The sequence below is a fragment of the Nicotiana tabacum genome, chromosome 24 (genome assembly GCF_000715075.1).
Source record: "Nicotiana tabacum cultivar K326 chromosome 24, ASM71507v2, whole genome shotgun sequence".
Lineage (NCBI taxonomy): Eukaryota > Viridiplantae > Streptophyta > Magnoliopsida > Solanales > Solanaceae > Nicotiana > Nicotiana tabacum.
In genome coordinates this window covers 105,499,142-105,571,230 of record NC_134103.1, presented here as the reverse complement: position 1 = coordinate 105,571,230, position 72,089 = coordinate 105,499,142, and the positions used below count along the sequence as shown (strand labels likewise).

The following is a 72,089-nucleotide window of genomic DNA, read 5'->3' as shown; positions in this document are numbered from 1 at the left end:
TCATTGTTATAGATCTTAATGATACAGACATATTCAGACCCATTAAGTGGTTGTGAAGTAAAAAAAAATAAACACACTTAACGATTAAGATCTGAATAATTAAGATTCAAATTTTAAAAACAAACGCACTTAATGTATGAGATCTGAATGAATAAGATTCAGACCTCCATTAAGTGCAAACAAACGAGGCCTTAGTCTTACTCCAACTACACTTTGGTAAAAGAAATATATTTTGTAGAGTATCAGAGTATGCTATCTTATTTTGTTTTCCCACATGCAAGGACTTCAAGCAAAAAACTGGAGTTTAAAGTCCATGATTAAGCATATTATCATGACTCGTACAAAATACTCCTATTCTTTTTCAAAATACACAACAACAACAACAACAACAACTCAGTAAAATCTCACTAATGGAGTCTGGGGAGGGTAGTGTGTACGCAAACCTTACTCCTACTCCGAAGGAGTAGAGAGGTTGTTTCCGAAAGACCTTCGGCTCAGGAAAAAAAAGAAGACAAAAGGGCAAAAAGGGAGACAATATTAATATCACAACAACAATCATAGGATAAATAGGAACACCATGAAATCCAGAAGAAAGATGTAAAGTAAAGGGAGACAATATTAGTATTACCACAATAGTCATAAGAAAAATAGGAACACCATGAAATCTAGAAGAAAGATGTAAAGCAAAAGCGATAGCTAGTAAATAGGACCTGCACTGAAAAGCAAAATAGTAAGACACAATATTCCCACTAGTTATCTTAGACAAAACCCCTACATGACTAGTCGCACCATGTTATGAAGTAAGGTACGACTCAACTACCTCCTAACCTACAACCCTAATACTCGACCTCCACATCTTCCTATCAAGTATCATGTCCTCGGAAATCTGGAGCCTCACCATATCCTGCCTGATCACCTCTCCCCCAATACTTCTTAGGCCGCCCTCTACCTCTTCTCGTGCCCTCCGTAAACAGTTGCTCACACCTCCGTACCGGAGCATCTGGGCTTCTCCTCTGAACATGTCCGAACCATCTAAGCCTCGTTTCACGTATCTTGTCATCAATGGGAGCCACATGTACCTTCTCCCGAATATCATCATTCCTAATCTTATCTATCCTAGTGTGCTCGCACATCCACCATACCATCCTCATTTCTGCTACTTTCATCTTCTGGATATGTGAGTTCTTAATGGGCCAACACTCAGCCCCATACATCATGGCCGGTCTAACCACCGCTTTATAAAACTTACCTTTGAGTATCGGTGGCACTCTCTTGTCACACAGGACTCCAGATGCTAACCTCCACTTCATCCATCCTACCCCAATACGGTGTGTGACATCCTCGTTGATCTCCCCTCCCCCTTGGATAACCGAACCAAGGTACTTGAAGCTGCCTCTACTCGGGATGACCTGCGAATCAAGCCTCACATCCACGCCCACTTCCCCTGGCTCAGCGCTGAACTTACACTCCAGGTATTCCGTCTTCGTCCTGCTCAGCTTGAAACCCTTAGACTCAAGAGCCTGTCTCCAAACCTCCAGCCTCTCGTTAACACCAGCTTGCGACTCATCAATCAGAACTATGTCATCGGTGAATAGCATGCACCATGGCACATCCCCTTGAATATGGTGTGTTAATGCGTCCATCACCAGGGCAAATACGAACGGACTGAGCGCAGAGCCTTGGTGTAACCCTATTACAACCGGAAAATGCTCAGAGTTGCCTCCTACTGTCCTAACCCGAGTATTAGCCCCATCATACATGTCCTTAATAGCCATAATGTAGGGAACCGACACACCTTTTGCCTCCAGGCATCTCCAGAGAATTTCTCTAGGAACCTTGTCATACGCTTTCTCTAGGTCAATAAACACCATGTGCAAATCCTTCTTCCTTTCTCTGTATAGTTCCACCAACCTTCTAACAAGGTGTATAGCTTCTGTAGTCGAACGACCCAGCATGAACCCGAACTGGTTGTCGGATACAGACATTGTGATCCTCACCCTCGCTTCAACCACCCTCTCCTACACTTTCATGGTATGACTCACTAATTTGATACCCCTATAATTGTTGTAACTCTGGATATCACCTTTGTTCTTATACAGTGGAACCACCGTACTCCATCTCCACTCATCTGGCATCCTCTTCGCCTTAAAAATAATATTAAACAACCTAGTCAACCACTCCAAACCTGCTCTCCCCACACACTTCCAAAATTCTACCGGAATCTCACCTGGCCCGGTCTCTCTGCCCCTACTCATCTTACGCATAGCTCCCACGACCTTCTTAACCTCGATATGCCTGCAGTACCCAAAGTCACGGTGACTCTCGGAATGCTCCAATTCGCCTAGCACAATATCCCGATCCCCTTCTTCATTCAGAAGTTTATGAAAGTAAGTCTGCCATCTCCTCTTAATCTGGGCATCTTCCATCAATACTCTACCATCTTCGTCCTTGATGCATCTCACTTGGTCCAAATCCCGAGCCTTCCTCTCTCTCAACTTGGCCAGCCGAAATAACTTCTTATCCCCACCTTTTTCCCCCAATTTCTCGTACATACGACCATAGGCCGCAGTCTTAGCCTCTGTGACCGCCAGCTTAGCCTCCTCCCTAGCTACCTTATACCTATCTATGCACACTCGCCTCTCCTCCTCACCGATGCTCCCCACTAACTTCAGGTACGCCGCCTTCTTTGCTTCCACTTTACCTTGCACCACTTCATTCCACCACCAGTCTCCTTTGTGATCACCAGAGACGCCCGTTGAGACCCCTAACACCTCTCTCGCAGCCTCCCTAATACAGTCTGCTGTCATTGACCACATAATGCTCGCGTCACTACTGCTCCTCCAAGTTTGCAGTGGTGACGCGAGCATTATTTGTAAGTTAGTGGAAAACTGAAACTGGAGATTATGGGCGGGCGTGTTTGGTACGAAGGAAATATTTTTTAATTTTTTCGTGTTTGGTTGGGTCAAATGTTTTAAAAAATATTTTCCTCCAATTAGAGGAAAATATTTTCCAAAAGTTTTTTCAACCTTCCTTACCTTATTCTCCACCCCATCTGAGTTGAGCTTGTCTATGCCTTTCAAGAATATGTTTAATAGACACAATTATTATTATATTAGGTGTCTAATAGATTATGTCTTTAGTAGAAGTGTTTAAATAAAAAATGCACAAGTTAAGGGGTTGTGTAATGTATTAAGCCATGCATTGAGACAAGTTGACATGGCATGGATTGTTTACTTTTTGTACCACTCTAATAATCTAGCTCAACCGAATAATTAAACTGTACCTTACGATGATTTTATATTTGCAAAAAAACATAGATTGACACCTTAACTTGTTCCCATATCCCTGTTACACAAGCTGCCGACGACTATGGCAATAATTTCACACATTTAAACATTTTAAAAGTGTGTCTTATACTTGCACAAGTACATCGTGCTTTGTCCAATATTAGAAATGTCTCAGAGACCCTTGCAGATCATGGCACACATGATATTTGCATTTGCATAGAGTACTTCTTTTGACAGCTCTAGATGGTTAGCATTCAATAGGAATAGAATTTTAATACAACAAGTTTTTAGAACAAAACCATCAAAAAAAAAATGGAGATAACATGTGTATACGGTAGAAATCGGGGCTACCCGATTTCATTCTGTGATCGAAAAAAGAGATACCGCATCGAAAGGCCAGGACGTCGAGTCCGGGATCGAAGTTACTTTCCAAGATCGAGGTCGACATCACTAATCGAGATCAACATCACTAATCGAGTTTAGAAAAGGGCATACTCCGAAATGATACCGATATAGTTCAATAACGGAAAGGGCGAGATATCCGCGACGGATCGAAGATCGTGTCATGAATTTCTTGTGTCGTGAATTTCGAAATAGATTGATCTTCGCCGGTTAATCAGTTTTCAATATGATTTCCTATTATAATTAGAATTGTACCTTATTTAGGATTTCTCTATTATATAAAGAGGGATCCCATTCATTTGTAAGGGGGATCATTATTGACTGATAAGAATACATACATACGTTGTTCTCTTTATTTACTGTTCATCACTATTTGTTCATCTTCTACTGTTCTTATTAACCAACCTCAAGACTATCTTCAATCGAGGTCGAGACATTACTTGCAGATCGGTTTGATTTATTTTATTGTCCAAATTATCTATTTAATTCATTGTTTATTAATTGGTATTGGATTAGATCACATATCCTTAAAACCACAATATAAGTTTAATTGTTACTCAAATTTTAGGGTAAACAGTTTGGCGCCCACTGTGGGGCTAAGGATAAAAGTGATTGTTCAGTACTGATTCTGGTAAAACACACTATTTTACGCTTGTTCTTGTCAAGTATCTTTGCTTTCAGGTTAAAACATGTCAAACTCACAAAACGCATCCATACACGGTGACAATGGCCTCGGATTCCACGGTGAAAACGAAAATGTGATTGCTCCAGGAGTCGAGGTGCTGCAGGCTAATCTCGGGGGAGCACTGGTTGCCAACCCAGTTAATGTCAGTTCGCACGTTGCTCTAAATGCGGACCTAGGCATAGATCTCGATGGGAGTGTACGCAGAGAAGGCCGATCTAGTGGCCAAGGAACACAGGACATAGGAGACGAAGGAGTCAGTCTCCAAGTGATATTCGAGATGCTTCAGGCTCAGCAAGTCGCTATTGCTCAGTTACAAAATCAACATAGAGCTCTGAATAGGGTCGAGCCGAAAATTACTCGTCGTACCGAGCCAGTACCGGAGAGGTCGAATGGCAATGAATTGGGGACTTATGAGCAAAAGTGGTTTTGACAAGTATGTCGATCCCACATAGACACCTCGATTATCGGAATATAACTTTAGCATCGATGCATCGGACATTGTATCGGCAATCGAAAGGATCAAAGATACTAGATGGCCCAGACCCATACAAACAGATCCTTCCCAAAGAAACCCATATTTGATGTGCAAGTATCATGGCACGCATGGTCACAAGACCGAGGATTGCAGCCAATTAAGGGAGGAGGTAGCCCGTTTATTCAATGAGGGCCACCTTCGAGAGTTCCTTAGCGATCGAGCCAAGAATCAGTTCAGAGAAAGGGACGCCAACATGAAAAATGAACAGGAGGAACCCCAACATGTCATTCATATGATCGTCGGTGGGGTCGACATTCCATAGGAACCCATATTCAAACGCAATAAGATACCAATCACTAGGGAAAAACGAACCCGAGATTATATGCCTGAAGGCACTTTATCATTCAACGACGAAGAAGGAGAAGGCATTTCTCAGACCCACAATGATGCTCTAGTAATTTCTATCTTATTAAATAAAGTTCAAGTTAAGCGTGTTTTAGTGGATCCAGGTAGCTCGGCGAATATCTTCCAATCGAGGGTCATGGAGCAGCTCAGCCTACAAAATCAAATCGTGCCCGCAGCTCGGGTCTTAAACGGCTTCCACATAGCCAGTGAAATAACTAAAGGGGAGATTATTCTATCGGTGAACGTGGCTAGAACCATTCAAGATACCAAGTTCCACGTAATCGAGGGCGACATGAGGTACAATGCCCTACTCGGAAGGCCTTGGATCCACAATATGAGGGCAGACCCTTCGACCCTCCACCAAATGATGAAATTTCTGACATCGGACGGTGTAAAAATAGTATACGGGGAGCAGCATACTGCAAAGAAAATATTTGCGGTCAATGAGGTAACACCGATATCGACACTATCAACCTCGGAATGGTAGAGCATCAAAGGTAAACAGGAAGTCAAATAGCAATCACAACCACCAGCCTCGACCGAATCGGGAAAACAGGAGATATAAGAAGAAGAGGAAGATTTTCTGACCCCTCGAACTTTTATTGTTCCCGAAGATTCTGACGCCACCAAATCAACAGTCGAAGAGCTGGAACAGGTTATATTGATCGAGTACCTGCCCGAGAGAAAGGTATACCTGAGAACGGGATTAACCCCCGAACTCAGGAAAAAGCTTATTCAATTTCTTATTGATAACATAGATTGTTATGCTTGGTCCCATTTAGACATGACAGGGATCCCACAGGAGATAACGACGCATCGACTAAACCTGGACCCTAGGTTCAAATTGTTGAAGAAAAAGAGAAGACCCTAGTCCGAGGTAAAGCACACATTCATAGAGGACGAGGTAACTAAACTTCTCAAAATAGGGTCCATTCGAGAGGTTAAATATCCCGAATGGTTAGCCAATGTAGTTGTAGTCCCTAAAAAGGGAAACAAACTTAGAATGTGCGTAGATTATAAGGATTTAAATAAGGCGTTCCCCAAAGATTCTTTTTCACTGCCTAACATTGATCGCATGATCGATGCCACGGCCGGCTACGAGACCATACTTTTCTCGATGCCTATTCCAGGTACAATCAAATGCAAATGAACCGAAGGACCGAGAAAAGACTTCATTTATCACCAAGTATGGAACATATTGTTATAATGTAATGCCCTTCAGGCTAAAAAATGTAGGAGCTACTTACCAATGCCTAGTAAATAAAATGTTCGAAGAACAAATAGGTAGATCAATGGAAGTTTATATTGATGACATGCTATTTAAGTCCCTGCGCATAGAGGACCATTTTGCTCATTTGCAGGAAACATTTGAGATTTTAAGTAAATACAACATGAAGCTCAACCCTGAGAAATGTGCTTTCGGGGTCGGTTCGGGCAAGTTCCTTGGCTTCATGGTATCGAATCAGGGGATCGAGATCAACGCTGATAAAATCAAGGCCATCGAAGACATCACCGTCGTGGACAGTGTAAAAGCCGTGTAGAGGCTAACTGGACGGATAGCTACCTTATGCCGATTTATTTCGAGGTCGTCGGATCGAAGCCACAGATTTTTCTCTCTACTAAAAAAGAAGAATGATTTCACCTGGACCCCAGAATGCCAACAAGCATTAGAGGAATTGAAGCGATACCTATCGAGCCCACCAATGCTTCACACTCCAAAGGCAGATGATAAACTTTACTTGTACTTGGCAGTATCAAAAATTGCGGTAAGTGGTATCCTAGTTCGAGAAGAGAAAGGTACGCAATTTCCCATTTATTATGTAAGTCGAACCTTAGGAGAAACAAAAACTAGATATCCACATTTAGAAAATTGTCACTTGCACTGATAAGCGCCTCTAGAAAGTTAAGACCATACTTTCAATGTCACTTCATATGCGTATTAACCACTTACCCGCTTCGTAATATTTTGCACAAGCCCGAACTATCGGGCCGATTGGACAAATGGGCCGTCGAACTCAGTGGGTACGATATCGAATATCAACCCACGACCATCAAATCACAAATTTTAGCAGACTTCGTGGTCGATTTCACGCCAACCCTCATACCCGAAGTTGAAAAGGAACTTTTGTTAAAATAGGGTACATCATCGGGGGTATGGACCCTTTTCACAGACGGTGCTTTGAATGTAAAGGGGTCCGGGCTAGGCATCGTTTTGAAGTCGCCCACAGGTAGCACTATTAGGCAATCTATCAAAACTTCTAGGTTGACTAACAATGAGGCCGAGTACGAGGCCGTCATTGCAGGTCTCGAGCTAGCTAAAAGCTTGGGAGCAGAAGTCATTAAAGACAAGTGTGACTCTTTACTGGTGGTGAACCAAGTAAACAAAACCTTCGAAGTTCGAGAGGATAGAATGCAAAGGTATTTGGACAAGCTGTAGGTAACTTTGCATTGTTTCAAGGAATGGACTTTACAGCATGTACCTCGAGAACAAAACAAGGAGGCCGATGCACTTGCAAATTTGGGGTCATCGGTCGAGGGAGATGAGATCATCTCAGGGACTGTCGTTCAACTCTCGAGATCCGTGATTGAGGAAGGTCATGCCGAGATGAACTCTACAAGCTTAACTTGGTATTGGAGGAATAAATATATTGAATACTTAAAGAATGGAAAGCTCCCATCGGACCCTAAAGAGTCGAGGGCCCTACGAACCAAAGTTGCTCAATTCACATTGGCTGAAGATGGAACATTATACAAAAGGACATTCGATGGTGTAACGACCCGACTTGTCATTTTAAGAATTAATGCCCCGTTAAGTGATTTAAGGTCTCGAGCAGCTTCGTAATATGTATTATGACTCACGGGTGTGGTCAAGTTTTATTTTCGGAAGATTCGGGATTAAATTAAAAGAATAACTCTCATTTTTGAAGCATAAATGAAAAGAGTTGACCAGAGTTGGACTTTTGAGTAAACGACCCCGGAATAGAGTTTTGATTATTCCAATAGCTTTGTATGGTGATTTTGGACTTAGGAGTGTGTACGAAAAATTATTTGAAAGCCCGTAGTTAAATTAGGCTTGAAATGGCAAAAATATGAAGTTTAAGTTGGAAGTTTGACCGGGGATTGACTTTATGATATTGGGGGTCAGAATCCAGTTCTGAAAATTTTCATAGGTCCATTATGTCATTTATAACTTGTGTGCAAAATTTGAGGTCAATCGGACTTGATTTGATAGGTTTCGGCGTCGAATGTAGAAGTTGAAGTTTCTTAGTTTCATTAAACTTGAATTGGGGTGCGATTCGTGGTTTTGATATTGTTTGATGTGATTTGAGGCCTCGAGCAGGTTTGTGTTATGTATTGGGACTGGTTGGCCGATTGGACGGGGTCTCGGGGGACTCGAATTTGATTCGGGGTGGTTCCGGACCAAGTTTAGGTGTTTTGATGCTGCTGGTTGCTGGTTCTGGTGTTGTTCTTCACGTTCGCAAGGAGCCTCTTGCGTTCACGAAGAAGGATTTTGTTGTTGGGACTTTGTTCTTTGCGTTCGCGAAGAGGTTCTCGCTTTCGCGAAGAAGAAAATTTTATTGTTTGTCATTTGACTTTGGAGGCTCATATCTCGCAATCTATAAGGAATTGGGAGATGACTCAAAAATGAAAGTTGTAACTCTTTGTGTCTAATTTTCATAAAGTTAAACCATTTGTCATTTGGAGTTGTGTACAAAAAGTTATGGTAGATAAACTATAGGCTATCCAGGAAGAGTTTGGAAATCTCTGTTGCATAAGACTAACTTTGGAAGCTTATATCTCATAATCTATAAGGAATTGGGAGATGAACAACAAATGAAAGTTATAGTCCTTGGAGTCTAGTTTTGCAGAAAGTTAAACCATTCATCATTTGGAGTTTTGTACAAAAGGTTATGATCATTATACTAGAGGCTATCCGAGAAGAGTTTGAAAATGACTTTTGAAGAATTTGTTCATCGCGAATGCGGGGGGGAGTGTCGCGAACGCGAAGAAGAAACCCCCGGGCAGCAGAATAAAGTCCACATTCATCTCATTCTTCCATTTTTGGACCAAGGAAGCTCGGGTGAGGCGATATTTCGAGAGTTTTTCAAGGAAAACATTAGGGGTAAGAATTCCTAACTTGATTTTGGTTAAATTACATGAATATATTGTTGTTTTTATCGCTAAATTAGTGAATTGGGTTGAAAATGATAGAAATACTCTAGACTTTAATTTAAGATTTGAAGGGCGATCCATTATCGGAATTTGATAATTTTGGTATGGTTGAACTCGTATCGGAATGGATGTTCGGATTTCGTAAAAATTTTGTCGGGTTCCGAGGGACGGGCCCCGCGCTGACTTTTTAGAATAAAATTTTAAGTTGGTGTTTTATTATCCGAAATTATTTCAGATGAATTTTAATGAGGTTGTACAATTAATTTGGATAGATTTGAGCTGTCCGGAGGTCAATTCAAGCGAGAAGGCGATTTTGGAATATCAGCATAACTTCAAAAAGGTAAGTATCTTGCCTAACCTTGAGTGGAGGAATTACCCCTTAGGCATTGAGTCTTATGTGGAAATTGTATGATTGGAAGCCGTGTACACGAGGTGACGAGTACGTACTCGAGCTTATATGTGCAAATTTTATTGGTCTTAAGTTTTAGGCATTTTTATGTATTAAATTGGATAATTGTTGGCATTTAGTAAATCCTTGAATTATCACGCCTCATTCCTTATTTGTCAAGTTTGTATTTTATATAATAATTTGGTGTTATTGTCACTTGGATTTTATGTGAATTTCGTGTGTTTGTTGATTTGATATTTTTCTTGGAATTAAATTCATGATGGAATCCTTATCTGCAAATATTTATTAGATAAGTTTAAATTGAGGAGTTAATATAATTATCAAGAATTTGGATTAATGAAGGCGTTACCCTATACTGAGTATTTTTCACCTTTGTTGATTGTTTTGAAGTTTTATATACGTTGTGTGGAGCCTTGGGCTATTTGTTGAGAAATTTATTGATTCTGCTACATATTTGGAATTTGGTTGTGGTCAGTGGCAAGTTGTGATATGAATTGTTGTATTGTGTTGTGGTTTAAATACTCTCCTTGATGTTATTTATGCTTCCTACCTTGCTTGTTAATGATATACATGTGCTTGGTAAGGAAGAGTGTAAAGCACGAAGGGTGATGCCGTGCCATTTGAGAGTGTAAAGCACAAAGGGTGATGCCGTGTCATTTGAATTAAAGCACGAAGGGTGATGACGTGCCATTTGAGAGTGTAAAGCACGAAGGGTGATGTCATGCCATTTGAGAGTGTAAAGCACGAAGGGTGATGCCGTGCCATTGGGAGTGTAAAAGCACGAAAGGTGATGCCGTGCCATTTCATTTATATTATCAGGTGAGGATGAGAGTAAAAGCACGAAGGGTGATGTCGTACCATTATTTTTATATTATCATATATTCATGGCACGAAGGGTGTTTTCGTGCAGGCGAGGACGAGAGACATACATTATATTATGATATCGTTTTGTTGTGTATACATTCATGCCTTTATCTTGAGATGTTATTGTGCACCTACGTTTTCTATGTGATTTTTAGTCGTGGTTGTTTCTTGTGTGCCTCCCCCTTTATTTCTTTTATTGTTACTGGCATTTCCCCCACCTAGTTGATACTGTTATATGTAAGCACGGTGAGAAAGAGATAAATGTACGAAGGGTGTTGCCATGCCAATTGATTTGATCTACATATATACATTAGGTGAGAATGAGATAAGTGCACGAAGGTATTGTCGTGCCATTTGATGTGATATATTGAATATATTTCTCACACGAGGAAAGTTAAATGAGGTCACATGATGACTTTTACTTGAAAGAATTATATTTGAAAGAGATTTACATGAAAGAATTATATTCGAAAGAAATTTATTTGAAAGAATTGTATTTGAAAAAGATTTATTTGAAAGAATTATATTTGAAATATATTTATTTGAAGGAATTATATTTGAAAGAATTATATTTGAAGATATTTATTTGAAAGAATTATATTCGAAAGAAATTTATTTGAAAGAATTATATTTGAAAGATATTTATTTTAAAGAATTATATTTGAAAGATATTTATTTGAAGGGAGTATATTCAAAATATATTTATTAGAAAGTATTATATCTTGAAGATTATTATTTGAAAAGCATATAGGCGAAAGATTTATATTTGAAGGAGTTGATTAGTTGGTTGTACTTGTACTCATTATTTGTTAAACAATATTAATGGTGTTCTTGTTGCCCCGTTGTGTATATCATTGGTTGATTAATGTTGCCATCATTGTTATTTATTTTCTATTATTTTTGTATACTATATTGCACAGGTTATAAGACTAGTGAGTGTCTTGACTGTACCTCGTCACTACTCCACTGAGGTTAGTCTTGATACTTACTGGGTACCGACTGTGGTGTACTCATACTACACTTCTGCACATTTTTGTGCAGAGCCAGGTATTGAAGATATCGAACTCGAAAAAAGTTAGAGTGTGATTGCAAGGATTCAAGGTAGAGCTGCTTGGTCGTCGCAGTCACTTGGAGTCTTTTTATTTTATTGTACTATTAATTTCTTATTCGAACAGTATTGTACATTCGGTCCTCGAGATCATTCCATGTATTTAGTTAGAGTTCGTGACTCAGTATTACCAGTCTTGAGAGGTTGTATTAAATTATATGTTTTAAAAAAAATGTCTTGAATTATGATTATAATCGGTTTACTTAGTCTTAGAGACTAACTGCCATCACGACGCTTGTGGTAGGATTTTTGGGTCATGACAGATGGACCATTGGCAGTGTGTTTAGGAGCAGGAGATACCGATCATGTTTTACGAGAGGTCCATGAAGGCACTTGTGGGAACCACTCCGGCGCCGAATCACTGATTCACAAAATCATTAGAGTAGGATACTACTGGGATAGCATGGAAAAATACTAAGGAGTTTGTTCGAAAATGTGATAAATATCAAAGGTTCGCACTGATGATCCATCAGCTCGGAGAGAAACTTCATTTATTCTTATCCCCATGGCCATTCATGAAATGGGGGATGGATATCGTCGGCCCTCTGCCATCGGCCCCAGGTAAAGCTAAGTTCATTTTATTTATGATTGACTACTTTCTCTAAATGGGTTGAAGCGCAGGCGTTCGAGAAAGTGAGAGAGAAAGAGGTTATAGACTTCATCTGGGATCACATCGTATGTCGATTTGGGATACCTGCCGAAATAGTGTGTGACAATGGAAAATAATTTATCGGTAGCAAAGTGACAAAATTCCTCGAAGACCACAAAATAAAAAGGATTTTATCAACACCGTATCACCCTAGTGGGAACGGACATGCCGAATCGACGAACAAGACTATCATTCAAAACCTAAAGAAAAGGTTGAACGACGCTAAGGGGAAATGGAGAGAAATTCTACCCGAAGTCCTCTGGGCATATCGAACAACGTCAAAGTCCAGTACGGGGACAACCCCGTTCTGCTTAGTATATGGCTTCGAAGCCTTGATTCCAGTCGAAGTCGGGGAACCCAGTGCCAGGTTTCGACATACAACAGAAGAATCAAATCACGAGGCTATGAATACTAGCCTTGAATTATTGGATGAAAAACGAGAAGCTGCACTCATTCGAATGGCTGCACAAAAGCAACGAATCGAAAGATATTACAATAGGAGAACCAACCTTTGCCACTTCAGAGTCGGGGACTTAGTCCTGAGGAAAGTCACCTTCAACACTCGAGATCCTAATGAAGGGAAGCTCGGCTTAAATTGGGAAGGACCCTACCAAATCCTCGACATCGTCGGAAAGGGATCTTATAAGCTCGGCACGATGGGCGGCGAACAACTACCAAATAATTGAAACATATCACTTCTCAAACGGTATTATTGCTAAGGTATGACTTTATCCTTTTTTCATTTATATATTCGATACTAACTCACTGCAGGTGTTCGATCGAAGACATCGAGACCTCAGGTTTTAAAGCACGCATTGCACTCTTTTACCCTTAGATCGATTTTTGTCCCAAATGGGTTTTTCCGGTGAGGTTTTTAACGAGGCAGAAATTATGTGCTACCTGAGAAAAATTCAACAGTATCCAAGGCTTCTTTACAATCAAATTCGAATAATAGGGGGCATCACCCTCGGATGATATATTTTCGAGGAAAGTACTTTATGTCAAAGGGTCTCGATAGGGAAACTTTTTAATGGGCCAAACGGTCGAATGAACCATGCCCATATAGATTAGTCGAGCCCCGATGGAAAAATATGTACGTATGTATAAATTATTCAAAGAAGCATTCTTTCTATATCAAACATATTGTGTCTCAAAGAAAATTTTCTACTATACGAGCTCCATACTTATGATTTTGTGAGAAATGGCTCAAGGGCCAAGCGTAAATATGCCTCGAACACTCGGGGACTATCATCGACGATCGACATATTCGAGTTATCTAAACTCAAATTCATAAGACCTCGAAGAGGCACCCCTCAATCTATAGGCCAAGGCCATAATTCTCGGGGATATTGGGAAATAAGCCCAAGAGGCATACCCAAAGACTACGGCCAAATTAATGCGGCTCGGAGTTCGAGCTATTGCTCACTCGATTATAGAAGCTACAACAACCTGATTGCAACAGAGTTTTCACAAAGCAAAGGCAAAACATAATTTATCATAAATCAAAAATCGGAGACGAAACAGAAAAAGAAAGGAACCTTTCATATATGCAAAGTATTTACAAAGACCACATAGGATCTTACAAAAAAGAAAAAGAAACTAAGTCCTAACTACGGCCAGGGGCGACCTCTTCATCGGGGGCAGCTTCTCCTTCGGACCCATCACCATTGTCGGATCTGCCTCGACTGCCTTGATCATCATCAACTTCATCGTTGGAGGAGGCAAGCAGCCTGGCATCGGCTTCAAGTGCCTTGGCTTGGGCTATCTCCTCGGAGAGGTCAAAACCTCGAGCGTGGATCTCTTCGAGGGTCTCCCTCTGGGATTGGCACTTCGCCAAATCATTGCTCTGTCGCTCTCGATCAGAAGCCTCCCTTAGCTGCGTTTGAGCAGCCTCGGCATCGGCCAGGTACATGGCTATAGACTTGTCATCCATAATCTTCGTCTTCTCAACCTCCGCCTTGGCCTTCGCAAGCCCGACTTCAAGTTCCTCGATCTTTTTGGCCTGGGCTGAGCTTTTCTCTTTAATGCTCCGAAGTTGGACCTCGGCCGATGATAATTTGGCCGAGATAGCCTCTTTCTTCACAGCGAGGCGGTCCATGTTCTTTTTCCACCGATCACAATCAGCTTTGATTTGATCGACTTCCCCCCAAAGCAACTCGATCCTTTCCACCTTTTGCTGCAACTGAGATATTGAAGTATTAGCCTCCACAGTTGGGTCGAGTCCGTACTTTTTCAAAAGGATAGTTACCTGCTCGTCTAGCTCGGCCTCTTCCTTACGAGCCTTGGCCAAATCTGCTCGAAGGTCCTTTAGAGCTTTATCTTTTTGGCCGCAAAGAAGCTTCAGAGCATTCCTCTCCTCCGAGACTTTCTGGAGCTCGGTTTTGCACTGACTCAGGTCGGCTCGAGACTTGGCAAATGCCTATATAAAAAGAAAAATGCAAGTCAGACTTAAAGAAAGATGATTAAGAAAAGGAATTGCAGCAACTAATGCTTACCCGAGATAGGAGACGTTGGGCCTCTTCAAAGAGGATGGAAGCATCATTGAGATCGGAGGCATCATCAACCCCAGTGAAGCAATCCCAAAAGGGATCCCCTACACCATAGACTCCGCCTATGTTGGGTGTCTTCATGTCCCGAGCCTCTCTTATTGTCTCCTCAGAATAGGCTGGCAAAGAAGGCGAGTGACCTACTGTCATGGCCCCGAGCAAGTCGCTCGGGGTGCTCTGATCGGCCCTCGAAGTTTCAGAACCGGCCCCGTCCGGTGTATTTACGGATGGTCGAGAGATGATCTCGACCCCAGGCGATTCGGGATCCTCATCCAAACCCTTTTTGGAAGCCTCCTCATCACGAAGCTTGATTTCAGCAGCCGCCTTCGGCTCAGAAGGTTTGGCGACCTCGACAGCCTTTCTAGGTCGGGCAATTAGTGTCTAGGCGCCATCCTTTTCTTCTTCTTCTTCTTTTTCTTCTTCTTCTTCTTCTTCTTCTTCTTCTTCTTCTTCTTCTTATTCTTCTTCATCTTTCAGGTTTCGGATCGAGTCCATCGTGAGAGCAATAGCCTTCCTCTTGACCCTTCGAGGTTTGGGCTTGGGGTCCTCGGACAGCGAGGCTCCCTTCCTTTTCTTGTCTTTCCCCGGCTTCGGAACCGGGGACTAGGCCTCTTTCTTGACGTTCAGGGGCCTCAATATTGCATATTTGGTTAGGCCTGCATGAAAAATGCTTAGTAATAAATGAAGGTACATAAAGTATTTCCAAATATAAGGAACAAGATCCTTACCATGGTTCTTTGCCTCCCATCTTCCCTTCACCAAATCACGCCATGCGCGCTCGGCATAGGAGGAAGTCGAGGCAAACTTCCGAACCCAGTCTTCGAGGTTGGGGACCGCTAGAGGCATCCATGCAACGGCTGCATAGCAAATGAGAACGTTATATAGAGCAAAAGCAAGTACGAAGAATAATGGGTCATACCTTACTTACGATTTGGGTTCCACTCCTCGGGGAATGGCATTTTTTCCTTCGGAATGATGTCGCAAGTCCTTACCTGGATGAACCGGCTCATCTAACCCCGATCCTTATCCTCGTAGATGCTCGCGAACAAGGCTTTTGTTGCTCGGCGTTGGAGCTTGATCAGCCCTCGGTAAAGTCGAGGTCAGTACAACCGTATGAGGTGGCTAAGGGTGAACTCCAGTCCCTCGGCCTTGCTGGAAAAGAAGCGCAACATAATCACAATGCCAGAACAAGGGGTGAACTTGGCCGAGGGTGACTCGATATCTTTTGCAAAAATTGACGATCATTGGGTCGAGGGGACCCGATGTGAAGGGGTAAGTGTAAACACTTAAGAACCCCTCCACATGAGTAGTAATGCTCTCCTTGGGCAGGGATATGTACCACAACCTCGGGACCCCAGTTGCAATCCTTCTTCATGGCCTCGAGGTGGCTCGTCGTTATGGAGCACATATACCTCGACACATGCTCACATCGGCCTGGGACCGATGAAGGGTTCTCGATCTTGAAATCGTATTTTAAAGTGCACGGGCCAGTAACATACTCGTGAGGGAGCGATTCCACCGGCGTTTTGTCACGGATCGACCGGGAAAAAGAGGAATAAGCTTTCTCCTTTTGTGGGACGGTCTTTGAGGTTTTTGCCATTGACAGGTAAAAAAGAGCGAAAGAAGGTAAAACTAGGTGTTTTCAATGCTAACGAGGTTGGCTCAATGGGCGGCGAAAGAGAGGAGATAGAGAGAGTTAGAAGATTTAGGAGTTTGATGAAAGCAAAAGTAAAGTTTTGATTCAACGAAGGAGCCTGTATTTATAGATTCACGGTGACGGTTCGGTGGCGCTAGTGGACGACCACCTAATGACAGGCATTAATGATTTGGAGAACTGTACCGACGGGATGTTTCGGTCACGCCCGTCGCTTATGTCATAAGGATGACATCATGATCGAGGTCTTCAAAAAATCGAGGCTCAAGTCGTTTCCTATCATTCTATTCTAAGAAACACGGGACTATCTGTATACGGTAGAAATTGGGGCTACCCGATTTCATTCTGTGATCAAAAAAAGAGATACCGCGTCGAAAGGCCAGGACGTCAAGTCCGGGATCAAAGTTGCTTTCCAAGATCGAGGTCGACATCACTAATCGAGGTCAGAAAAAGGCATACTCCGAAATGATGCCGATATAGTTCAATAACGGAAATGGTGATATATCCGCGACGGATCGAAGATCGTGGCGTGAATTTCGGAATGGATTGATCTTCGGCGGTTAATCAGTTGTCAATATGATTTCCTATTATAATTAGAATTGTACCTTATTTAGGATTCCTCTATTATATAAAGAGGGATCATATTCATTTGTAAGGGGGATCATTATCGACTGATAAGAATACATACATACGTTGTTCTCTTTATTTACTGTTCATCACTATTTGTTCATCTTCTACTGTTCTTATTAACCAACCCCGAGACTATCTTGAATCGAGGTCGAGGCATTACTTGCAGACCAGTTTGATTTATTTTATTGTCCAAATTATCTATTTAATTCGTTGTTTTTCAATTGGTATTGAATTATATCACATATCCTTAAAACTACAATATAGGTTTAATTGTTACTCAAATTTCAAACTAAACAACATGCTCAACAAAAATTGACGCGAACGATTGGGAGCTCATTGTAAAGCTCATGCTTTGTATTTTAACACTAAAATTGAGGTTTTCATTTGACCACGTACGATTTCACAATTTCGGTTGTGAAAGTTGTATGTTTGGTTTTAGGTTTGATTGGTTATGTTTGAACTTTGAAGAAGTTGGTGCATCAAAAATTTCAGTAACATAGTGTAACTAGGGAATCTTTAGGAGAGTCCGGAACCAAAATGTGGTTCTTTTGAACTTAAAGAATTAAAATATATGGAAAAAAAACTTAGTGACCAAAATATATATAACGCCATTTTAAAGGGCACTATACCTTAACGGCCGTTTGCCCGTTAAAGTATAACGCCCTTTAAAAAAGCGCTATATGTATAAAGCCTTTTTGAAAGGCTCTATATATATTATGTGGGTCTACCGTTAACGTCCCTCTTTCTTTGTTCTTGGAATTCACATGGCGCAGGAAAAGCAGATAAATAGAATTTAATGTACCGAAAGAGGAGTAGAGTGCTCGGTGGTTCAGTGGTTAAAGGCTAGTTATGAAGTTGGTTTTGTCCTTGAGGTCCAGGGTTCGATTACTTGTACCAGCATTATTTTTTGTTTTCCTATTTCTTTTTCATTTCTTTTCATTATTTGGTTTAAGTAATTATAAATAATTTAATATTTATTAGAAAATTATGATTTTTGAACTCATTTAAAGTAAAAAAAAAAAAGAAGAAGAGAAGCCTTTTACTATTTCGTTAAAAAATCTACCGACATTTTTAATAGTTTTTATTTTGTATTATACGTAAAACAAAATTATTTTTTTCTTCTTTTATTTTCAAATTAGAATTATGAGTTTTATTTATAGTTAAAATTTTTATAAGAGAATAATATATATAGTTTAATCTATTGCTTGAATTTTTTTATTTTTTGATATCTTTCTTTTTAAATTTAGTTATTAAAATTTTAATTATTAATCAAAATTCTAATTATATTTTTTATATTTTTTCTGAAATATTTTTTTTATTTCTCCTTTTATTCCTTGGCTATTGTAATTGTATTATCCATTTAAAATTTTTAAATAAGAATATGGTTGTTCTTATAATCCATTAGGATTATTATTAGCTAAGTAATGGAATATAATTCTTATATTCTTATTAGGAAAACTAATTAAATGGTTGCTCATAGACTAAATTTTTTCTAATAAGAATTATCCTAAACTAAACTAGTTTTTGTCAGCATCAAGGTTTGATTCTTTTCCTTTTTTAACCGTTTATATTTATGCTTTGTGAATCAATTGAGAAATTAAAATTCAGGAGCGGTTACTTTTGTTTCATCTTGCGAATTGATTGTTGATTGAAAATCGTGAGAATGGTATAGAATTACTATGAGCAAATAGAACCCGTCAAAGTTATTTTGATGATGTAAATTGGAGAGTTGTGTCATTGGGGCTGCTTAGATTGTTTGAAGTTTACTGCTTTGCATATTAAGGTATAAGATAAAAAAAAAATGATTTCTACAGGTTGTTTGTTTTGAGCCTTTGACCACACGACAAGTTTAGGTGCTGCTTGATTTTTTAGCTCTTGTTGTTCGGTTTAATGAATCGACTATGTGTAAGTCCTAAACTAAGTTAGCTATGTGCATCCTCTTTATCCATTTCAGTACAAATAAATCAGAAGTTTAGTCTTCTTCGAGAGTGCGGACTGTCGTTCTTTGTATTATGAGTGCACATGACCTTGAGCGATATGAGCTTTTCAGCTATTTTTCGTAACTAATTAATATAATTTATGTTCCTTTTTGTTCTTAGCAGCAATAAAATTGAATTCTAAACTTTTTTATTTCTCCCTTTGGCAATGAGTATCTTGCTCTCGTTGATCTTATCCCTTTTGTTATATGTATTTCAAGGATTATCAAGCTGTGTCTTTATGGAGGGTGTTGGAGATGATGGTGCATCAGCGGCTGCAGCTTTGAACATTAAACCTGCAGAGAGCTTCCAGTATTACTTAGATAAAACCACTCCCTATGTACTCTATAGGTGGACATTGTTATGGCACTCCTTTATGCTCTTCGTATTTATTCTGTTCAAGGATTCTACTTTGTTACATATTGTTTGGGCTTTTACATAGTCAATTTGCTGGTTGGTTTCCTGTCGCCTCTTGTTGATCCTCAGATGGAACCTTCTGATGGACCTCTGTTGCCTACTAAAGCTTCAGATGAGTTCAAGCCTTTCATTAGTCGCCTTCCGGAGTTCAAATTCTGGTAATAGTTCCTGCTGTACGCTTTTGGTTTCGTTTCTACTTAAGTGGAGAAAAAGTTGTCATATTTTTTGTTATTTTATCTTTCTGAGTTGATATTCTGGAAATCTTTTTAATCACAATTTATCAGTTTGCCTCATCTTTTATTTCCATCGGTCTTCCTTTTTCCTGGTAAATTTGGAGAGTAATATATTTACGCGGTAGAAATTTCTGGCATGTGTGCGTTGACATTTGGAAGAAACTTTTTGAGTTGATACATCTTGTGTTAATGACAACAGTTTCCATTTCTTATTTTAGTTTCCATTGGAACTTAGCATGGCTGTGAATTTAGGTGTTTTTGACTGTTGCCTGGTCAACATCACCCTTGTATCAGTTAGGTGACATTATGGTCACATTATTGCTGTTTTACATTGCTTGCAAGCTGTGCGCCAATTATATAGTGGAATGTGTAAATCAATCATTGGAATAGAATCTTAACTTTTCCTTTATTGTACCCATTTTGAAGAAAATGGAACGAAAGACGTTAGATAGTTACGTGTAAATGAGTTCTAGTCCTATATGTAGTAGGAGTAGAATATGTCCTAGTCCCATATGTAGTAGGAGTAGAATATGTCCTAATCCGATATGTAGTAGGGTAGAATATATATTATATATAAGGCTCATTGCATATGTAGTAGGGTAGAATATGTATTATACATAGGGATCATTGCATCATTGTTAATAAATAAATTTTTCTCCCGTACATTTTCACACATACGATAATGTAGGTTCATTGGTAAGTGTTTACAGAATCATAGGAAATGTGCTGGCAAGTAGATCTCTATCGGTAATGGATTATCTTCCATTACACCCAAAAGAATGCTTTTGTTGGTGGAAGACAAATTCATGATATTTTGCTGATAGTAACGAGTTGGTGGACGCGAGGCTATATTCGTGGTCTTGTGGAAACTACCTATTGAGAAAGTATACGATCATCTAAATAGGAATTTCTTAATCTATATGCTTGGAAGAATGAGCTTTGGACTGATTAGAGAAACCAGACAAGAAACTGTCTTTCTAGAAGGAAATGTTTATTACTTTTAATTGGCAACCTGTGTGAATTTTTTATGAGCACAAGGGAAAAGACTAGGGTACTCGTTATCTATTCTCTTTTACTTGTTTGTGATAAAGAACCTTAAAAGGTTCACCGAGAAGAAATTGGAATGTATGGGCATATCTCATTTTAGCTTGCGGCGTTTTAATCTAGTATTATTCGTAGATCAGACAGCTATGAGCCTATGATACTTATTAGGAACATCAATCTGGTCCATGACATATCAAAATTGCTCACTAGATATGCACAGATTTGAAATTGTTGCTAGTCTGAAGGTTCATGATATTCATTGCTCGGCATAGATTGTGGGTGTAAGTTGGTCTCACTCCCTACAATCTATTTGGCTTTGTCCTTAGGGGGCAAAGATCCTTCCCAAAGATTCACCAGAAGGAAAAATGTTAATTATAGCTTTCATCATTTACTGAAAAATGTTAACTATAGCTTTCACCATTTATTTCTATTTGGGCATGCATTTCTTGTTAAACATTGCATGTTTTTTTAGGATAAAGTAAACATTGCACGGTTTTTGCATAATGTGGATCTATACCTCATAGTGGGATGACATTTTTGCCCATGAACCACAGGAATTGCGAGGAGGAGAACCATTTTTATCTTCTATGGTTCCATTGGAAACTATTTTTCCATTTCTTATGTTTCCTGTGTTGGGCAAAGATGAACTTGGCGAGAGGAGGATCACATTTAAGATCTCCCTTATAAAAGAATGGATCTTCAGATTACCTTATTGTTTATTGGTTTTGTCTCTTTTTCATAGGATTAAACATATGGGAACATTATTTTTCTTTCAATTGTTAAATACTATTTGACAGCTGACTCAAACTCTTACTTTTTATGAATTCTATTTTATACTTTGGTTGTTTTGCTACTTGGTGGGAATTGCTGTTTTACATTCTATAGAGATAGCATGTGGAATGGTTCTGATGATGCTTCTATTTCAGGTTATTTAATACTTTCTTATGACACTTGGTATTGCTAATGTCTACTTTTTTTTTCTGATTTCTTCAGGTATGCCGTAATAAAGGCTTTATGTGTGGCATTTATCATTACTTTCTTCTCCCTATTCGATGTTCCTACGTACTGGCCTTTCTTGTTGTTCATCTGGATTCTCCATTTTGTCGATACAATGTATTCCCTAATTAGACGAATGACCAGATACAAATACATCCTATTCAACCTTGGGAAGCAGGTGAGCGAGTTATTTTTGTGTATTTTTCTAAGTAGTATTCTTGCTGCCATCATTAGGATGCCAGTCTTATTTGGTGAGAGTATTTAAACTGTTCCTTTTGTTGTTGTGACAGAAATTACTCTGCAAAAAGGTCAGGACAGCAGCACCAAGGACCTAAGTGATGCTGATTTCTGGTTAAAGACCAAATGGAGAAGGAAAGAGATAAAAGTGGAAAAAAAAGATGGAATTGCTACATGTCTAAGTTAAACGGGTTTTGCACCTCTCTTTCTCTCTCTCTCTATATATATACTCCAATTAACTGAATACAGAGTGTCAAAATTAGTTCCTCAATGATCTCCAATTGTTATAATTTTGAGCTTCTGCAATCCTCTTTGCTGAATTTTTTTCTTTTAATTTTTGGACTTAGAGAATGAAAATTACTGTTTTGGTTGAAAATTATAGTAATTGAAGACACAAAAAAAATGATATCTGTTATTGTGTATGAATTTTTCGTCCTAATTTACAGATGGCAAATCACCTTTTTTATTTGTAACTAGTTTTCACCCTCCAAGCTCGGCGCGGGGATTTGTTGATACAACAATAAAACTAATGGTTAGAACCTTACTGTCACTATAGAAGACCAGCCTTTTTATTGTTTGTAGTTGCATCTGAGATTTTGATCTCATATGTCAGTATTCTATTGACCTTCTTTCTACCCTTTGGAAAGAAAAGAAAAAATAAACTGTCCAGAGAGTACCATTAGCGAAAAATTTAACTATATCACTATTTCTTGACTAACAAAAGCGACAACACTATGAGACCAAAAAAGAAAAGAAAAGAAAGAAAAACAGGACCGTAAAATGTATCTAGTGAAAGGAACTACGCGAATCGACCGACAAACACTTGTGAAGACCAGAGATTCACATTCAAACTTGTAAAGAGCCCACCTCCTTTAGCATATATATATTCAGTAAAAACAATCGCAACATGTCAGGTCTTCCATTCCAAATCGCAGCATCAACACTAATAAAATCCCCTGATTTCGGCACAGGACTAACACCTTAGAACAGTGGGATAATTGAGGCTAAGGTTAGTACAGTACTTGCCCGACCCCAAGAACCAAGATAATCCACCATTAGATAACTGAGCCAATAACCACCTTTAGCTAGCTCAACCAAAATAGCTGCTACAAATTCAATAATATACCGTTTTCTTTCAAATGTTGCAATGCTAAGATGTACAACACAAAGTAAGAAAGTTATAGCATGTTTGGCCAATCGTTTAGATGGAAAAAAATGCTTTTGAAGAGAAGTAGAAGCAGTTTTTGAAAAGCAGAAAAAAATAGCTTCTCTCCAAAAGCATTTTTCTTAGAAGTACTTTTGAGAAAAATACACTTAGAAGCAGTTTTCAAAAGCTTAGCCAAACACTAATTACTGCTCAAACGTGTTTTTCAAGTTAATTAGCCAAACACAAACTGCTTCTCACTAAAAGCACTTCTCAAAATAAATTGATTTTAGAAGCTTGGCCAAACAGGCTATTAAACAGTTAGGTACCTTTGGTCAAGGAAAGTTACTATTTTATCGTTCAATATAATTCAGCCAAAAAAAAAAAAGTAGTTTAACTTTTCAATAGAACCCAACTCTCAATAGGATTTTAGAGAACTCCAAAGACCTTTCCATTGGCAACAATAGATTATTCCAATAGTCTTATTTGCATCATTGACCAAAATTCCACCACTAAGTGTAAACTAGTTCGTATTTAATGGCGTGCGTTTGAGTTTAATTGAATTGTTGACAATTGTCAAGTATGGAATTTTATATTTCATTTTCGTTATCATGTCATATTTGTTGACTAGAAAACTTTTTTCAGAGTCTGATATAGTACACGAAATAACTTTTTTATACTCTAATTGGTATTTACAAGTTAAAAAGAAAATAATTATGGTATTTACAAGTTAATGACATGTGATTGTTTTCCACCTAAAATCAAGGATATATAAGTTCTTTTTATTTGTTTAAACTTTATAAATAAAATTATTTGAGAGCTAGTGTGTATTCAATAAATTAGTTGAGATATATACAAATTGATTTAGTTACACATTAGTTTTAACTTTTAATTTTTTTTACTCGTAGTAGTAATAATTAAGAGAAAAGTGGAAAAATATCACACAAGGTCAAGGTTCAAACTCTGACTATAATAATCTATAATCTATATAATAAAAAAAAAAGGAGGAAATTTGGTAGGATAGAGTCATAGACGGTGTCATAACCACCTAGACCCCACCAAGAAAACACACTCAAAAACAAAATCCTTCCATTGATTTTCACGTACATAAAAGTCTTCTCCTCTTCTTCCTCTTCGTTTCTCTCTTTTTCTTCTACTAATGGCTTCTGATTAGGCCTAAAATTTTCAAACCCTACCTTTTTTCTCTTCATCCTTATCCCATACTTATACGTATACATAATATAAAAGGGTACTATAGTAAATTGAAGGAATCGAGACGATTCGAAGGGGATCTGAGGATTTCCCTGGATCTGCTCTAGGGATTCCGGTAAGTCTTGCGAAATTTCTGTTTCATATTTTTTATTTTGTTAATTTTGATGATCGAATAGAAATTTTATCAGTTTTAAATTGTTGTCGTGTAATTGGGGGTTCTGGTAGTTAGGGTATTGACAAAATTTGGGGGTTGTTTTCTGCTCCCTTATTGATCATTATATTAAGATTTTTTTCGTTATATTCCTCATAAAGTAGGAGGTAAATTAGGTGAAAGAGTTACCTCAGCTTGGTAGAGCCTGACTTAGGGTAGGGTTCGGTTCAATTGAAGTACAAAGAGTCATGTATACAAATATTAACCTGGAATATGTGGTTGTACTTGGAAAAATCCAATCCTGTTGATAGGTATTGCTGCCTGGGAAGAGGAAGGTAGGCAACAACAATAACTATTACTATTACGCCTCAATCCCAAACTAGTTGATTCCGCTATGTGAATCCTCTATATCTGTTTTGCTCTCTTTGAGCCCGTTTCGTTGCTTCTAGTTATCCCTCCCCCTTTGTGGGGCCAACCCTTAGGACCAACCGTAGCCTTTGAAACTCCTGGATAATCGGCTTGCCCCTCTATCCTCCCCCACTTAAATGTTGGGTTTAATTCGCATATGGAAGTGCTTGAACCCGTGACGTAAGTCACAAGTCCCTCAACCTTTGCCACTAGGACTAATAAGCCATGGGTGCATTTATTTTTGTGCTTTTATATGTATATAGTAAATTAACATGTATTCTTCGACTTATTCGAGAGGATTTAGATTCTTAATTATCTTAGTTAAGTAGGAGTTCGAAGTAAACTTGAGACAAAGGTTTTGCGGCTGAAACGTTGATTTTGCACGCTCAAGCTTTCAGCTGATATATGGATTTTTCACCAATCAAAAAAAGAAACGATTGCATTGTGATAGGTATCTACTCTGTGAAGAATTGTGTTGTTTCTTCTTCTATTGACAAAGACATTAATCACAGTGGGTATGTGGATGGCGTCTGATACGGGCATCTAAATTTCAGTGTTAGCATGATGAGGGTTGACCTGCCTTGATATTATCTCTACTAATAAGATAAACCAATAACCATTTTGAAAGCCTTTGTGCAATGTAATGACTAGATTTGCTTCCGAGTTCTACTCTTGTTTGTGCATTGCATCTTTCCTTGATGTGTAAATGATTGCAGTTTTTGCTTTTCCTTTTCTGTTCTCATGTTTTCCTTTTGAGATCTGATTCTGCTATGGTCCTGCAGATTGAATGTGTTGCTTTTAAAATTACTTTAAGGGGCCTACTTATATCTGCTTGATATATGATGGCCATTCCAATGGATAACAGTTTAGATCATTCGTCGCGGGAACACGTTCAGCGCCTCTTCAATAAGGTCGGTATTTGCTTTCTCGCCTCAATGATTTACCATTTAAATTATTGATGTCTAGAATGATTTGCACTGTAATAGCCATGTAGTGATATTTATTACAGACCCACATACATAGTTTATTAAAAAAAATTATTGACCCACATACAGAGTTGGAGTGCTGTATGTACAGGTGCAATGAGTTGTATCATTTAATGTTTAGAGATAGTAATACATATCTGCTTGTTTGGAACATGTGATTGACGATTTTCACTTATTTTATTAAGAATGCGGATTTGGAGAATAAGCGTAGAAAAGCAGCACAAGCAAGAGTTTCTTCTGACCCGAATGCATGGCAACAAATGCGGGAAAACTATGAAGCTATCATCCTTGAGGATCATGCTTTTTCTGAACAACATGAAATAGAATATGCCTTGTGGCAGTTACATTATAGAAGAATTGAGGAACTCCGTGCACGCTTCAATGCTGCACTAGCTTCAAATGGATCAACCACTTCTCAGAATGGGAAAGGTCCACCTCGCAGTGGGACAGATAGCGTCACAAAGATTCGCACGCAGTTAAAAACTTTTCTCTCAGAAGCAACTGGATTTTATCATGATTTGATGGTGAAGATCAGGGCAAAGTATGGCCTGCCACTAGGAGGTTTCTCTGATGATCCAGAGAATCAGATTCCTTCTTTTAAAGATGGCAAAAAACCTGTGGAGTTGAAGAAAGGCTTGATATCCTGCCATCGGTGTTTGATTTATCTGGGTGATCTTGCTCGGTACAAAGGCTTATATGGTGAGGGTGAATCTAAAGTTCGCGACTTTGCAGCAGCATCAAGTTATTACCTGCAAGCTTCTTCACTTTGGCCTTCAAGTGGCAATCCTCATCATCAGGTACCTTTTATTTCCTTATTTTTATTGGTTTTGTTCTAAAATAATCTGTGAGAAATCTTTACTTGTCCCCAAGAGTTGGAGGAGGGAGGGGGTGTTTTGGTACCTTATTGTTTATATTTGCAATTAGCTAGCTGATTGTGCTGTTTTCTCAGCTTGCAATACTGGCTTCCTATTCCAGTGATGAGTTGGTGGCAATCTATCGGTACTTTCGTAGTCTTGCAGTAGAGAATCCTTTTACCACTGCAAGGGACAACTTAATCATTGCGTTCGAGAAGGTAAGCAGCTTATTGAGTTGTTGCGTTAAGATCTTGTTGGTCTTTGTTTTAGATCTTTTTCTGGAGTTCAGGGTAAGCTGGAAAATCAATTAAATAATCTGGCAAATGGTTCCTGCAAGTATTTTTTTGGTGTGTATGGACGGAAAAAAGTCGTAATGTTTTGATGGAATTTCAACTCCAAACCACTCCCTAAAAGCTAATTGTCTTCGTCTTCTTTTTTGCTGGAATAACTTATCTTCTGTAAATACTAGTGATCAACTTTTGGATTTTGCTAGATCCTGATCATATATTAAATAATACTATGTAATGGAGCTGACTTTCTCTTTGTACTTGTCGCATCTTCTTGATGCCATCAATGAAACTACCTCATTTGGAAAAGAAAAAAAGAATCAACGTACTAAGGAATTTTTCATTCTTGATAGAGGTGATGAGAAAGTAGAAAAAATTGATCCAACCTGAGAGTAGTAATACATACTTTCCATGGTTAGTATAAAATTAAAAAGGAAATTTGAATTTTTATTTAGAAAAAGAACGATATAAATCAAAGGTGTAGCTAACATTTAAACTATATCATTATGAATTTTTCTTTATCAAGCAATATAGACACCTAAATCCATTTATTGGAAGCTCCTGAGATCTTGTAGTGGAACACCGATACACATCTTTTCAGTTGCTGCTGGGTATGGAACTTCTCTATTCTTTTTGTTGTCAAGGAGTGACCAAGATGTGATTATCTAGTATATGTTGATTTTTTTTCAAGTGTTCAAGTTCTGCCCAAAGACTCTTTCATGTTAAAAGTTTTCTGGGCATCTGTACTTCCCATTTGGACTGTTTCTACTGTTGCGATGGGTCGTATGCTTGACTTAGTGTCATGATTTCTCTGTTATGGTCCTTGTCAAAAAAATGATTTCTTTGTTATGGTCCTTATCAAAAAAATGATTCCTTTGTTATGACAGAATCGTCAGTGTTACTCCCAGCTGCCAAGGGATGCTAAGGCTTTGTTCATCAAGGCAGAACCTTCACGTACAACTGGAAAAGGACGAGGTAAATGTGAAACAAGGAAGCCTCTGAAAGATGTAAAGGTTGAAGCAAGTTTACCCAAGGAAAAAGCTTCAAGTATATCTGAAATCTTCAAAACCTTCAGGATGGGATTCGTTCGGTTGAATGGTATCCTCTTCACGCGCACTAGGTATGTTCTCTATCTAAAAAAAATATCTGCTATTTGGACACACCATAACTAAGTAATGACACTATATTGTTACCATCTTTAATCAGCTTGGAGACGTTTGAAGAAGTGCTGTCATCGGTTAAAACTGATCTGCTTGAGCTTCTCTCTTCTGGGTCTGATGAGAAGTATAATTTTGGTTTAGATGCTGCAGACTGCAGACTGGCAATTGTCAGGCTCGTCGCCATCTTAATATTCACCATCCATAATGTGATAAGGGAAAGTGATAATCAATCATATTCTGAGATTCTACAGAGATCAGTTCTTCTACAAAATGCATTTACTGCTGCTTTTGAGTTCATGGGTCATGTGGTTGAGAGATGTATCCAATTAAATGATCCCTCATCTAGCTTCTTATTGCCTGGTGTTTTGGTTTTCGTAGAATGGTTGGCGTGCCATCAAGATATTGCACTTGGTAATGAATCAGAGGAAAAACAAGCAAGGGCTAGATCTTTTTTCTGGAAGAACTGCATCACTTTCTTTAATAAGCTCTTGTCGACTGGGTCTAAGTTTGTCGATGAAGATGAAGATGAAACATGTTTTTTCAATATGAGCAGGTATGATGAAGGTGAGAGTGGTAATCGTCTTGCGTTGCCGGAAGACTTTGAACTTAGAGGATTTGTTCCTCTTCTTCCAGCTCAGCTTATCCTGGACTTCTCAAGGAAACATTCTTTTGGTGGTGATAGTGGAAGTAAAGAGAAGAAGGTACGTCTTCAGAGGATGATAGCAGCTGGAAAGGCTCTTGCTAATGTGGTCCGGGTCGTAGAAGAGGGAATATATTTTGACACCAGGGGAAAGAAATTTGTCATTGGCGTTGAGCCCCAAACTTCTGATGATTATCAACTTAATGGCTCCAGGGAAGTTACTAAATTAATTGGTATTGAACTGGAAAGTCCAGATGCTGGACTGTTGAATGTCGGAGATCTGCAGCCAAAGCAGCAATTGTATGTGGAATGTGAGGAAGAAGACGAAGTTATCGTTTTTAAGCCGTCAGTGATGGAAAAAGTGAATGGCATCTCTTCAAATACAATGACCTTAGCGGTTCCTGTATCTGTTATTAGCGCTGCCAGTGTTCCTTCTGGTGCTAGCATGGCTTCTGTTGATATCTGTAGTGAGATGGGGCTATTTTCATCTGCACTTGATGGATTGAGCTTGCAGAATGCTTGGAGTACAAATGTAAGGCAGCCAACAAGCATTGCTCATACCAATGCCCAATATGTGCAGCCAATCCAAACAAGTGCTTCCATGTGGTCTGTAGAGCAAGATGCTGTTATGAATGGATTGGTGGGGGGCCTTAACTTGATGGGAAATGGGCTAACCACAGAAGCTGAGTTGCTAAATCATCCAGAAATGGTTCCACCTGCAGCATATTCAGTCCCTTTACCCCGGTCTGTGAATTTTAGCACTGCAAATAATATTCATTTCCAGGTTCCAGAGGCTGCTATACCATCTACCTTCAGTTCACTTACATCCTCAGTAGCTGGTTCCGGTAGCATGTCAATGAAATCTTCATCAGTTATCTCGTCAGGAATGAAGAAAAATCCAGTGAGCCGACCTGTTAGGCATCTGGGTCCACCTCCAGGGTTTGGTTCTGCTGCTTCGAAAGTAGATGACTCTTCATCTGCCTTGACCTTAAGGAATGAAAACAATCCCATCTCTCGTATGGATGATTATAGCTGGTTGAACGGATATCAGTTACCTTCAACACATCAGAGCATTGGTTACAATAACTCTCACAATCATTCAACACAAACATACCACTCTGTGAGCAACAGTGGTAGCTTAGTCGGGGTGGTTAGCTTCCCTTTCCCTGGGAAACAGGTGCCCCCTGTGCACATGCAGTCAGATATTCAGAAAGCAAATCAACAATCTGTTGCACTGCCTCAGCAGTATCGAGGACAGTCCCTGTGGCAGGATCGTTACCTTGTGTGATGGATAGGGAGACTAGATGGTGAAATGCATCTTCCATTTTCTTTTTAATATACCACAATATACATTCTCTCAATCGTGTTTCCATGCTGTACAGGTTAACAATTACTGAGGAGAATGTCCTCTAGCCTGTTGCTACAAAGTTCAACCATCTTATTGCAGTGTGGCCAAGGTTATTATGTTTTTTATTGCAGCGTGGATGGTCTTGGAATGTTGCAGGCACTTGCTGTTGAGCAGGTATTCGCCGCTGCCTTCGCTCCTCCTTTCTCTCCTCCCGTCCCCCTCTCCTTCTGACAACTGTTTGACCTGGTTAGTGTGCCCATGTGGTTTGTGTCGGCGGGCTTTTGATTATTCTAAGTCCCGAAGAGTCATACAAGAGTAGGTCCTCCGGCTAACTTTTGATACTTTCGAACAAGCTCCGCATGTCCTGAGCAATTAGGAAGTACGGGCCACCCCCGAAGCTAATGGCTCCATTTCTCTTACCCCCCCCCCCCCCCCCGTTTCTATTTTCTTTCTTTATTAAGGGGGGAATACTCAAGCAAGCAGGGGATTGGTTCTTTCTGGACAGCAGATCTCTGTTGGAAACCTCTTCCGTTTCCTTTTCTTCCAAGATTATATATTTACTTTGAACTATTCTACACTTGCCTATACCATGTCTCGGTGTCAGATTGGCCTGGTTTCTGGTGGCAGTTTTCCTGTTATTCCTCTGAGAGTCTGGGTAATGAAGAATTAGATCTGGATGCCTGTATTTCTTTCCTTCTGAACTTGGCAGAATAGGGAACAAAATAGTAGGGCTTTGTCAGATTCTTTACTGCCTAACTCCAATGTAAAAGCTGCTCAGACTTGTTCCTTTCTTTTAATACCTCAAGGTTGTTAATGTTAATGTACTGGAAGATTATTGATGTTAATTCGCCTGTGCTTACAAATGTCGTAATTTTTCTGTTGTCATCTTATGTACAGTTGTGGGTTTGGTGCAGCTTGTGCCGAGCTATTCAAACTGGTTGAGTAGAGACCGATGTCAGTAGGTGCTGGAATTGGGAGCTTTCAAATTAAGAACCTTGACTTGGTTGGATTGATTTTTATGTGGCCGAGAGATCAGGCTGTGGTGGATAGCTGGTTGGAGCAGACGCAACAGTAAATCTACACGGTTTAATGATCTCGAAAAGAGTTGTGCCATGCCATGCTGAGCAACTTCCTACTATTAAACGTTTACGGTAGATATCTTGGCAGTTCCCATGTCCGACTTAGAAGTTCTGAGGGTATTTTGCATATCGTGAAGAAGGATTTGTTGTCGTCGGAGTACTTGTGGATGTTAGATGGAAATAAGTATGTATCGTGAAAGCTTCTGACTATCTAAACTTTTCCTGTTTGTTGCTACTGTCCAGTAGTTGCAATCATCCTGTTTGTTGTTTGGACCATGTATGCAATTATCTCAGTTACAATTGCTGTGGCCTGTGGTTGGAATTTGGATGATTGATGTTTTGTCATCTTGATGCTGGTGTTTCATTTTCCCAACAAGGAAACCTCTCCTACTTTTCCCTCTCCCTTTATATTTTGGTATGCTCCTTATCTTTAGGTGAAATCTATGGTTGTTTCCTTTTCTTATTTTTCCACCAAGTTTTTGCGCTATAAATGGGATCGTCTGGCCTCAGCTTTTTAATATACTAGTTTTTGGGTGCGTGAGTGTACCTACATGTCAATCACAATTTTTTTTAAAAAATCATAATTGTTTAAACATGTGTCCAAAATTTTAAGAAAAATAGTACAAGCTAAAATGATGAATGGTAAGCATATTTGACCGACTTGACAGTAGAAAGCAAAATAATTAGATATCTGCGCGATTATTCTGTGTCAATTATTATGAAATTTGTACAAAATATATCTTGTATCAATATTACAAAAACTAGTACTCTATAAAATAAAAATTCTAGTTGCATGCTTACTTTATAAATTAATACAAAAGAAATATCTTGAAAGATAAATAAGTTGAAAAATCCAATTCCTTACTAAAATGGTGCATGTGAGCTTACACCATAAGATTTCAGTAGCGAAAGGTAGTACTATTATTAGAATCTTATCTACAAGAGTTATGTCTAAGAGGCATATTGGAAGGCTACGTCTTTCCGACCCTTGGGGTGATTGACACGAAAAGGACTTTGTGGGTAGTTTTAGCGGAATGTCTTCAAAATTGGCGGTGTTTAAAAAATGACTCCGAAACTCTTTAGGAGTTCTTCTACCGGATTAAATTGTTCATTGAAGTCTAAAAGATTGTCATACTTCTGCTCTTTCTGGATTTCTCTACCGGGTCAGTAGAGTTAATGCTATATTTTATCTATGTATCTATTAAGTTGTTCATCGAAGTCTTCCTAATTGACATACTTTCGGGGTTGTTTTAACAAAGTGTTTTTTGAATTTACAATTTCAAATTCGATCGAATAATACAAGTAATCCCCAATCATCAATTTAGTCGAATAATACCAAGTCAAAAAGCCACACTATGTCTTCTTCACCATTTCTAAAGTCAAACAATAGAGTTTTGAGATTTTTACGCTAAAACACCAAAATTTATGTTTGAACTAAAAGTTTAAGCATAACTTATTAACATTCAAACAATTTGAATAATAATCAATCATTACCCTTTATTTTTCACCATCAAACAAGAATTTCAAGCTTTAAGAACTAAAAAACTATAGTGTTCAAGTAAAAAAGGAGAATATATCAGTTATATTTGGTTTAAGTGAATCCTTGATGCCTTTTCATCTTTTTTATATGCTTAAATTACGCATATCATTATATATGCTGTTTTGAAGCATCGATACATGCATAGAACTTGCTTAGTCGAGATACTAAGCATATATGAGTTTTATCTATTCACATTAGTCAACTTGGCTCATATAGTTTCCATATACTTTTATTTAACAAGATGTAGTGTGTGGAAGCTGCAAATCGGTTACAAATTTGCAACTTTGTAGAATATCAACGTAGTATTCTAATTATAGCATTTTCTTTCTTTCTCTAGATGGTGACATTCAACTACACTTTCCTCCTCCACTTATTTCTTCTACTCAATATTTCTTTATGCTCAACTGCACAACTACTTCCTGAAACCCTATTCCTTCCCGTCACTAAAAACTCATCAACCCTACAATACATAATTACAGTAGGACAAAGAAATCCTTTAGTTCCAAAATAAACTCACAGTCCTATTGGTGGCATGAGCTTAAGGGTAAACTGTGAAAAAGGTTACAAAGCTCAACTTACAAATCAGCTCGCTGTAAGTCCAAAGCATATGCTCTTTTGCCAAGTCTGATACATGTGGACACTACTGCATATTCAAATCTCGACCACAGCCATATATATGATAGGTGAAAATCCCATGATTAATACTTATACGTACGGTGCAGAAATTGCTGAGGATGTATTGGTCATTGGTTCAAAACCTGGCATCCTTGTCACTCGGCCACGATTTATTTTTAGTTGCCTTGACTCCTATTTATCGAGACGCCTAGCAAAAGGAGTCACATGTATTGAATTACGGTCAGACTTCTCTATAACATCTTTATATAATAGCAATTCACTCTAAAAACCAAATTGCTGAGGAACATATAAGGAAGCAGAAATGGGGGAAACAGGGCTATAATTTACGAAACGACCGGCTGGTTTGTTACACTAACCATGATAAATTGAGGGCTAACTATAAAAACCTCTCTATAGATTAGGGTGGGACTACAATTCCAGGAAGTTTCAAATGTCAAAATTATCTTCCTTAGTTTTCCTAACAATTCTATATGGATGGAAAATACCACAAACTTGCCTTGGTTATAATATGGATAAATTTCATCTTGACTTCCCAACTTAATATCTTCTAGGCAGCTGGTTTTTGTTTCGTTTTTCATTTTGGAAATTACCGACCAACTTTGGTCGGTAGCTTAAAACGACCATCTGACAAGTTTAATTACTTACCGACCAACTTTGGTCGGAAATATATTTTATTAATTTAATTTTACCGACCAAAGTTGGTCGGTTTAACTAAATTATATATTTTTTTATTAATTATTAAAATTAAAAAAAACCGACCAACTTTGGTCGGTAATTGAAAATATATATTTTTTAAAACTAAATAAAATTAAACATTACCGACCAACTATGGTCGGTAATCTCAAGAATGCAAGCAAAATACCGACCAAAGTTGGACGGTAGTGTTGAATTCTGGGAATTCAATGTTCATTAACCGACCAACTTTGGTTGGTATTTTGGAATAATTTATTTTTTTTTAATTAAAAACTGACCAACGTTGGTCGGTTTTTCTGGGATTAATTTTGGCATAAAATACCTGTTTTGGCAGCTAAACCACCTGCCAGCATACCAATACAACAACACAACAACAACAACAACACAACAACAACAACACAACAACAACAACAACAACAACAACAAAAACACAACAACAACACAACAACAACAACAACAACACAACAACAACAACCAAAACATTCAATAAATACTTTAAAACTAACAAATTAAAGTTCAATTGAACATAAAAATCTAAAACCAAGTTAAAACTAATTACAACTAGTTCAAAACTGGTTCTATTTGTCTAGTTCAAAGTATATAAAAGTCAAGGGGTGTTTTGTACAACATCATCATCACCGTCTGATGAACTTTCATCTACAAGACGATATAGAAAACGGTCTTGTGGAGGACGGAAAGCACGATCACGGGGAGGACGGGAGGAACGATCACGAGCAGGGCGGGAGGAACGATCACGTGGAGGTCGACCCTCTGGAGATGACTCACGAGATCGGGGCAACGAAAAAGCTCCACTAGATAGGAGAGTTCTGATCTGAGCTTGCATGCCAAGGAATTGAGCATCTCTAAGCCTTTCTCTTTCCTTGGCCGCTTCTAGCTCTGATGTGAGCTTTGTCACTGTCTCCCGCATAGCGGAGAGGCTCTCCCTATTAAGATTCTCTCCTTGCGAGGAAGTCCCTATTCCTCGCATTCCACACTTATAGCGATGGAAGTTTTTAGTAGGAAGCCCGTATACCTTCCCCTATTTTGGACCGCCAACAGACTCCAACCATATTCTTTCAGCATCCTCGTCCGAAGGTTGGGTTGGCTCACCCGATTCACCAGCTGGATGACTACGGATGAATTCCTCCACGTTACTTTGGTAGCGACCCTATATTATTTTAAATTAAATCAGTATTTCAAGTTGTTTATAAGAGTAAATTATAATACTTAAATAAAATTGAAAGCTTACATATGCAGTCGAGGCCCGATCCTCGACCCACCTATCTTGATCCCCCTCTTTCTTCTTCTTCACAACATGTGTCTCCTTGAATAGCTCATCATGACTCATTGGACGCCCATACTTCTTTTCCTGAAAACAAATTAATTTAGTTAATAAACGGAATAGATATACTTAGAAAAGTAAAATAATTTAAGCAATTACGTACCAATCTTCTTTTTATTGTCCCTAGGCTGATCGCACCTCCAGTGTGTAAGGAGCCTCCCTTCTCGGATACGCGAGCTTTCTTTCCTTTTTCGCTCCTCTCTAAGAACTCTGCGGTAAGCCATTGCCTTTGCAAATCATTCCACAAATTCTCAAGTAACCAGCCAGGCCTCTTGTTCTTCTTTCTAGCATCCGAGAAAGCATCCGCCAATCTCTTGCGAGCTTTATGATGAAAATTTGTAGCCACTTCCGCGCTATAGCGGTCTTCCCATACACACTTGCTCTGTATTTCAAAAGTTAAATATTAGATGGAAACATCATAAATATAAATTATTAAACTGTTTAAAAGAACATTTATACCTTAAATTGATTGAAAATTTGCTCCTTCAGTGAGAATGGGCAATCAGTCCAAGTTGCATAAGGGCCATCATAAAGCTTTCTGATGGCATTGGTGATTATCCTCGTAGTCTTATTACCCGGCCTGAACCTGCAATTTAATAATAAAAACACATTAATATCTTAGTAAAAATGTTACAAATCAATAGACGCAAAAATAATGAATAACACTTACCCATCACCCTCAGGGACTATGATGATCCTGCCATATCGATCATAATGCACTACCTCATCATCACCATCCGAAGCATGTGTATCAGAGGCATGTGAAGACGGTGTAGGCGGGTCAGAGCTAATGCCTCCCAGGCGAAGGCCTGCAATAGATGGAGTCGATGATGAAGATGGTTGCGATCCCTGTGACTGCGACATAGCTGGATGCGACCCAAGTGGATGTGATACCGATGGCTGTGACCCGAGTGGCTGTGACCCGAGTGGCTGTGACATGGGTGGATGCGATCCATGTGGCTGTGATATGTAGGGATGTGATCCATGTGGATGTGATGCAGATGGCTGTGAGGCAGCTGGACTGTATGTCGGACGTATAGTCCTGTGGCCCTGTGATGGAAGACTGGGTGTCTGAATGAAGGTGTACGGCTCGTGATGCTGTGGCAGCTCAGTATAGCCGTGTGGTGGAGGATAAGACATAGGCATCTCTGAAAAGGGTGGACAAGAGGGAGTATTATTTTCTACCCTCCTCTTTCCCTTCCTACCCTTTTCTCGACCCTGAGAACTAGTAGGGTCATTGTTACCTTGACCCTTGCCTGCCATCTGCATAATATAATACACATTTAGATTGAAACATATAAGAAACTAGCTATAAAACGAGAGTGCTTTAAAAAACCAACTTTTTAATCCTCATCGACGTATTGTTCCTCGTCCGAGAATTCTTCGTCCTCACTTGTTTGAGCTTCATCAGTTGATTCTTCGTCCTCATTTTCTATAATTGTTACTTCATTTATATCAACTTCTTCCAATATGCGTTCAGGATGTTCCAAATCGTTTTCTAACTGATCGTCCACTATTTGGTGAATATTGGAGATATCGTTTTGATATGCAACATCTAATACATTCTCGACTTCCACCCTACCTACAGGCTTAGTTTTTATTACAACCCACCAATCAGACTTATTTCGCCGCAATGGATAAGGAGCATAATACACTTGCCTAACGTTATGTTCAATTATGAAAGGATCATAGCGATCATACTCCCTCGTATGATTAACCTCAATTATGTTGTATTGGTTGTGGACTCTTGTACCTCTTGTTGGATTTGGGTCAAACCACTTGCATCTAAAGAGTATCAATTTCTTATATGGCCAACCTGTATATTCTAGTTGTAATATTTCTTTGACCATACCATAATAATCAATATCTCCAACTTGGTTGCCATCACCACCTTGAACCCACACCCCGCTGTTGTTGCTATTTTTATTTTTAGAGCAATCCTCTGTATGAAACTTATAACCATTCACTACGTACTTAGACATTGTTGTGACCTGAAGCCTAGGTCCCCAAGATATATCTTTCAAAAATTGATTTACACCATTATTTGGATTATTTACCTATATAGAGTTAAAAAAAGTCATAAGTTAGCACAACTTATGAATCAATTTTTATACATTCACTACATATGTGTGTGTATATATATATATACAATTTTTATACATTCACTACATATATATATACACACACTTACAAACTGTTTGAACCACGTATCAAATCTCGTATATACAACATCATAGCCAAATTGACCCACGAAGTGACTGTGACATATCAAATATTTTTAGTAGTTGCATCAATATGTAGTCACAGTAAATTTTACATTTTGATAACTAATAAATCAATACTTACTTGAGAAATGGTACAACTTCGGGACAATTTAGCAACACATGAAGTGTAGCTGACTTGTACTCCATATCACTCAAACTTCTCTTTCTAACATCCTTAGAACATCGGCCTGGTTGATTGAATATGGACATTGGTGGATATAATGGATCATTCACACATTCGACCGTGTGCCTATTGGGCCTATTCCTAGAATATGGCACGTTACTCTCAAAATAATAAGAACAAAAATGTGCAGTTTCCTTTGCAAGATAGGCTTCGCATATAGATCCTTCAATCTTATTCCTCTGCTTAACAAATTGTTTGCATTTGCCAATTGTCCTACATAATCTCATGTTAGCCAATAACATTCAAATAAAATAGAATATTACATCAAACTTATAATATTACCTCTCAAAGGGATACATCCATCTGCATTGAACAGGCCCTCCAAGTCGTGCCTCGTGTACAAGGTGTATTGGAAGGTGTTCCATCACATCAAAGAAACCACATGGGAATATTTTTTCCATCTTACTAGAAATTACAGGGATGTTCTGGTCCATCCGAAGTAGGTTTTCTTCCCTTAATGTGGTAGAACACAAGTCTTTGAAAAATAAACTAATCTCTGTGATGGGTTTCCAGATTCTTTCAGGCAAACCACAAAATGCAATAGGCACTAAGGTCTCCATGAAAACATGGCAGTCATGACTTTTCAAATGGCTCAACTTCCCTACCTCCATATCTATTTTTTCCCCAAGATTTGACGCATAACCCTCAGGCATCTTTAATTTCGTAACCCAATCACAAATTTGTCGTCTTTCCTCCAAAGTGAATGTGTAACTTGCTTTGGGTTTGAACACCTTACCATTGTTTGCTGTCTGCAAGTATAATTCAGGCCGCCTGCAATATTCTTGTAAGTCCATTCTAGCCTTCGGGTTATCTTTTGTCTTACCTTTAACATCCATCACTGTGTTGAACAAATTATCAAAATAATTCTTCTCAATATGCATGACATCAAGGTTGTATCGGAGAAGATTATCCTTCCAATAAGGCAACTCCCAAAATATACTCTGTTTCGTCCAATTATGATTAACACCATATCCGGGGAATCTATAAGGTGGAGCCTCAGTAACTTTACTGAAGTTCTGGACCCTCTCCCAAATTTCCTCACCTGAAAGTATCGGAGGTGGAGAATCATATTCCACTTTATTCTTTTTGAATGCATTTTTCATCCTTCTAAACTCATGATCATCAGGCAAGAATTGACGGTGACAATCAAACCATGATTGCTTTCGGCCATGTTTCAAAGTGAACGCTTTACTATTTTCCATGCAGTAAGGACAAGCTAGCTTCCCAGCAGTCATCCACCTAGACAGCATTCCATACGCAGGAAAATCATTAATAGTCCACATTTAATTAGCACGCATATTAAAATTCTGCTTGGTTGATATGTCATATGTTTCAACACCATCATACCACAATTGTTTTAGCTCATCAATCAAAGGTTGCAAATATACATCAATCAAACTTTTCGGATTACGTGGACCGGGGATAATACAATTTAAGAATATATATGGACTAGTCATACACAACTCAGGTGGTAGATTATAAGGTGTAAGAAAGACAGGCCAACATGAATATGGTGTCGCAGATATAGAAAAAGGCGTGAAGCCATCGGCACACAGACCTAATCGAATGTTCCTTGATTCACTAGCAAAATCTGGATATGTCCTATCAAAGTGCTTCCAAGCTTCTCCATCTGAAGGATGACACATAACACCAGGTGGTCTTCTATTTTTAAAATGCCATCTCATATGAGGAGCAGAACTCATCGACGCATATAACCTCTTTAACCTAGGTATAAGAGGTAAATAATGCATTGCCTTGACAACGACCATATTCCCGCTGGAAAGCCTCTTGAAACGAGGCTTTTTGCAAAATTTACAACTGTCTAAAGTTGCATCATCTTTATAATATAACATGCAACCATCTTCACAACAATCAATTCTCATTGACGAAAGTCCTAACTTAGAAACCAATCTCTTCGCCTTATAGAAATCACTAGGTAAGTTGATATTAGGGTCAACTAGTTCACTCATAAGGTTAATGAAACAGTCCATGGCTGCTTGAGAAATATTCCAATTAGATTTGATACTTAGTAATCTAACTGCAACATACAGCTCAGAGTGCGGACTTTCTTCACGTAGTGGACGACTAGCTTCCTCTAACTGTTCATAAAAACGTTTTGCGTCATCATTAGGAGTTTGTTCAACATTTTCATTGGGCTCACCCCCAAAAGCATCCGCAACCATATCCTGAATTCTAGAAATAAGATTTGTATTCTCCACCGACCTACTACTTTTACCAATAACCATGTTATGAAATATCCCACGGCTACCATCGATTTCTCCATGATTAGTCCACACAAAGTAATTCTCTATAAACCCCTTCCTATAAAGATGAAGCTTAACTTCCTCCGATTTTTTAAACTTCATACAATCGCACCTCACACAAGGGCACCTAATTACGCCTTCACTTTGGTATGGTGGAAGTGACATTGCATGTCTAATAAAGTCATCAACCCCTTCTACAAAATCCTCCCGCAATCCCCGCCGATTAGGATAATTTATATTGTACATCCAAGTACGATGTTCCATCTATACAAATAAAACAAGAACAAATTAATTTATTCTACAATTATAAATTAATTATATCTTTTTTAGTTAATTCAAGATAATTATTTTTTCCTAATTACACCAATTTATATCCTAAAAGTTCAAGTCATATCCAAAAGGTCCAATTCATATCTTAAAAGTTCAATTCATATCCTAAAAGTTCAATTCACAAGAACAAATCCTAAAAACTAAAATTTCAATTCATATCCTACGAGTTTAAACATAAACTAACTAAACTAAAGAAATTCAACCTATACCCTAAAAGTTCGATTCACAATAACAAATTAATTTATTCTACAATTATAAATTAATTATATCTTTTTTAGTTAATTCAAGATAATTATTTTTTCCTAATTACACCAATTTATATCCTAAAAGTTCAATTCATATCCAAAAGGTCCAATTCATATCTTAAAAGTTCAAATCATATCCTAAAAGTTCAATTCACAAGAACAAATCCTAAAAACTAAAATTTCAATTCATATCCTACGAGTTTAAACATAAACTAACTAAACTAAAGAAATTCAACCTATACCCTAAAAGTTCGATTCACAAGAACAAATTAATTTATTCTACAATTATAAATTAATTATATATTTTCAGCGGCGACGGCGACGGCGCGGCGACAGCGAGGGTAAGGGCTGGACGGCGAGGGGGAGGCCTGGACGGCGAGGGGGAGGGGCTGGGAGAAGGAGAGAAGGGAAGGAAGAAGAGGGAAAAATTTCAGAGAAATGGGGATTTCCCCCGTTTTTCACTTCTCTGATTTTAGAATTACCGACCAAAGTTGGTCGGTAATTTTGGTCGGTACATTAAGTGCTGACCGTTTGACCAAAAACCGACCAACTTTGGTCGATTTTTTTTATAAAAAAAAATTTAAAATCTTTAACCGACCAACGTTGGTCGGTAATTTTAAATATAAATTCTTAAATATTATAAAATATTTTAAATAATAAAATAATTATTAAAATTTAAAAAATTGGATCCAGATTACCGACCAACGTTGGTCGGTAATCCAAAATTTTCTTGTCTGACCAGCTATTGACCAATTTACCGACCAACGTTGGTCGGTATTTTGTTTTAAAAAAATGTAAATGTTTTTTTTCCCCAATTTGCGTCCAACCTGGACGGTTTTTGGTCGCATTTTTTGACCGACCAAGTTGGTCGGAAATAGTTGGTCGGTTTTTAGCAGATTTTTAGTAGTGGGTAACTTTTAATTACTCAATTATATTACAGGAATAGCAGGTTTTGGACACAATTGTACAGTTTCCATTCCTAATCAACTTGCTGCTTTTGACTCAAGATTCACTAGGAAGTTTGGTATTTGCTTGAGTTCATCTACAAGATCTCGTGGAGTTATCTTCATTGGTTCTGGCCCATATTATGTTTACAAATATACTACCAAAGTTGACATCTCTAAGAATCTTGTCTATACTCCAATAATCATGAGAAAATATCATCCACTATTTTTACAACCTTCAGAGTACCATATATCCAAGTTTCATCCATTCGAATAGCGGGGAAATCCGTGCCTCTAAATAAAACATTGTAATAAATTAATAATCAAGAAAATGGTGGGACGAGAATAAGCACTACGACACCTTTCACAATCTTGCATACTAGCATCTATAATGCTATTAAAACTGCTTTCGTCAAGGCGCTAATTCTTAAGAATGAGACAATGGTAGAGCCACCGATGAAACGATTTGGAGCTTGCTTTAGTTCCGAAAACATTAGGAGCACAAACGTCGGACCTGCTGTTCCTGTGATAGATTTTGTCTTGCATAAAAGGAGTGCATTTTGGAGGATTTATGGGGCAAATTCAATGGTACAAGTTAGAAAGGATGTCATGTGTTTAGGATTTGTAGGTCAAGATCAAACGTGGGAACCATCTATTGTGATAGGAGGGCATCAAATAGAAGAGAATTTATTGGTATTTGACCTCCCAAGAAAGAGGATTGGTTTCAGCTCCTCACTCAAGCTTCAACAAACATCATGTGCTAAGTACGATTATACCTCTAAGACTTAATACAGTCTTTTTACTAATTCTAATCTTCAAGACTTCAACTCTAAGTTGAGTGAAGAATAAAGACATATGATGAACTCTTATTTCCATTTTCACGTTTACCTTTTTTTTTTTTTTTTTTTTTTTTGTTGTTCTTGAACTGTTTTTCTATGTACGTTGGAACACTAGCCTTTTGAGCTTATCGAAAAGTAACAAGAGAACTTCAATGGCTGGTTGCCGGAAAAAATGTTCTGAAGTTGGTGTTGCGAGACAATAATTATATTAATTAAAATGTGCTCTCTCTAATCGATTAGAAATTTCACGTCTTTAAGACGTGGCTGAAAACTATTATGGTATAGAAATTAAGTTTATATAGTGTTGGGATTGAAGTTCGGTGAATGAGAAATGGAGGGAAGAAATGTGAAGGGAAAGTGAACTCCCTTATGCTTTGGAAAGAGCAATTATTCCTCGTTGGTGGTGGAAAAAAAAGAGAATGTGCTTGTATTGAGAAAACAATTCCCTTGGTATTAAATGGGTAGGAAAGAAGGTAAGTCTTGATTAATCTTTTTGGACAAAATTTCTTTCAATTACTTACTTAATTAATTAAATTAATTAATGAAAAGTCAACCCGGAATAACCCAGGACCCGCGACGCAACGCGACCCGGTCCGTTTCTTTCCCAGATTATTTTAAATTTATTTTCCCGGAATATTTAAAACATGAATCGTTCTCGCCTGTTCCAACAACCATGGTTGTTTCTGAAAGGTTGCAAACTTTTCAGAAATAATGCCACAAAATGACTATAAATATGCCTTGATCCTAGAATCTTTTCTTACGAAATTTTCTGAACTTCTTCTCCTTCTTCTGCATAATTAATCCCAATGTAATTTACAATAATTAAGTGGTTTACTATTCACCAACATTTTTGGTACCGATACACTGGTGAGTTAAATCGTTCTATCCTAGGAGGATAATATTCCAACACCTCGGGTACTAGAGGAGAATAATTTCCTTAAAGACACACTGTGCATTCAACGGGCTCGATTTCATTCAGAAATTATTTTCTAGATTCTGTTTGATTATTTCGACATTCTGTTTCTGCTGATTTTCTGTTTCAGAAAATTTTATTATTTCATAATTATTTTTATAGTAATACAAATTGGCTAACAATCTTAAGAGAATTAATTTATACTGTAATATGTATTATGTTTTGGAGATTAAAACCTTTGTGATTTTCTACTCCTTCTAAATTTTTTCTATTTCTGATTTGAAGATATAAAAACTTCATCAGAGTATTAAAATTCAGAAACGATTTGAAGAACATAAAAACTTCATCGTTTTTCTTGTGAAACAATATATACAAAACTTCGATTTTTATTTATTAAACGTACTGCTTATTATTAATTACAATACTGTTTATTATTTTATTTTTCATTGCTATTAATTGAAATTTCTGTTGTTGAAAGTGAGAAATAGGAATTGATAATGGAAATTCTTCTGCGTCTGTTGCGGAAACGACGATAACCTCGTCAAGCCGAATTGCCGTGCCACCAGAAGAATAATCGGGGAATTTTTTTGGAGCCAACTTGAAAGGATTGCAGCAAATGGTGTTCTTTTAGCTTACCACGCTTGGTTTACAGAAATTCACCAGTGAAGACCCTCTAGTACCTGCCGACATGCCAGACAATGGGAAGTTTATGATTGTTGAGACGTGGAGACAAACAGATTTTCTTTGCAAAGGCTACATCCTAAGTGCTTTGGAAGATGACTTGTACAATGTCTACAGTGCTATGAATACTTCGAAAGAATTATGGAACGCACTTGAGAAAAAGTACAAGACTGAAGATGCATGCTTAAAAAGTTTGTAGTTTCCAAGTTTCTATGCTATAAAATGATAGACAGCAAAACCGTTGGAACCCAAGTTCAAGAGCTTCAACTTATTTTTTACGACCTTATTGCCGAAGGTATGGTAATGAATGAAGCATTTCAAGTAGCTGCAATGATTGAAAAGTTACCTCCTTCGTGGAGAGATTTCAAAAACTATCTAAAGAACAAGCGCAACAAAATAAAGTTGGAAGATCTTGTGATTCGTCTCAAGATTGAGGAAGATAACAAAACAACAGAGAGGAAGTTTCATGAAAATTCAACGATTATGGGAGCTAATATCGTTGAGGAGAATGCTCCAAAAAGTAAGAAGATGAAGAGGTCTTCTAGACAAACTAAGGAGCAGAACAAGAAAAAAATTCAAGGGCAACTACTACAATTGTGAAAAAGCTGGTCATAAAGCCCCTGATTGTCGTCTCCCCAAAAAGGACAAGAAAAAGGGACATGCCAACATAGTGGAGAAGAATGATGACATTGATGATTTGTGTGCAATTTTTTCGGAATGCAACTTAGTTGGAAATCCGAAGGAGTGGTGGATTGACTTTGGAGCCACTCGACATATTTGTGCTGTCAAAGAAGCATTTTCGACTTACTCTACTACTGGTCCCGAAGAAAAGCTTTCCATGGAAAATACTGCAACAACCAAGATTGAGGGTTAAGGGAAGATATTCCTGAAGATAACTTCCGGCAAGGTGTTAATGCTCAACAACGTTCTTCATGTTTCTACTATTAGGAAAAAATTAGTTTAAACTTCTCTACTTGTTAAGAATGGATTCAAATGTGTATTTGTATATGACAAAGTTGTTGTAATGAAGAATGATATGTATGTTGTAAAGGGCTACCTCACAGAGGGCCTTTTCAAACTAAATGTAATGGTTGTTGACAATATTAATAAAATTCTAGCCTCTTCTTATTTATTGGAGTCAAATGATTTATGACATATTCGTAGGACATGTCAATTACAAAACTTTGCGAAAGTTAATTAATTTAGAAGTATTGCCTAAATTCGAGTGTAATAAATCAAAATGTCAAATATGTGTTGAATCTAAGTTTGTCAAACATCTTTATAAGTCTGTTGAAAGGAATTCAAATCCTTTAGACTTAATTTATACTGACATTTGTGATATGAAGTCAACACCATATCATGGTGGAAAAAAGTATTTTATAATTTTTATTGACGATTGTACTCGATATTGTTATGTTTATTTTTTTAATAGTAAGAATGAAGCAATTGAATCATTTAAGAAATACAAGAATGAAGTAGATAATCAATCGAATAAAAAGATTAAAATGATTAGAAGTGATAAGGGTGGAGAATACAAATTTCCTTCTGTAAAAATATGTTCGGAATATGGAGTTATTCATCAAACTACTGCCCCCTATACACCTCAATACAATGGAATTATGGAAAGGAAAAATCGGACATTAAAGAAAATGATAAATACTTTATTAATAAGTGCCGGCTTACCACAAAGCTTGTGGGGAAAGCTATCCTTACAGCCAACCGAATACTCAACAGAATACCCCACATCAAAACGCAATCTATTCCATATGAAAAATGAAAAGGAAGAAAACCCAACTTGAAATGCTTCAAAGTGTGGGGTTCTTTGCAAAGGTACAAGTACCTTTAACCAAAAAGGTAAAAATAGGACCAAAAATAGTGGATTATATTTTTATTGGATATGCTACAAATAGTAAAGCATGTCGGTTTTTGGTTCATAAATCTGATAATCCCGAAATTCATGTTAATGCGATAATTGAATCAGATAATGTTGAATTCTTTGAAAATATTTATTCGTATAAAACTGAATGCGAGTCATCAAGTGAAAGATCTAAACGACCACGGGAAGAACCAAAGGAAAATACTCCAAGTGAAAAGGATCCAAGGCGTAGCAAACGTCAAAGAACATCTAATTCCTTTGGACCAGATTTTGTGACATTCTTGCTTGAAAATGAGCCTCAAACTTTCAAAGTGGCTATGTCATCTTCTGATTCAGCATTTTGGAAAGAGGCAGTCAATAATGAGATTCAATCAATTTTGGATAACCATACTTGAGAATTGATTGATCTTCCTCCAGGAAATATGCCTTTATGTTTAAAATGGATCTTTAAGAGGAAAATGAAAGGCACTATTGACAAATATAAGGCATGAATTGTTTTCAAAGGTTATAGACAAAAGGAAGGCCTTGATTACTTTGATACTTACTCGCCAGTAACAAGAATAACATCTATTAGGATGCTAGTGGCACTAGCAGCCGTGTATGGTCTTGAAATCCATCAAATGGATGTTAAAACAACTTTCTTAAATGAAGAGTTGGAGGAAGAAATTTACATGGAACAACCTGAGGGTTTTGTGGTTCCTGGTGAAGAAACGAAAGTGTGCAAACTTGTTAAGTCACTTTTTGGACTTAAACAAGCACCCAAATAATGGCATGCTAAATTTGACCAAACAATATTGGCAAATGGGTTTAAAATCAACGAGTGTGACAAATGTGTTTACATTAAAAATAATCCAGGTCATGAAGTCATTGTTTGTTTATATGTTGATGACATGTTGATAATGAGCAAAGATATGGCATATATAAATGCTACTAAGCGCATGCTAGCTAGCAAATTCGACATAAAAAATGTAGGAGTTGGAATCAGAATTCACAAGACTCCATAAGATCTAGCATTATCACAGTCTCACTACATTGAAAAATTACTTGACAAGTTCAAGTAATTGGATTTCACGATTGCCAAGACTCCAATTGACATGAGTTATGCATGATGTTTGGCTATAATTATATATTTTTAATGCATTACTTACCTTACATTTAGGTTCTTTAATGCTAAATTATACTATATTTGTGCTTAATTGAGTTTATTATGTGTAGGTACATTGGAGATAAAATTTGAGCAAAGTAAATATTTAAAGTATAATTCATGAACTAAAATAATGGACTTATGATTATCTAATGATAAAGTAATTATAGAGGACAAGGAAAGGACAACTGAGCAAGAAGAAAGATAAGAAGTGAAATTGAAAAGTTGGGCAGCAAATCAAAATGAGAAACGAAGCAGCAAAGCAGCAGGCGACGCAAGCCTTGTGGCTCGCTACAGAGCTGGCGAGGCAAGGCCTGAGGCGAGGTGGAGCGCGCTATAGAGGTCGCGAGGCACATTCTGTAGCGATGGTGTTCCGGATTTTTAAAGCCTATTTTGTCTCCTATTTAGTTTTGGACTTGATTATTTCATTTCGGTCTTTTCCCTACACCTATAAATAGTCATTAAACACAATTTTTAGAGTGAAAGAGACCTATTTTGAGACTTTAGACGAAGGGAGAGCACAAAGCCGCCGTGGAGGCTGGAATTCATCAGATTCCATCTTTCTTCCATCAAACTTAGTAAATTTTACTTTTTCTTGATGATTTGTTGTTTTGCTACCATGTCTATGTGGAGTTAAACTTCACGTTCTAGGGTTGTGGTTGTCATGAATATTGAAGTTTATTAATTATATTACCGTTAATTCGAGTTATCATCTTTGTTTGTTTCTCTAATTCTCTGCATAATTGCTTAATCGTTTGGCCAACAGTTGAGTTCTATTTACTATCTATGCTATGCTTGGGAAAGTGTCACGACCCAAATTAACCCTCCGTAAGGTGTCGTGATGGCACCTAGTCTTTACGACTAGGTAAGCCTAATATTACAAAAAAAGATATAAATAAAACACAACATTTTAAAGATAAACAGTATATTATAAATAGCCAAGAGTAGTACCACTCGGCATATACAAAATAATTTTCCAAGACCCGAAATATCATTAAGTCATAAGCTACTATAATCTATGTAGCTCTATACAAAAGTCTGAAGATAATAAAGATAGTCTCTAGGCGAGGAAATAGAAGGGGACTCTGAAGATCTGCGGACGCAAGCAGTCTCCTAAAATCAGCAGCATGCACTAACCCCAAGGCTGATAGCTCGCACCTGGATTTGCACACGAAAATATATGCAGGGAAGGGAATGAGTACACCACAATGGTACCTAGTAAGTGCCAAGCCTAATCTCGGTCGAGTAGTGACGAGGTCAGGTCAAGGACTCACCGGAGTAAATATAATAAATTAAAGAGTAAAAGATATAAGTAAAATTTATGGTAACACAGTTAAAGAGATTCTCGAAATTTAACAGTTAAGGGAGCCCTCGGCTCAAAACAAGGTAAACACAGTGGGAAATCTCCCGGGATACTGTCCCGTAGTTCCGAATGAATATGCAGTACATGGGGATCTCCCGGAATACGTCCGTAGTCCCAAAGTAAATATGCAGTGCTGGGGGATCTCCCGAAATACGTCCGTAGTCCCAATTTAAATATGCAAGACAGGGAGGGGAATCTCCCGGAATACGTATGTAGTCTCAATTTAAATATGCAATGCAAGATGAAATGACAAGTATGACATCGAGTTATATAGTTTATACCGAACACAGATAAGAAAAATAGGGATTTAACTAAGCATGACGCACATAATGTCAAATAGGCAGTTAAAACACGTAAGCATGCTTTTCTAGTCTAAACTAAACAATTAAACATATGAGTACAATTTAATGAGAGAAACAATTTATGATTTAAAAAGATACACAAGGTTTTTTCAATAACAGCCCGTGTACGTACTCGTCACCTCACGTACACGGCGCCCACACACACCAAATAATATCAAGATATCCTAAGGGGAAAGTCCCCAACACAAGGTTAGGCAAGCCACTTACCTCGTACCGCTCAAATCAACTCGATATCACATTCTTGCCAAGAGTATCCGACTCCAAATGGCCCAAATCTATTCAAATTAATTGCTTAATGTAAATATAACTACAAGTAACTAATTTAACTAATTAATTCGAAGCTAAAGCGCGAAATTAGGAAAAAATGCCCAAAATGTCTCCCCGGGCCCACATCTCAGAATCGGGTAAAAATTACAAATTATGAACACCCATTCACTCACGAGTTCACTTGAACAAAAATCATCTAAATCCGACATCAAATTCCCATTCAAATCTCAGATTTTCAATTAGGGAACCTTTTCCCCTATTTCCAATCTTTTACCCTCAAATTCCTTATATAGACTAGGAAAAAAACAATAGATTATTGTGTTATGATCAAAATAGAGTTAGAATTTGTTACCCAATAGTTCTCCTTCAAAACCCCTCGAGAAATCGTCTCCCACCGAGCTCCAAATTAAATTTTGTGTTATGAAATTTCAAACCCTCGAAATCCCCTTTTCTGCCCAGCGATTTCCGCATCTGCGCTCATGGGGCAGCATATGCGATCCCGCACCTACGGAAAAATCAACGCAGGTGCTGAAGTCACTTATTGGGTTGGGTCTGCATCACTGGCTCCGCTTTTGCGGATGACCAGCCGCACCTACGAGCCCAGTATGCCCTGTCCAATTCCGCATCTACGAACTCCCAAGCGCACCTGCGAGTCCGCACCTACGGACTGCCCTCCGCAGGTGAGAAACACCAGAACCAGCAATGCACCAAATTTTCCTAAGTCCAAATTTCTCCCCGTTAAGCATCTGTAATACACCCGAGGCCACCAGGACCTCAACCAAACATACCAACCAATCCTAAAACACCATATGAATTTAGTTGAGCCTTCAAACCACATCGAACAACACCAAAACCCTGAATTATGCACGGATTCAAGCCTAAGAATTTAAATTTTTCCAAATTCTACAAACGATGCCGAACCACATCAAATCTAGTCCGAATGACCTCAAATTTTACACACAGGTCAAAAATGACACTACGAACCTACAACCATTTTTGGAATTCCATTCCAAGCTCGATATCAAAATTTCTACTATCGGCCGAAAAACTAACTTTCGCCAATTCAAGCCTAAGTCTACTACAGACCTCCAAAACACATTCCGGACGCGCTCCTAACCCCAAAATCACTCAACGGAGCTAACTGAGTCGACGTAATTCCATTCCGGGTCCGTCTTCACACAGTTCAGACTATAGTCCAAACTCTAAGGCTTAAACTCATAACTAGGGACTAAGTGTCCCAAAACTCTCTGAATTCCATAACCAATCACTCCGGCAAATCCCAAAAGCAGATAAAAATATAGGGAAGGCATATATTACGGGATCATGGCTCTAATTCTCAAAATGACCGGCCAGGTCGTTACATCCTCCCCCTCTTAAAATAATCATTCATCCTCGAACGAGTATAAAGACATACATGAAACTGTGAAAAGATGAGGGTACTGGCTGTGCATATCCTGCTCGGTCTCCCAAGTTGCCTCTTCGACCGGCTGACCCCTCCACTGGACCTTTCCTGATGCAATGTTCTTTGACTTGAGCTTTTTGACCTGCCTGTCCAAAATGGCTACTGGCTCCTCAACATAAGATAGATCTTTGTCCAGCTAGACTGAGCTGAAATCCAATACATGAGTCAGATCACCGTGATACTTCCGGAGCATAGACACGTGGAATACCGTGTGGACTCTTGCTAGGCTGGGAGGCAAGGCAAGCTCATAAGCATCTCCCCAACTCGCCGCAATATCTCAAAAGGACCAATGAACCTCGGGCTCAGATTGCCCTTCTTCCCGAACCTCATGACGCCCTTCATAGGAGATACCCGAAGCAAGACCCGCTCACCAACCATAAATGCCAAATCACAAACCTTATTATCTGCATAACTCTTCTGCCTTGACTAGGCTGTGCGAAGTCTCTCCTGAATCACCTTCACCTTATCCAGGGTATCCTGGATCAAATCTGTACCCAACAGTCAAGCCTCGCCCGGCTCAAACCCTCCCACTAGGGACCGATACTGCCTACCATACAAAGCATCATGCGGTGCCATCTGAATGCTGGACTGGTAACTATTGTTGTAGGCAAACTCTACAAGTGGCAAGTATTGGTCCCATGACCCTCCTAACTCCATCACACAGGTACAGAGCATATCCTCAAGAATCTGAATTGTGCGCTCGGACTGCTCGTCTGTCTGAGGGTGAAAGGTTGTGCTCAACCCCATCCTAGTACCCAACTCCTGCTGTACGGCTCTCCAAAACTATGATGTGAATTATGTACCTATGTCTGAAATGATGGATACTGGAATACCATGAAGGCGGAAAATCTCTCTGATATAAATCTCAGCCAATCTCTCTGAAGAGTATATAGTCAACACTGGAATGAAATGGGCTGACTTGGTCAGCCGATCCACGATCACCCAAATAACATCGAACTTTCTCAAAGTCCGAGGAAGTCCAACCACAAAGTCCATGGTGATCCGCTCCCACTTCCACTCTAGGATCTCTAACCTCTAAAGTAATCCACCCGGTCTCTGATGCTCATATTTAACTTGCTGACAGTTGAGACATTTGGCCACAAACCCAACTATATCCTTCTTCATCCTCCTCCACCAGTAGTGTTGTCTCAAATCCTGGTACATCTTCGCGGCACCGGGATGAATGGAGTACCACGAGCTGTGGGCCTCCTCGAGAATCAACTCCCGAAGCCCATCTACATTTAGCACACAGATCCAGCTCTGCATCCTCATCATACTTTCATCACCAATAGTCAGATCTCTGGCATCACCTCGCTGAACCCTGTCCTGAAGACCTAGAATATGAGGATCATCATACTGGCGCTCCCTGATATGGTCATAAAGAGAAGACCGAGCAACCACACAAGTTAATACTCGGCTAGGCTCTGAAATATCCAATCTCACGAACTGGCTGGCTAAGGCCTGAACATCCAAGGATAAGGGCCTCTCAGCTACCGTAAGATATGCCAAACTCCCCAAACTCTCTGCCCGGTGACTCAAGGCATCGGCCACTACATTGGCCTTCCCCGGGTGGTACAATATAATGATATCATAGTATTTAAGTAGCTCCAACCACCTCCGCTGACGCAAATTAAGGTCCTTCTTCCTGGACAAGTACTGCAAATTCCTGTGGTAAGTGTAAATCTCACAGGGAACACCGTACAAATAATGACGCAAGATCTTCAGGGCGTGAACAATAGCTGCTAACTCGAGATCATGAACCATATAATTCTTCTTATGTACCTTCAACTGTATAGGCGCGTAGGAAATCACCCTACCGTCATGCATCAATACCGCTCCAAGGCCAATCCTCGAGGCATCATAATAGACAGTGTAGGACCCCAAACCTGTAGGCAATACTAATACTAGGGCTGTAGTCAAAGCTGTCATGAGCTTCTGAAATCTCTCCTCCCACTCCTCGGTCCACCTGAACAGAGCACCCTTTTGGGTCAGCCTGGTCATATGTGCTGCAATGGATGAAAATCCCCCCCACAAAGCGATGGTAATGCCCCTCCAAACCAAGGAAACTGTGGATCTCCGTAGCTGATGACAGTCTAGGCCAATTCTGCACTACTTCCACCTTCTTCGGATCTACCTTGATCCCATCACAAGACACTATGTGGCCCAAGAATTCCACTGAATCATGTCAGAATTCATACTTAGAAAATTTTGCATGCAATTTCTTCTTCCTTAAAGTTTGAAGCACGGTCCTCAGGTGCTGCTCATGATCTTCCCGATACCGGGAATATACCAGGATGTCGTCAATAAACACAATGACAAAGGAATCAAGATAAGGCCGGAACACACTGTGCATCAAATGCATAAAGGCTGCTGGGGCATTGGTCAACCCAAATGACATGACAAGAAACTCATAGTGACCATATCTGGTCCTGAAAGTAGTCTTCGGGATGTCCGGCTCCCGAATCTTCAACTGATGATAGCCAAAACACAAGTCAATCTTGGAAAACACCCTGGCACCCTGTAACTGATCAAATAAATCATCGATGCGAGGCAAGGGATACCTGTTCTTCACATTAACCTTGTTCAACTACCGATAATCAATACACATATGCATAGAACTATCCTTCTTATTCACAAATAAGATCGTAGCACCCCAAGGTGATACACTGGGCCTGATGAAACTCTTATCAAGCAACTCCTGCAACTGCTCCTTCAACCCCTTCAACTCAGGAGGAGCCATATGGTAAGGAGGAATAGATATGGGCTGAGTGCCCGACAACAAACCAATGTCGAAATCAATATCTCTGTCGGGCGGCATGCCCAGAAGATCAGCTGGAAACACATCTAGAAAGTCTCTCACTATTGGAACTGACTCAACTGTAGAGGTATCAATACTGACATCTCTCACATAGGCCAAATACGCATCGCACCTCTTCTCAACCATTCTACGAGCCCTAAGAAATGAAATGACCCTGCGGGGAGTATACTCTAAGGTACCTCTCCACTCTAATCTCGACAAACCTGGAATAGCCAGCGTCACGGTCTTAGCGTGACAATTAAGAATAGCATAATGGGGCGACAACCATTCCATGACCAAGATAACATCAAAATCTACCATACTGAGTAATAACAAATCGGCTCTGGTCTCAAAACCACTAAGAGCAATCAAACACGACCGATATACACGGTCCACAATAAGAGAATCTCCCACGAGAGTAGATACATAAACAGGGGAACTCAAAGAATCCCGAGATATCCCCAAATGTGGAGCAAAATAAGAGGACACATATGAATACGTGGAGCCTGAGTCAAATAATACTGATGCATCCCTATGACAGACAGGGATGATACATGTGATGACTGAATCTAAAGCGACGGCCTCTGAACGGGCTGGAAGGGCATAGTACCTGTCCTGGACTCCCCCTCTAGGGTGACCTCGACCTCCCCGACCTCCACCTCGAGCTGGCTGAGGAGGTGGGGTAGAAGCTAGTGCTGGAAGAATGGCAAGAGGACTTAGTGGAGCACGTGGAGGCTGATAAGTCTATGGAGGTGCACCCCTCCTGGCTCTGGGGCAATCCCAAACCAGGTGACGAGTGTCACCACACTCAAAACAACCTCTCGGAAGACGCGACGGCTGAGACTGAATCGGACCTGGCCTGCTGGACTGGCCGGTGATAGCACCTTTAGTAGTAGGCATACTGGATACTGGCGGTGCATAATAGGGATCCTGAGGTCTAGGAGGAGCTGGAACACCGCTGGCTGCTGGAAGAGCTGAATGAACAGGGCGACTCACAAAACCCCTACCATAGCGTGCTGCTGGTGCATGAATTCCTGAATAATGACCAGTCTCTCGATACCACTTGGACTCTCTCTCCTCCCTGTCCCGGGCGAACACTCCTTCCACTCTCCTGGTAATGCTCACTTCCTACTGATAAGTGATGTCCATATCCAACCCCCTGGCCATACTGGTCCGAATACTGGGGTGGAGTCCCTCAGTGAAGCGACGAATCCTCTCTCTGACTGTAGCAACCAAAGCCGGTGCATGGCGAGTTAACTCACTGAAATAGACTGCATACTCCGACACAGTCATAGCACCCTGACACAGCTGCTCAAACACTGTGCGCCAAGCGTTCCTGAGGCTCTGAGGAACATACTCACGCAAGAACATCTCTGAAAACTGAGTCCAGGTGAGTAAGGATGCCTCGTCCGGACTACTCAGCTCATAGGCATGCCAGCACTGATATGTCGCTCTTCCAGCTGGAAAGCGGTGATAGAAATTCCACTCATCTCCACAATGCCCATAGTGTAGAGAATACGATGACACTCCTCAAGAAAACCCAGAGCATCATCTAAAGCTAGTCCGCTAAAAGTAGGTGGGTGGTACTTCTTGTACCTCTCAAGTCTGAGTTGCTCTGCCTCAGAAGCAGCTACCCTGGTCTCATGCTGAACTGGAGCCACTGTGGGAATATGAATATACTCTAGGGCTTGATCAACCTGTACCCTCTGCTCAAGAGTGCGGGCTATGGGAGTCTGTGCCTCTCCCCCGACCTGAGATGTAGTGGGAGCTATCGAAAATAGTCTAGCCTGAGCCAGAGTGCTGAACATGCTCAAGAACTGAGCTAAAGTCTCTTGGAGGGCTGGAGTAGCAATAGGGATCTCCGGTGCTGGCCCTCCAACTGAAGCTGCTGGGGGCTCCTCTGACGCAGCTCTCGTAGGTGCTCAGGCTGCACCGCATGGTCGTCCTCTACCTCGACCCCGGCCTCTGACGGCTTTGGCAGGGGGCTCGGGTGCCTGATCGTCGGTCCTCCCATTGCGGGTCCTCACCATCTGTGAGAAAGAATAGAATAGAATCGTAGAAATCAATAACTCGCACGATAAGGAAATCAAGGAAATATGATTGTTCTTAACAGTTACATAGCCTCCCGAAGATAAGTACGGACGTCTCCGCACTGATTCGCGAGACACTAATAAACCGGCTTGTGACTCGTGACTCCTATGAATCTAGAGCTCTGATACCAACTTGTCACGACCCAAATTAACCCTCCGTAAGGTGTCGTGATGGCACCTAGTCTTTACGACTAGGTAAGCCTAATATTACAAAAAAAGATATAAATAAAACACAACATTTTAAAGATAAACAGTATATTATAAATAGCCAAGAGTAGAACCACTCGGCATGTAAAAAATAATTTCCCAAGACCCGGAATATCACTAAGTCACAAGCTGTTATAATCTATGTAGCTCTATACAAAAGTCTGAAGATAATAAAGATAGTCTCTAGGCGAGGGAGTAGAAGGGTACTTCGAAGATCTGCGGATGCAAGCAGTAGTACCTTGAAGTCTCCTATAATCAGCAACATGCACTAACCCCGAGGCTGATAGCTCGCACCTGGATCTGCACACGAAAACATGTGCTGGGAAGGGCAAGATTACACCACAATGGTACCCAGTAAGTGCCAAGCCTAACCTCGGTCGAGTAGTGACGAGGTCAGGTCAAGGCCCCACCGGAGTAAATATAATAAATTAAACAGTAAAAGATATAAGTAAAATTTATGGTAACACAGTTAAAGAGATTGTTGAAATTTAACAGTTAAGGGAGCCTCGACTCAAAACAAGGTAAACACAGTGGGAAATCTCCCGGGATACCGTCCCGTAGTTCCGAATAAATGTGCAGTATAAGGGGATCTCCCGGAATACGTCCGTAGTACCAAAGTAAATATGTAGTGCTGGGGATCTCCTGGAATACGTCCGTAGTCCCAAAGTAAATATGCAGTGCTGGGGGATCTCCCGGAATACGTCCGTCGTCCCAAGGCAAATATACAGTGATGGGGGATCTCCCAGAATACGTCCATAGTCCCAAAGTAAATATGCAAGACAAGGGGATCTCCCGGAATACGTCCGTAGTCCCAATTTAAATATGCAACGCAAGATGAAATGGCAGGTATGACATCGAGTTATATAGTTTATACTGAACACAGATAAGAAAAATAGGGATTTAACTAAGCATGGCGCACAGAATGTCAAATAGACAGTTAAGACACGTAAGCATGCTTTTCTAGTCTAAACTAAACAATTAAACATATGAGTACAATTTAATGAGAGAAACAATTTATGATTTAAAAAGGATACACAAGGTTTTTGCAATAACATCCCCTGTACGTACTCGTCACCGCACGTACACGGCGCCCCCACACACCAAATAATATCAAAATATCCTAAGGGGAAAGTCCCCAACACAAGGTTAGGCAAGCCACTTACCTCGAACCGCTCAAATCAACTCGATATCACATTCTTGCCACGAGTATCCGACTCCAAATGGCCCGAATCTATTCAAATTAATTACATAATGTAAATGTAACTACAAGTAACTAATTTAACTAATTAATTCGAAGCTAAAGCGTAAAATTAGGAAATATGCCAAAAAAGACTCCCCGGGCCCACGTCTCGGAATCAGGTAAAAATTACAAATTATAAACACTCATTCACTCACGAGTTCACTCGAACAAAAATCATCTAAATCCGACGTCAAATTCCCAATCAAATCTCAGATTTTCAATTAGGGAACCTTTTCCCCCATTTCCAAACTTTTACCCTCAAATTCCTTAATTCGACTAGGAAAACAACAATAGATTATTGTGTTATGATCAAAATAGAGTTAGAATTCGTTACCCAATAATTCTACTTCACTTCAAAATCCCTCGAGTATCGTCTCCCACCGAGCTCCAAATTAAATTTTGTGTTATGAAATTTCAAACCCTCGAAATTCCCTTTTTTGCCCAGCGATTTCCGCATCTGCGCTCATGGGGCCGCATCTGCGGAAAAATCAATGCAGGTGTGGAAGTCACTTATTGGGCTGGGTCTGCATCTGCGACCCCTGGGATGCATCTTTGGCTTCGCTTCTGCGGACGACCAGCCGCACCTGTGATCCCCGTATGCCCTGTCCAATTCCGCATCTGCAAACTCCCAAGCGTACCTGCGAGTCCACACCTGGGCACTCCCCTTCGCAGGTGCGAAACACTAGAACCAGCAATGCACCAGATTTTCCTAAGTCCAAATTTCTTCTCGCTAAGCATCTGAAACACACCCGAGGCCCCCAGGACCTCAACCAAATATACCAACCAATCCTAAAATACCATACGAACTTAGCCGAGCCTTCAAACCACATCGAATAACACCAAAACCCTAAATTAAGCACAGATTCAAGCCTAAGAATTTAAAATTTTCTAAATTCTACAAATGACGCCAAACCACATCAAATCTAGTCCGAATGACCTCAAATTTTACACAGAGGTCAAAAATGACACTACGAACCTACACTCACTTTCGGAATTCCATTCGGAGCTCGATATCTAAATTTCCACTATCGGCCAAAATCGCGAAAAACTAACTTTCGCCAATTCAAGCCTAAATCTGCTACAGACCTCCAAAACACATTCCGGACGCGCTCTTAACCCCAAAATCACTCAATGAAGCTAACAGAGTCGCCGAAATTCCATTCTGGATCTGTCTTCATACAGTTCCGACTACGGTCCAAATTCTAAGGCTTAAACTCACAACTAGGGACTAAGTGTCCCAAAACTTTCTGAATTCCATAACCAATCACTCCGGAAAATCCCCAAAGCAAAAACAAATATAGGGAAGGAAGATATTAGGGGATCAAGGATCTAATTCTCAAAACGACCGGCCGGGTCGTTACAGAAAGTCGTGTTTAGATTAGAGTAGAATTAGAGAGAGCTTGTTTCTGAACCCGTGGCACGAGGAAAGATTTCGCGGTTAGGATAAGAATATACCTAATAGTCTTGCTTAGTTGAATACTGTATTATATTAGTTCATGATAGATTCAATACCATAGGAATATATGGTTGATATATTATGGATAGACAGATAGTATTGTGGGAACATGCTATTTATATAAATGATCCGGTCAACTAGAAATCATAGATAATTTGGATTAACAGGTGTAATTACGAACTCAATAGGATTGATAAACCGACCATAACCCTAGAATCTATATCTCCCTTGGTTACGTGTTTGAATTTCACAATAGTAGTTGTAATAGAAAAATTAAACTTTTGATCATCTTGGATAATAAGTTGATTTTAGTTTGCTTAGTTAACGGTTAATCTAAGTCTCTGTGGGTTCGACATCCGACTTTCGAGTCACCTTATTACTTGACGGCCACGCATACTTGCGTGTACTTGGGGAACCAACAATGCACTTCAAAAGAATGAAGGTGAAAGTGACTCACAACTGGACTGTGCAAGAGTATTAGGAAGTTTGATGTATATCATGAATTGTACGCGACCAGATACAACATGTGCTATTAGCAAACTGAGTCGGTTTACAAGTAATCCCAATCAAATACATTGGAAGGCAATGAAATGAGTTTTGGGGTATCTGAAACATACCCAAGACTATGCTCTTCATTATAATAAATGTACCTGTGTGATTGAGAGATATAATGATGCAAATTGGATCACTGAATCATATGGAGTTAAATACACAAGTGGATATGTTTTCACAATTGAGGGTGGAGCAGTGTCTTGAAAATCATCCAAACAAATGTGCATCTCCCGTTCTATAGTGGAATTTGAATTCATAGCTTTAGACAAGGACGGTGAAGAAGCTGAATGGCTCCAGAATTTATTGGAAGATATTCCATTTGGGCCCAAACCTTTGGAACCTATATGTATACATTGTGATAGTCAAGCGACAATAGGTAGGGTATGGAGCGTTATGTATAAAGGAAAATCTTGTCACATACGACAGTGACATAATACCATTAGACAACTACTCTCTAGTGGTGTTATGACAATTGACTACGTGAAGTCAAGAGATAACGTATCAGATCCACTTGCAAAAGGCCTATCTAGAGTGGCAGTTGAAAGATCATCGAAGGGAATTATGTTAAGGCCTAGGACAAGTCATCATGGCAGTAAATCTACCTAGCAGACTGGAGATCCCAAGAGCTAGGTTCAAAGAGATCAAACAAAGTTATGAATGGCGGTTCAACATTGTCAAATAACTCAATCCATTATCGTGATGAAGACAATTCAAAAATCAAGGTAAAGCATTAAGGCTTTTTGATGAGTTAATAAAGCTTAAAGCTTCTTAATGATTTGCTAAGTCTCACAGGAAATGAAAAGATAGTGTGTCTATAGGATTACACTTTTAGAAATCATCTATGTGAGTGTGAAGTGTAAGCCGCTTCAAGGGGAATGAAAGTAAAGGCCTATTCTCTAAGAACTCATGATACCAGGCAGTGTTATGGCTGAAACGAACACAACCGTGAGAACCATAGATGGTTAAGGGTTAATTGTGTGACTTATGTTGTCTATGAATGTCACGACCCAAAATTCACTATAGGTCGTGATGGCACCTAACGACGCCGTCACGCAAGCCAACAGTAATTTATCAATTTAATTACTCATTTTATTACTTTCGAAAACATAGATTTTAATAAGGAAGGAGATTTACACTTCTAAATCTACGGGACTATACACCATTTATAGTTTATAAAAGAAATGGAAGGCGATAATAATATATGAAACCGTAAGCATCAACTAGTATAACCCCAAAACCTGGTGTCACAAGTACATCAGAATTATCTAAGGAGTACAATAATAATACAATATCTGTCCAGAATGTAAATCAACAGGATAAAATACATAGTACGATGGAGACTCATGGACTGCGATGCGTAGCTTGGAATGCAACTCACATAAAGTCTCCTCAACATGTGCGCCTACGATTTACGTAATAAGGCCAATGCAGAAGATCCAACAAGTGCGCCTAGAATAAACACTTCATTGGCTAGAAACCTTTCACTTAGCTCATTTCAGAAGAGCCAATGCAACACGCAACTGAATCCCTAAACCGCAGAAAATACAAACCTCAGGTTGTGATCTAAACCGTCATGACTCTTTCGGGATCCATATACACAACAAGGCCATTTGAATCAAATACCTCTCAAATCAATCAAGTTATGGTGGCTGTCAAGCCCGCACATACAACCACAAACCACATATATAACGTCACCTGCTGAAGGAACTGATCATTGCCACAATCATGCCGATTCAACCATTACTAACGGACCCAACTTTTTCCAATTTACTCTCGACTTGCTTTAGAAATAATAATAGCTCCATTAAAAACTGTAACGAACAAAATCCGCACTCACCCCGAGTGACCCACATCATGAGAACACATCGTATCAATAATCATGAACCATCTTATACTCTCCTTATGCGCATAATACCATCACCAACTGGTACACCCAGTGTGCAAGACCTTCCGCGAATCCGAAGCTATTTCTTCTTTTTCTCCATTACTGCACTGCATACCCGATGATAACATAGAACATTCCACGTCCCGTTTGTAATCCACTGCAAAAACTCGATCTTTAACCACACAACATACCCGAAATCCTTAGGCACTGCACTTTAATTCTTGAACCCACTAGGACCGTTGGTGAGAGTCACGCACTCTGACCTGGTCCCAATAAAACTCTAACGCTCTGCTAGCACATGAACACCCTCTCAAAGAAGCAACCGACTGAATTCTTTTCCTTGTACATCATATCCACAAGAAGCATAAACCCTAAGTCTTCCCAAACACCTAAACATGAATCGATAAGGCAAAGATAGCACACATCCATCAAGTTCATTGCCCGAATTACCCAGATACGTTTATTTCCTTATTCATAATAACCTACCAACGCACCGATAACCATAAACCGTACCAGTAGACAACCACATGATCTAATCATAGATGGTGGGCCCCACACTTAGCTTTAAGCTACAATTATATAAACCTAGAACCCACAAAGATTTCTCCTTCTCAATTACCATGATCTCGCACCGTTAACCCGCCAAAATTTCTTGAAGTTTCATATTAAACTTTTCATGATCATTCGAATTATTAGCCATAATCGTATACTCGACCTTTCACTTCATAGTAAGTAGAACTCTTCATAGAAACTTCATCGAAATCACACAACATTTGATGTGTCTACAAGAGATAGCCCACCTGTAGAATTCCATACCGACATCTCCCAAAGACGCTACACTGGGTACAACTACCACGAAATCAGTAAACCCTCCTGAGCCCGTGCTCACCCACCAGTTGTACAAGTCTGTTCATTCCCCATTGACGTCAACTGAAAGTCTGACAATATATCCCAAACTCGAAGTCACATTTCACCTCTCTTCATTTCCAGCAAACTCCCCTCTGCCATAATCGAGCTTCCTCCGTCCAGCAGCCACCATCCCAAATGTAATGCATAGGCTTAGTCATTATCCACCATGATTCACAAATCGCTCTAAACATTTCTCAAGGCATGTGGCTATATTACCACAGAATCCATATGCTACTCTGCCACTCTCACTTCGGTTAAACCACCGCTTTCTACCTCTTCTTTTCATACTTGACCTGCTAGTAATTCTACCACCACGAGACACCTCCCGCCATGTACTTCTTCATACTTCGCTGCCCAAATGTTGCATCAAATCCATCTCTATAGCACCTGAACCAATAAATTGTTACCAACTCTAAGCTTCTTCAAAGATCATATTTCTCAAGCCATCAACATTAGAAATACCAATTCGATTTTGAACCGCTATCACTTACAACAGCTCCTTAGGCACCATTTCACAACACCCTGCTCTGAAGGAAAAATGAAGAAGACCATAACACCAGGAAACCCTAATACGTCCGAACAAGGATGATGACACCACATCACAAAGGAGAATACCACCATGCTAAAAAATATCAAGTCTCGTTACTTCATCAACCAAACCTGGACATCTATAGTCCGATTGCCTTTCCTCCGCTGGAATTAAATGTTGAACCCCTAAATCATGCACGGATAAATCCTCCCTTCAAGTAATTTATTGCCTCGACACATAAACGAGCACCTTACTATTACACTAACACTGCGCAATAACCATGCATGAACATCATAGCAATATGTGCGTAGCCTCAAAACCATAGGCAATACTGATACAAGGCATGGAACGACATAATCCCCTTCCACAAGACGAAGATAATAACTCGCTCGAGTACGCAAGGAAAAACATGCTACACCACATCTGTAGTACCATTACAACTCCTCAATGCCCAATTGATACCAAGCGCTTCACGTAGCATAAGATTGAGTAAGAAGGAAATAAAGGCATAAGCCTCAAAGGAATCAAATTTCATGACGAGGAATCAAGAAGGGAATTGCTCCTAACAGCCCTGTAGCCTCTCGAAGATAAGTACAGACGTCTCCGTACCGATCTTCAAGACTCTACTATATTTGTTCATGACTCGTGAGACTGAAGTGAACTTAACGCTCTGATACCAAACTATCACGACCTAAAATCCACTCTAGGTCGTGATGGCGCCTAACGCTGCCGTCGGGCAAGCCAACAATGATTTATCAATTTAATTACTCATTTTATTACTTTTGAAAGCATAAATTTAAATAAGAAGATTTACACTTCTACATCCACGGGAACGTACAATATTTGTAGTTTATAAAAGAAATGGAAGGCGATAATAATATACTAAACCGTAAGCATCAACTAGTAAAATGCCAAAACCCGATGTCGCAAGTGCATGAACATTTTCTAAGAAGTACAATAGCACAACTAAGGTGCGATAAATGACTTGCATCTCGAGAGCCATCCTGCTCATATAACACCATAAGCTACACGGGAACTCAAACACATATGAGAATAATCAAGCCGTCTCAATCCGGAACAACTCCCATAGTTCACAACCAAAGGAATAGAGTGCCTTCTAGGCATAAACTCTCACATTAACGATAGTACCATAATCTCCATGCTTGGTTTCAATCTTTAACAATCAAGTGACTAACATGTCACACTTATACAGATTTCCCCGTGGGATACTCTCCCACGACCTTTCTCACCAGATAGCAAAATCTGTAGCTCCACACCACCAACCATACTAATTCTGTAAAGCCAACCAAGAGTTCGCAATTCAATACACAAAGCCTCTTACACAGGACACCGTTATTAGATGACACTAAGGAAAATACCAGCTTACTCTGAACATCTGAACTCCTTCCTGCTCACCCGAGCTCTTGACATTCTTGTCAACATTGAACCACAACGTTGATCCTCAACTTCAAATTCCCATGTCGCTCACTACACCTATCATGCCGCTACACGAGAGTGCAAGAATTCATCATATCCCCTGAACTACTATTATAATAAACACTTCATTGGCTAGAAACCTTTCACTTAGCTCATTTCAGAAGAGCCAATGCAACACGTAACTTGTCACGACCCACTTTGGTCATACCCTTCTCCTTTAAACAACTACTCGACTTCTGTTTTCTTACACTTGGCCTTTTCGGAACCTAACCACCGCAAGGCACCTTCCACATGTCCTTCCTCTTCCTTCGCTGCCCAGTTGTTGCCTTAACTCAAAATCCGTCTCTGTAGCACTTGAACCAATAACTCGTTACCAGCTTTAAACCTTTCTGACGATCATCCTTCTCGAGACATCAATACTAGAAACATTGCTTCGATCCTGAATCACTGCACACCGCGATCTATAACGACTGTTTCTCCTATACCAATTCCTAACACCCCGTCGTGAAGGCGAGTTGAAGAAAACCATAACACCGGCGAACCTTAACGCATTTTACAAGGAAATGACACCACATCAAAATTAAGAACTCTACCACGCTCGAAAATATCAGGCTTCGTTACTCTATCAACCCCACACCTGAACATTCATAGCCCGATTGCCTTTTTCTTTGCTAGAAATAAAACATGGAACCTTTGAATCATGTACTGAGAAAAACCTTTTTTCAAGTCGTTAATTGCCCTGACACATAGACATGTATTTTACCATTTCATAAACACTGTGCGATAACAACGCACGAATCATCATAACGATCAATGCCAAATCTCAAAACCTTAGGTAGTACTGATACTTAATTTGAAATGACAGAGCGGCCTTTCGCAAAGCGACGACAATAGCCCAATTAATTACATATGGAGAAGCATTTTGTACTACATCTGTAGTAGCATTAAAAATTTCCTCGATCCCCAATTTATAACAAGCGCTTCACATCGCATAAGATTGAATAGGAAGGAGATGTAGGCATACGCCTCAAAGGAATCGAATCGCACGGTGAGGAATCAAAAAGGGATGTATTCCTAACAGCCCTGTAGCCTCTCGAAGATAAGCACAGACGTCTCTGTACCAATCCGCAAGACTCTACTAGACTTTCTCATGACTCGTGAGACCTACGTGAACCTAGTGCTCTGATACCATGTTGTCACGACCCAAAATCCCTAAAGGCCGTGATGGCGCCGGACACCACTGTCAGGCAAGCCAACCATAAACAATTAACTTAATTACCCATTTTAGTATTTTTGAAATAAAAATTTCTTTAATAAAATCGTAGAGATAAAACTCATAGAGTAAATGATAAATATTTTTGCAGCTAAATTTCTAAACAATTCACAACCATTCCCAAAACTCGGTGTCACAAGTGCATGAGCATTTACTAGGGAATTAAAATAAAATACATCATCTGTCCAGAATACAAATTAGACAGAAAAATATAATAACTCTGAAGGAGATTCTGTTAGCTGCGGATCGTAATATAGAATGCAGCTCACCTATGTCCCCACAATTATTAACCACACCTCTGCGCCCACAAGGCCATTATACATATATGTACATGCACAATAAAATATGCAGCAAGTGCAGTATGAGTACGAAAATAACGTGTACCCAGTGAGTATCAAGCCTAATCTCGAAGAGGTAGAGACGAGATGACCGACTATGACACTCACTATGGGTCAATAATATTAAATAATCATGAAAATAGAAATATTTATATCAACGTGATTCACATAATTAACAATAATTTATTGAAGTAGCAGAAGTAATTAAATTCCTTCAATTCCAATAATTCTCAATATATTAATTAAATTTCTTCAATTCAAATAATTTCTAATCTATTAATTAAATCCTTCAATTTCAATAAAAATTCCAATTTATCAAATAGCTTTACAAGCTGCAATTTAATTTCAATAAATTTCCAATTTATCAAATAGCTTTACAAGCTGTAATAAACTGTCCAAGTATCGTGTAATAATTATTATTATTATTAAGCGCGATTTCTGCCGAGGTCGTACGGTCCCGATCCAGAGTTTCGTGTACACTGCCGAGGGACGTGCGGGACGATCCATAGATGCATCTATCCTACCGAGGCGTTCGGCTCGCTCCACAAGAAAGGAGGACATTTTCTTATGTGCCTACGGAAGGAGAGTATATTTATTATAAGATAAATTCGGGAGGAAGAATAATTTCTTTTAACAATTAATTAATTTAAACAAAAAATCTAGCATATGAGGTTTCCATCCTTTGATATCTTTATCTGATTAGCAATAATTATTCAATTTAATCCCTATGGGGTAATGTCCCCCTCACAAGATTAGACAAGAGACTTACCTCATCTTGCTCCTCTTTAATCCACTATAAGGCCTTTTTCACGATTATCTAACTCTGTCTGGCTCGAATCTAGCCAAAATAATTTGATACAATCACTAAATATTATAGGAATCAATTCTATAAAAAATACTACATTTTAAATAAAAATCCCGAAATTAATTAAAAATTCGTCTGTGCGGCCCACATCTCGAAATCCAGTGAAAGTTATGAAATCCGATAACCCATTCAATTATGAGTCCAACCATACCAGTTTCACTCAAATCCGACTCCGAATCGATATCGAAATCTCAAAAATTCGTTTCTATGAGATTTCTAAAATTTTCCAAATCTCAATATCAAAACTCTAATTAAATGGTGAAAACAATGATATATTTATGTTTATAGACCAAATTCAAGTTAGAATCACTTATCCCAATGTATTTTCCTTGAAAATCTATCAAAAATCGCCTATGCTCAAACTCCAATTTGTTAAAAATGGCGAATGAGACGAATGCCCTCTTTTATAATTCTGCCCAGGCAGCCCTCGATCCACATCCTCGATCCTCGGCCTCGATCCACGGCCTAGATCCTTGGCCTCGATCCACGGACTAGATCCACAACCTCGATCCACGGTCTCGATCCTCAGCCTCGATCTTGGGAGCTCGATTTTGGGCCTCGATCTTGGGCCTCGATCTTGGGCCTCGATTTTGGGCCAGTATTTCCAGCAGAAAGGAAAAATTGTAGCAACAGTTTTAAGTCCAACTTTTGAACCGTTAACCATCCGAAACTCACCCGAGGCCCTCGGGACCTCAACCAAATATACCAACAAGTCCTAAAACATCATACGAGCTTATTTGAAACCTCAAATCACATATAACGACGCTAAAACTACGATGTCGAAACCTATCAAATCAACTCCGATTGACCTCAAATTTTGCACACAAGTCATAAATGACAAAACAGAGCTATGAAAAGTTTCAAAACTGTATTCCGACTCCGGTATCAAAAAGTCAACTCCTCGGTCAAACTTTCAAACTTAAATTCTTATTTTTTGCCATTTCAAGCCTAATTTAACTACGGACTTCCAAATAAAATTCCAAACACGCTCCTAAGTCCAAAATCACCATATGAAGCTGTTGGAATCATCAAAATTCTATTCCGGGATCGTTTCCACATGATTAGACATCCGGTCACTATTTGAAATTAAACTTTTAATTTTGTTTCATCAAAATTTCATATCTCGGGCTAGGGACCTCGGAATTTGATCGGGCATATGCCCAAGTCCCAAATCACGATACGGACCTACCGAAACTGTCAAAAAAAAAAACTAATCCGAGTCTGTTTGCTCAAAATGTTGACCAAAGTCAAACTTGGCCTTTTAAAGCCAACTCAAGGAACCAAGTGTTCCGATTTCAACCCAAATACTTCCAAATCTCGAACCAACCATCCCCACAAGTCATAAATCATTTAAAGCACATACGAGAAGTTTTATTTAGGGGAACGAGGTTCTAAAAGTCAAAACGACCGGTTGGGTCATTACATAACTGAATTCCCAAACCGTAGAAAATACAAACCTCAAGTCGTGATCTAAACCGTCATGACTCTTCCAGGATCCATTTACACAACAAGGCCATTTGAATCAAATACTTCCCAAATCAATCAAGTTATGGTGTCTGTCAAGCCTGCCCGTACGTACAACCACAAACCACATGTATAACATCACACGCCGAAGGAATTGATCATTGCCACAATCATGCCGATTCAACCATTACTAACCGATCTAACTTCTTCCAATTTACTCTCGACTTGCCATAGAAATAATAACAGCTCCATTCAAAAATATAACGAACCAAATCCGCACTCATCCCGAGTGACCCGTATCACGAGACCACATCGTCTCAATACTCATGAACCATCTCATACTCTCCTTATGCACACAATAGCATCTCCAACTGGTACACCCATTCTGCAAGACCTTTTGCAAATCCGAAGTTATTTATTCCTTTCCTCCAATACTGCACCGCATACTCGATCATAACATTGAACATTCCAAGTCCCGTTTGTAATCCACTACGAAAACTTGATCCTTAACCACACAACAGACCCGAAATCCTTAGGCACTACACTTTAATTATTGAACCCACTAGGACCATTGTTGAGAGTCACCTACTCTGACCTGGTCCCGAATATAACCAAACTCCAACGCTCTGCTAGCATATGCACACCCTCTCAAAGAAATAACCGGCTGAATTCTTTTCCTTGTACATCATATCCATAAGAAGCTTAAACCCCGAGTCTTCCCAAAAACCTGAACATGAATCGATAAGGCCAAATATAACACACATCCATCAAGGTTTATGCCCGAATTACCCTTGATGGTTTTATTTCCTTAGTCATAATAACCCACCAATGCACCGATAACCAGAAATCGCACCAGTAGACAACTACACGATCCAATCGTAAATGGTGGGGATCCCCCTACTTAGATTTAAGCTAAATTATATAAACCTAGACACCACAAATATTTCTCCTTCTCAGTTACCATGATCTCGCATAATCAACACGCCAAAATTTCTTGTAGTTTCATATTAAACTTTTCATGAACATTCTGAATTATCTGCCATAATCGTATACTCAACCTTCCTCTTCATAGTAAGTAAAACTCTTCATAGAAACTTCATCAAAATCACACAACCATTGACCTGTCCATAGTAGATAGACTACATGTGGAATTCCATACCGACATCTCCCAACGACGCTGCACTGGGTTCAACTACCACGAAATCAGTAAACCCTCCTGAGCCTGTGCTCGCCCACCAGCTATACAAGTCTGTTCATTCCCCATTGACGTCAACTGAAAGTCCGACAATACATCCCAAACTCAAAGTCACGTTTCACCCTTCTTCGTTTCTAGCAAATTTCCCTCTACCATAATCGAGCTTCCTCCGTCCAGCAGCCACCATCCCAAATGAAATGCATAGGCTTAGTCATTATCTACCATGATTCCCAAATCGCTCTAAATGTTTCTCAAGGCATGTGGCTATCTTACCACATAATCCATATGCTACTCTGCCACTCTCACTTTGGTTAAACCACCTTCTTTAAGCAATTTCTCTACCTGTGCTTTTCATACTTGACCTGCTAGTAACTCTACCACCGCGAGACACCTCTCGCAATGTCCTTCCTCATACTTCGCTGCCCAAATATTGCATCAAATAAAAATCCATCTTTGTAGCACCTGAACCATTAAATTGTTACCAACTCTATGCCTCTTCGAAGATCATCGTTCTCGAGCCATCAACATTAGAAATACCAATTCAATTTTGAACCGCTACACACCGCTATCTCTAACAATCTCTCATCAGGCACCATTTCACAACACCTTTCCCCGAAGGCAAAATCAAGAAGACCATAACACTAGGGAACCCTAATACGTTCGAACAAGGATGATGACACACCATCACAAAGGAGAATCTCACCACTCTAAAAAAAATATCAAGTCTTTGTCACTTCATCAACCAAACTTGGACATCTATAGTCCTATTGCCTTTCCTCCGCTGGAATTAAACGATGAACCCCTAAATCATGTACTGAGAAATCCTCCCTTCAAGTCATTCACTGCCTCAACACATAAACGAGCACCTTACCATTACACCAACACTGCGCGATAACAATGCATGAACATCATTGCAATCTATGCGTAGCCTCAAAACCATAGGCAATACTAATACAGGGCATGGAACGACATAACCCCCTTCTGCAAGACGACGATCATAACTTGCTCGTGTACGCAGGGAAAAATATCCTGCACTACATCTATAGTACCATTACAATTTCTCAATGCCCAATTGATACTAAGCGCTTCACGTCGCATAAGATTGAGTAGGAAGGAAATAAAGGCATAAGCCTCAAAGGAATCAAATCACATGACGAGGAATCAAGAAGGGAAGTGATCCTAACAGCCCTGTAGCCTCTTGAAGATAAGTACAGACGTCTTCGTATTGATCCGCAAGGCTCTACTAGATTTTTTCATGATGCGTGAGACATAAGTGAACCTAACACTCTGATACCAAGCTGTCACGATCTAAAATCCACTATAGGTAGTGATGGCACGTAACACCGCCGTCAGGCAAGCCAACGATGATTTATCAATTTAATTACTCATTTTATCACTTTCGAAAACATACATTTTAATAAGGAAGGAGATTTACACTTCTAAATCCCCGGGAACGTACAACATTTGTAGTTTATAAAAGAAGTAGAAGGCGACAATAATATACGAAACTGTAAGCATCAACTAGTATAACCCCAAAACCCGGTGTCACAAGTGCATGGGAAATTTCTAAGGAGTATAATAATAATACAACATCTGTCCAGAATGTAAATAGACATGATAAAATACATAGTACGATGGACACTTGGTGGAATGCGATGCTTAGCCTGAAATGCAACTCACATAAAGTCCCCTCAATAGGTGCGCCTACGCTCCAAGATGATCACCAAATGAATATGTCAAATCCTGCACATTTAGTGCAGAAGTGCAGCATGCGTACGTAAATCAATGCGTACCCAGTAAGTATCTAGCCTAATCCTGGAGAAGTAAAGACGAGGGGTCTACATGGATACTTACTAGAGGTCCAACAAAGTAATATAATAATTCATAAGCAAATATGAAGCACACAACAATAATGGGTGAATTTGTAATTTACATAATCTTCCAAATATTTCTTTAAAGTATGAATTTCTCAATCTTGTATTCTACCTTAACGTAGGGGTGGCAAGTGGGCTGGTCCCGGGCCTAAACGGGCCAAGTGCCGGTCCCAAATTAAACAGGCTAAACAGTCCCGGGCTAAGTGGTCTTTTTGTAGGGACCGTGACCATTTGGTCCCGGGCTAAGTGGGCCCATCAGATTTAAAAAAACTAAAATTAAATAGATATTAGAGACAAAAGGATGTTAAAAAAGATATCTAAGGCAATGCTTTGAAATATTATTATAGAATTCTGACCTAAATTTTATTTAACATCCTAAATTTTAATATTCAATATTTAATTATGAATATAGCTTATATATATATATACACTATACTATACTATATATACATCTTATATCGAATATAACTTATATATATATATATATATATATATATATATATATATATATATATATATATATAGCTTATATATTATACATTTAGTATATATACTATACTATACTATATATACATCTTATATATAGTATATAAGATGTATATATAGCTTATCGAATATAGCTTATATATATATATACTATATATACATTTAATATATATATATATATTATACATTTAATATATATACTATAATATAGAGCCTGGACCGGCCCACTTGCCACCCTTACCTTAATGGATCCAAAAATATCAAGTGCCAATATCAAATAAATAAGGAATACCATATAAAATGTCGAGCATCAGTGTAAAGATTTTCTCGTGAATATTCGGACTACTAGCGATATAACGCACGATTCTGCCGAGGTTGTTCGGCCCGATCCATAATAATGTGTATACTGTCGAGGGTCGAGAAGCATGAACCGTAGATGCATCTATCATACTGCCAAGGCGTTCAACCCGCTCTACAAGAAAAGAAGAAAGTTACCGAATTACGAGACACGTGCTTACAATATAATACATGAGCACGAAAGGAATATAATCTTTATCGTTTCTAAAATGAATAGCCAACAACTAAAGGTGATAAGGCTCGGCTTAACATACATATATTTATTTCTAAATCAATTTCAATTATAAGTTCAATTAATTAAGCTAGTAGAATGAGTTCAAATAATTC

At 39.2% G+C, this 72,089-nt stretch overlaps 1 protein-coding gene and 2 pseudogenes across 4 annotated transcripts; all 3 read left to right on the top strand.

Annotated features, from left to right (window-relative positions):
- The first annotated feature begins 19,274 nt into the window (after nucleotides 1-19,274).
- LOC107760711 (protein RER1B-like) lies at nucleotides 19,275-22,639 on the top strand (annotated as a pseudogene).
- Nucleotides 22,640-24,336: 1,697 nt separating this feature from the next.
- On the top strand, nucleotides 24,337-31,808 carry LOC107760707 (nonsense-mediated mRNA decay factor SMG7). Of its 4 annotated transcripts, none has more exons than XM_075248156.1 (9): nucleotides 24,438-24,661; nucleotides 25,435-25,556; nucleotides 25,888-26,016; nucleotides 26,277-26,888; nucleotides 27,041-27,163; nucleotides 28,120-28,352; nucleotides 28,439-30,339; nucleotides 30,415-30,554; nucleotides 31,295-31,808. In XM_075248156.1, the coding sequence occupies exons 3-7, from the start codon at nucleotides 25,945-25,947 to the stop codon at nucleotides 30,318-30,320; spliced, it is 2,922 nt and encodes a 973-aa protein (XP_075104257.1). In that variant the 5' UTR covers nucleotides 24,438-24,661; nucleotides 25,435-25,556; nucleotides 25,888-25,944; the 3' UTR covers nucleotides 30,321-30,339; nucleotides 30,415-30,554; nucleotides 31,295-31,808. The 4 variants fall into 4 exon arrangements, with proteins under 4 accessions (XP_016434289.1, XP_016434288.1, XP_075104257.1 ...); XM_016578804.2 differs by having other exon boundaries at nucleotides 31,278-31,808; XM_016578803.2 differs by lacking the exon at nucleotides 25,435-25,556 and having other exon boundaries at nucleotides 24,337-24,661.
- A 1,528-nt stretch (nucleotides 31,809-33,336) lies between these two features.
- LOC107798758 (putative aspartic proteinase GIP2) lies at nucleotides 33,337-42,690 on the top strand (annotated as a pseudogene).
- The last annotated feature ends 29,399 nt before the right edge of the window (nucleotides 42,691-72,089 follow it).

Coding starts and splice junctions, on each gene's coding strand:
- LOC107760707 (XM_016578803.2), top strand. CDS start 25,945: ATGATGGCCATTCCAATGGATAACAGTTTAGATCATTCGTCGCGGGAA. Junction 26,017..26,276: donor TTCAGCGCCTCTTCAATAAG/GTCGGTATTTGC, acceptor TATTTTATTAAG/AATGCGGATTTGGAGAATAA. Junction 26,889..27,040: donor GTGGCAATCCTCATCATCAG/GTACCTTTTATT, acceptor CTGTTTTCTCAG/CTTGCAATACTGGCTTCCTA.